The sequence below is a fragment of the Echeneis naucrates genome, chromosome 6, assembly GCF_900963305.1.
Source record: "Echeneis naucrates chromosome 6, fEcheNa1.1, whole genome shotgun sequence".
Classification (NCBI taxonomy): Eukaryota; Metazoa; Chordata; class Actinopteri; order Carangiformes; family Echeneidae; genus Echeneis; species Echeneis naucrates.
In genome coordinates this window covers 23372980-23435395 of record NC_042516.1, presented here as the reverse complement: position 1 = coordinate 23435395, position 62416 = coordinate 23372980, and the positions used below count along the sequence as shown (strand labels likewise).

At 43.7% G+C, this 62416-nt stretch overlaps 5 protein-coding genes across 5 annotated transcripts; 2 read left to right on the top strand and 3 right to left on the bottom strand.

The window, feature by feature from the left end:
• The first annotated feature begins 3186 nt into the window (after window positions 1-3186).
• Window positions 3187-16380, top strand: tmod4 (tropomodulin 4 (muscle)). The gene is made up of 10 exons (XM_029503436.1): window positions 3187-3267; window positions 9342-9503; window positions 10166-10322; window positions 10814-10933; window positions 14200-14292; window positions 14490-14620; window positions 14768-14875; window positions 15140-15283; window positions 15402-15546; window positions 15768-16380. Exons 2-10 carry the CDS (start codon window positions 9402-9404, stop codon window positions 15788-15790), a joined length of 1023 nt encoding a protein of 340 aa, XP_029359296.1. The 5' UTR covers window positions 3187-3267; window positions 9342-9401; the 3' UTR covers window positions 15791-16380.
• Window positions 16381-17335: 955 nt separating this feature from the next.
• Window positions 17336-20938, bottom strand: scnm1 (sodium channel modifier 1). Its single transcript, XM_029503437.1, has 9 exons — window positions 20802-20938; window positions 20583-20653; window positions 20427-20515; window positions 19873-19967; window positions 19473-19573; window positions 19197-19336; window positions 19009-19120; window positions 18469-18929; window positions 17336-18268 (listed from the first exon to the last, which is right to left on the bottom strand). Exons 1-8 carry the CDS (start codon window positions 20910-20912, stop codon window positions 18803-18805), a joined length of 846 nt encoding a protein of 281 aa, XP_029359297.1. The 5' UTR covers window positions 20913-20938; the 3' UTR covers window positions 17336-18268; window positions 18469-18802.
• A 430-nt stretch (window positions 20939-21368) lies between these two features.
• Window positions 21369-24005, top strand: lysmd1 (LysM, putative peptidoglycan-binding, domain containing 1). Its single transcript, XM_029503439.1, has 3 exons — window positions 21369-21869; window positions 22352-22668; window positions 23135-24005. The coding sequence occupies exons 1-3, from the start codon at window positions 21690-21692 to the stop codon at window positions 23319-23321; spliced, it is 684 nt and encodes a 227-aa protein (XP_029359299.1). The 5' UTR covers window positions 21369-21689; the 3' UTR covers window positions 23322-24005.
• A 1-nt stretch (window position 24006) lies between these two features.
• Window positions 24007-30954, bottom strand: tnfaip8l2b (tumor necrosis factor, alpha-induced protein 8-like 2b). Its single transcript, XM_029503440.1, has 3 exons — window positions 30542-30954; window positions 25652-25975; window positions 24007-25173 (listed from the first exon to the last, which is right to left on the bottom strand). The coding sequence occupies exons 2-3, from the start codon at window positions 25967-25969 to the stop codon at window positions 24931-24933; spliced, it is 561 nt and encodes a 186-aa protein (XP_029359300.1). The 5' UTR covers window positions 25970-25975; window positions 30542-30954; the 3' UTR covers window positions 24007-24930.
• Window positions 30955-33193: 2239 nt separating this feature from the next.
• On the bottom strand, window positions 33194-43343 carry LOC115045115 (soluble guanylate cyclase 88E-like). Its single transcript, XM_029504630.1, has 16 exons — window positions 43216-43343; window positions 42646-42778; window positions 42063-42237; window positions 41200-41291; window positions 40036-40293; window positions 39807-39951; window positions 39383-39508; window positions 39093-39213; window positions 38209-38338; window positions 37714-37860; window positions 37427-37573; window positions 37048-37204; window positions 35968-36077; window positions 35449-35538; window positions 35124-35242; window positions 33194-34423 (listed from the first exon to the last, which is right to left on the bottom strand). The coding sequence occupies exons 1-16, from the start codon at window positions 43341-43343 to the stop codon at window positions 34054-34056; spliced, it is 2448 nt and encodes an 815-aa protein (XP_029360490.1). The 3' UTR covers window positions 33194-34053.
• Window positions 43344-62416: the final 19073 nt, after the last annotated feature.

Genomic DNA, 62416 nt, shown 5'->3' with positions numbered 1-62416 from the left:
CCACTGAGCAGAAAGAGAAATCCCCCCAAACAGAATATTACAAATGGCAAGAGATAATCAAGACCTGGTGGACTGAATCATGTAAGGCCTGATCTTCCTGAAGTCAGAGCAGAGCGATGTAGTGTTTCAGAAAAGGAAAAACTGTTTGGCAGAAAGGATGAAGTGATGTCGTTAAATTCATTTTTACAAAGAGAAGGGATCCCAGAATGTAACTCCACTCCAGTGCGGAGTTGCTGGAAAAGAAAGGGATTTACCCAGGATCAACATTAGTGGTTTGAAAATACAGGATGGTCAAAAAATTTAAATAATTTCTACATAAGGGAAAAAAAAACAGGGGAATTACAGTTGAAGGAGGAGGAGTACCTCACTTTACCCAGTGGGAATTTTTTAACACCACAAGCTGCTTGTTTGGTAATGATATTACTCAAACAAAACAATCCTGAAGCGAAAAATAAAAGATGTTGTTGGTCTGCTAGGGAAAAAAAACTTGTGAATTGAAAACTTGAATGACAAAAGAAAATGCAGAACAACAAGAGAAACTTTGTGAGAACTGCGGTGGAGGAAACAGTTAACGAGAAGCTGGTTTGAAAACATTTAATAAAACGAAATAAAACGAAACGAAACAACCCACAGAAAAAAAAACGGATTTGAAAATAGATTACAGAGAAACTCGTGAATGAGGATCTGAAGAGAAAATGATCAAAATTCTCAGTAAGAAGTTAAAAAAGGAAGTGACATAAATGAAAGAAGCAGATCTGTGGACCAGTCTGTGGTAAATCCGATGAGAATTTACTGAATCAACTTTAAAAATGTAGAAAAATCAGGATGGGCTCACTGAAAAAAGTGAAACGAAAAAGTAAAACTATATGTGTTATTCGTGTAATAAATAAACTGTGTTCAAAGAGTAAGTTTTACTGTGTGTTTTCACATAGTATTCAGAAGTTTCATCGTCATCGCACATGAACCGACAAATACCGAAGAAATTTCAGGAGCTGCGCGTTTTGAATCCGCGCATGCGCCTTGTGACGCGCATACAGGACGCATGCGCCTCGTTGTCCGCCAAAACCCGAGAAGATGACGTCAGCGGTCAGGTGTAATGGAGGCAGGAGCGGATAAATCCATAGACACATAAACAGGACTGGGGCGTTACTTTTCACAAGTAAGATTGAAGATTATTGTTGTGAGTAGAATAGCACTGTACTGTATTTATGTCCAGCAGCTAGCTAGGTTCCAGTAGGTAGTAGGTAATTCCAGATTACAACGGACAGGAATGCTATAAAACTGCTAATAGCGCTCTTCTGCAGCGGGTGACCGGCCCAAGATGGCGGCCCCGCGGCTAACCCAAATACTGGACTAACTCTGCTCTTTAAATGTCGATGGATCAATCATCCTGAAGGTACGTCAGTCAGCCTATTTTCCGCCATGGAGCGGAGAAGGGAGTCCGTTTCTTTCACTTCCTTCGTGATGCTGCCGCTGCAGAAACTACAGCGTCTGGTTCAGCTATAAGACAGAAAGCTAACAAGGGCCGAATGCTAGCAAGGCTCAGAGTCAGTGATGTCTCCTCACAATATATAGGTTAACTGGTTCATTGGTGACTAGTGATGGACTGGGCAAAGAAAAATAGGCCTCCAGACCAGACTTGACAAGAGATCGGACCCCCCCCCCCCCCCCCCCCCCTCAGAAACTAGAGACCAGACCAGACTAGACCAGAGACCGGACCCCCCCCCCTCAGAAACTAGAGACCAGACCAGACTAGACCAGAGACCTGACCCCTCCAGAGACCGGACCAGACCAGACTAGAACAGAGACTGGACCCCTCTAGAGACTAGACTGGACTGGACCAGACTAGACCAGAAACAGGACCTGGTCCTTTTTTTTTTTCGTATCTGCCGGGAAAATGCTCCGAGGTGGTCGGAGTGCAAACGAGAGTCGCTCACTGAGCTTAAGACAAAAGCTTAACACAAAGAGTTGTTGTGTAAATCTATTAAAGTTTTCAGTTATAACTGAAGAAATTGTCTATATTTTTACTTAAAACACTGTCTCTGGTTTAAATTTGTATAAAATGCTAAAAACAGAATTCTGAGTATTTTGGCCACTGGGTGTCAGTATTTGACCACAACAAGCTGATGGCACCAATCAGACGGATCATGATGAAGACCTGATACTGGAGGTCTGGACTCCTTGAGACATCTGGAGCAAGATGTTCACAGCAGATCCTCTAAATCCTGAAAACCGTGAGGTGGAGCTTTCGTGGATATGGATTGGTTGGTCCAACTTATCCAACAGATGGCGGGCTGGACTGAGATCTGGGACTTTGGAGCTGAGTCAACACCTTGAACTGGTTGTTGTTCTTCAGATCATCCTGAACCTGCTGCAGTGAAGCAGCTGAAATAAGCCGCTGACATCAGATAATACTGCTTCCATGAAGATGGAAGATAGAAGTTGGTTTAAGTCACAGGAGGAAGAACCCAACTCTGAGTTTCCTATCTTCTATCAACTCAGACCTCAGGGTTAGACTCAGTTTATTGAGCCTGCTTTGTGAAACGGACTCCTGGTTTATTGAAAACATCTAGCTCCAGCTGTTGGAGACTGAAATGAACCCTAAAAATAAAACTATGAGCTAAAAGATGAAAAGAGCTGCTGGATCAGTGAGTTGAGATATTCCACTAAACACAATGATAAGCCACATCAGTTAAATAAAAAATTATGTAAAATCCAGCTGCTGATCCCAAACATGAACACATTTACCTGCAAATGTCTCTGTTGTTCATTTCTGGATTAGTTCTACTAATCCAATTAATTATTGGATTAATGATAATATTAAACTTGTTTTCTGTAGCAGAGTCCACCAGCGTTTCAGATAAAAGATGATAATCCTCACATTTCAAATAAAGATAAATCTGAAATATGAATGAAATGTAAAAATTGTACAGTTGAAGGATCATCAAGTGAAGCCACTAGATGTCAGCATTTCTCTTTGTGGCTGATTTGTCTCCGCTCTAATTAAATGATTGATGTACATGAGTCGTCCCCCCCGCAGCCAAAATAATAAAATGCTGACTTCTCAAAGTGTCATCGGTTTGACTGTCTCAGCACAGCAGCCCTGAAAGCCTGACGTAAGATTCACAGCGGAGTGAGAGAGGGGAGGAGGAGGAGGAGGAGGTTGGGGGGGGTGGGGGGGTAAAGGAAAAAGAGACACAACTTTCTCTGGTTTCTGACTGCAGGCTGAGCCTTGCTGAGGGTCTTCGGCACAGCGCTTCTGTGAAGGTAGGTGTGACACTGCGTCCTCCATGTCTCTGTTGTCTTTCTTTTTTTTTTTTGTTTGTTTTTGTTTTTTCCCAGTGTGTGTGTGTGTGTGGGGGGGTAGTAATTGTGTGGCTTGTTGGGCTGTTCCCAACTTTAGATGGGGGGGGGGGGGATTCCATGTAGTTGAGCCAGAGCTGCTGGAGTTGTGGACTGGATTCAAATGGTTTCCTAGAAATTGGATGTTTCAGAGTAACTGGGTTGAGTTTTTTTTTTTTTTTTTTTTTAGTTAAAACTTTTTAAACTTTATTTGTAATAAAGTGGGGGGCGGCAAGGGGGCTCTGCAGGAGATCTGCTGAAAACTGCAAATACTGTCACTCACTTGAAGCTTTCATTGTGGCGTGTGGATGGGTTAAGCCGTCGATTAGCTGCCCATCGCTGTGCGGGGAATGCATCACAGGGGATTTGGAGATGATGTTTCTGAAGGGAGGGGGCTGTGGGAGGGCTTTAGGTTTGTGTGAGGGGGGGTTGTACAGTTTGGAAACCAGGGAGGTGAGTTTGATAACATCCATGAGAGTCTGACATTTGTATCAAGATCAAATCTCATGGTTTACTTGCCTTAATGCAATTTAGATCAAACTTTGCTGCCTGTTGCTTATTCATGAAACTCTGCAAAATTTGAGACGTGTTCCAGAAAAAGAAACAAGGAAAGACATAATTTTCTGTTTTGCGGGCAGCCAGGTTGATCTGAGGGCTTCAAAATGTTGCTTGTTCAGTCTCCGGGAGCAACCCAAGCCGGGTTGGACTCTCACAGGTGGAAGTCGCTGACTTGTGAAGCTAAAATTAAGCTCAGGGCTGATTTGGAATTTTACACTTGGGTGGTAAGAAGTGGAGAAGATGACCAGGGGATGGTGACAGATCTTCTGAGCTGCTACCAAGCCAGGAAAAAAATATTTGGAGATGTTGAAAGGGAAAAAAACAAACTGACCAAACGTACAGAAATGGCTTCAGGGTTTATTTTGTGCTCCTTTGAAAACAAACATGCTGGCACAGAAGCAGCTTGCAAATCATTTCGGAGCATTTATGAGTGTGTAACCTTTGTGACTGAAATATAAAACCTCGTAATGGTCCTTGACTTATAAAACTTGCAGAAACTGCTCTGGTGCACTTTTTAAATGGAGTTCCCAGAGAGCTCCTTCCCATTAAAAACGATAACAAAGCCAACAAGCTCCCAGGTTTTACTGCACCAATACACTTTTTTTTTTTTTACAAAGCCGTACCCATCTCTGCAGCGTAATGAAGAAGCTGCAGTTTCAAATGATAAATACCGTAAGCAGATGGTTGGAGATGGGGGCAGTTGGGGCAGCTGCTTCTGAAGTAGCCCTGGCTGTGATACTTGTCATGTTTTGCTGTGACAGCTGGCAGTGATATTTGATAATACAAATGAATTTTACTCATCAATAGTTCACGTTTGAGCGGTTCAAACCCCTCAGCTCAGGGGTCTGTTTATGGAAGGACGGGGTGAAAGTGGTTTGAAGTGCAGCTCACATGGTCAACTATCACAAACAATGCATTGTGGGATTGTTACTAAAGAGCAAATGGATGATCCTTTATAATCCAGTATGAGTAAATCCTGACTTTGTGAAGTCTCTTGGGCCAAACATGAGTTTTACCTCTGGCTGTTTTACGTTCAGACATAAAGGAAAGTGCTTTACTAAAAAAAAAAAAAAAATCCTATTTACCAAAATATAATAAAAAAATCACAAATCAATTCTTATTCAAAAAACATTTCATTTTAAGACATTCAACGGTCTATAAAAGCAGATATTCAAATGAGGCCAAAGCTGCAGCTCAGATCCAGCCAAGAGGGCAACTTTCAAATTTCAGACTCGCCGCCACTAGTTAAAACAATATAATATAATTTATATCAGATATTACCAAAGGCAAAGACGTAGAAATACTTCTCATGAAGGGATTTAAAAGATGTTTGAGTTGCAGCGTCAAACTCGTCATTTGCCATATTACCTGCTGAACTGAGTCGTTAGTTAAATACCAACCACATACATTCAAAATATCTAATGTTTTTGGAATCAACATTTTCTAAAATATGAATTTTTGTAAATACTGAACTCCCACTCATTACTGATTAAATTAAAAGTTTCTCCTGTATTCATTTCACCAACTTTGTTAAGAATGAGGCCTCGGGTTTTAATTTCAGGCTTTAATTAGATCTGAATTAGTTTGAGCCATTCTCGTGCCTCATCATCCCACATTAGATGGAGTTGTAATTATCACATTTGTCTCTGGAGGATGTTAAAAACGTTTACTTACTGTTCACGGAGAGTTGCAAAATTCTGCTGTGACATGCAAATATGTTAATTAAATGGCTCCGGGTGTGATTTTGTTGCTTTATGGGGACTCGTTTCAGGTCAGAACTGAACAAAAATGAGTTCCTCTGTGTCCGGAGAGGTTATCAGACCTGAGAGTGGAAAAATCAGCTGAGGTCTGAATGTAGTCACAGTGCTTCAGGGACAACCAAGGCAGCTGTCACCAGTTTAGCTGCAGCAGTGAAAAGGAGGCCGTATGTTTATGAGCGGGTTCGGCTGGTGTCACGTCGGTGAAGACGGGAGCTGCAGGTGCAGGAGATGTTGGAGATTCAGGCTGGAAAAGGAGACGTCCGAGGCCAGCTGTTGATAGCAGGTGACAGTCGCTGCTCTGCTCCACTCCCAGCTTGTTTGGTTAATGTAGACTCCCCCCCCCCCCACTGCTGGGACTGCACATTCACAAATGTCCAGGCTGGTGTAGCTTCCTGGAAGGTGCCAAATTAAATGTCAGAATGAACAAAAACACAACATCTGCTGATGACATGATGTGAAACGACGTGCTGTATTAGGGAGAATTATTAGGAAGTGCTTCCCCGTCTGATGCTGGTATGCAGCTGTCTGAGCTGCAGCTCTTAGCTCAAGTGTCGGGAAACGGCCACGTATTTAACTCAACAATAAGCGAAGCTCAAAGGCTTCACTGCAGGCAAATCGCATGAGCCCCGTTTGGAAGGATGTCCGGGTCACTTTTACCTCTTAGGTTGCAGACAACTCTGAATGCATCTGTTAAAAAAACAAAACGCTTTCATTGCAATATTGAGGTTCAGGACCAAGAAGCGCCTTAAGATGAGAGGCCAAATACATGTTTTATTAATTTATATACACATATATGGTCTGTTTCTGAAAATGTAAAAGACTTGGACCATTACTATGAGAAACATCACTGAGATAAATATATTCAGAAACTTTTTTTTTTTTTAATAAGAACTGGACTAACAGAACCTCCTTATTATGTTTGAGGAAATGATCTCTTATTGACTCGTTTTCAGTAATATAAAGACAAAATGAAAGAAGGTCTACAAGTTCACATCATGTTCCTGTCTGGTTTTACTTTTTCATGCTGCTGTAGTTGAGTCTCATTATGGCATTGACTTTGTTTTTGGTTCTTCAAACCAAAAGAGAACAAACATCTCTTGATGGACGGTTGGACATGAGCGCCTCAAACAAAAAACAAACAAAACAGTAAATTGTAAAACATGAGACATTTTAAATTGATTAACCTGGCTGCCATGATTACTGGTTAGTAGGTGGAGTCCATCAGGGAGCAGGTGAACGTTTAGTCCAGAAGCAGATGTTGAAGATGGTGTGATGGTGAGAGACCTTCACTGCAGCTCTGAGGGATGATCCTGGTCTGTGGGGCAAGAAGGGGAAACCACTGGGCCACAGGGTCAGGGCCTCATTAATGCACATGGGGGGAACAAATCTTAGTGAAGATATGTCTTAGCTTTAAAGCATCTCATTTCATACTTTAGGAAAAATGAGAGTGGTGATGAGGTTAAACTGTCGGGATTCAAAGGCTGGATGGTGTTAAAGCCTACTAAAACCTGTTATCACTAAATACAAAAAACCCAATACGTTTCCGTTCTGAGCTGCAGCCTTCTTCCCCTCGTCCTCTTAAATCTCCTCCATCTTCCTCGACACTCAGCTGTGTGATCCGATGTTTGTGTCACTGGCTTTTCGCATTAGAGCCACATGGCCTCGGTGAGCAGCAGCAGCCCGCGGCACACGAGGCACACGAGGACCGGCTTTAACAGCCGGTCTTACAGTTTGAAGTTCTGTGAGAAAAAGAGTGCTGCATGTGTGCTTTATAGTATCTGGTGCAGCATTAGTGTGTCTTTACCAGGATTTCTACTCAAACTCTTGTCTAAATGTGTCAAAGTGGTGGTGTGTGTTGATGTGATGTTACTTTACCTGGAGTCGTCATGCACAGAACCATCCATGTCCGATCTCATGGTGACTGAGCTTCTGTCTTGTTGTCAAGGAAACCAGGTTACTGGGTGTTGTTTTTACAGGACCTTAAAATTAGTGTTTGATCCAGCGTTACCATAAACGTGCGTTAAAAATTACACTTTTGAATCCAGATGGAACGACTTTTGGAGCAAAAAGTGGATCTGACTTGCTCTGTGCTCTGTCCTGATTGGGTGATATAGTCTTTTAATCAGACAGTAGTCCCGCCCCCAACCCCTCCCCTCCTTCCTGGTCTGTTTCCCTCCAGATTCAGCATCATTTCAAAAATGAACATCATGTTGTATTGAAAACTTGAAACTAGAGACTGAGACCATAAACTCATCAGGGAGGAGGAGGGACATTTTCCCATCGACTTCAATACAATACAACTAATTGAATCGCCCCCTGATGGTCATTACGTAGAATGCAGATTAAAGGCTCTTCAACATTAGCTTCGCCTGACAGTCCCAGAGTCCAGGTCCAGTTTTCTACATTTCAGATCCCTGTTTAATTTACCTAAACAACAAAAGTTTCTCAGGAAAAAATGTAAAAATCAGACAAATGAACGGGTTTGAGTTCATCTTTGAATGTGGTCCAGAGCCAAATAACCTGGATCCTCCTGATGATACACACTCGTGTGAGGCACTTTTTTAAATAAGCTCACTTCACCTTTTCCGTTTCTCTGTTCCTGTCAGCTGATTTGTTACATCTGAGGAGGAAAGTTTGTATTTTTGGTTCCTTTAATGAATCTCTGAGCATCGGCATGATCGTATAGTGAAGCGGAAAGCCGCCGGCTGTGTGATACTTGAACTCCTGTTGCCATCACATGTCGCAGATGTTAATGCTCACTGACATACAGGCGGGCCGGCTGACTGACCTGGACTGTGACGGGTTTTCTTTTCAGGCCAAGTTGGGATGAAATTTGGACTGAAAATGAAAACACTGGCCTGCACAAACCCGATAGCTGCATTACTCATGCTGTGACCTGGGGGGCCATTTGTATGTTCTCGTGATGGTATTTCCTCGTTTGAGGGCCTCGGCTTTGCATTTTAAACTTCTTCAGCCCTTTGCTGTAGCAGAAGGACGCCTGTGTTTGTGTGCTGATCTGTTTTGGACGGATCCACTACTGTAAGAGTGAAAGTCGGTCAGTGATGAATAAGGCATTGTAACGTCCGCCCCTCTCCTCTGTCCATCCTGCTATTCTTAGCATGGCGAGCTAACGGTTTAGAGTTACAAAGACCTTGAGCTCTCTCTCTTTTTCACTTTCTTTACTCCTCTGCCTCGCTCTGCCTCTCAGACCGCGAGCCCTCAGTGCTGCTGGTGTTTTTAAGGTGAAAATGAAGCTTATGTAAGAATGCCCCCACCCCCCCACCCCGACTTCAGAGGGGCTGCCGCGGCATATTTCCACAGACTCTGCCCTCCTGGGTACTTCACCTATATTAGTGGAAATGCAACTATTATTATCATTGCCACATTATTGAAGTGCTCTGTGGCGGGTGGCAGATAAGCTTGATGAAGATCCTGGAATTGTTTGACAAGGACAGACACCCCCATTCTCCCCCACCCGGAGGTGCAAGACATACAATATGATCTCAAAAAATTCTGCAAGTTTCAGTAAAATACAGAACAAAACTGTACGACACTCACATGTTTTCCGTTAAGTACTTTTTTTTTTTTTTTTTCAAAAGAGTAACCTGCTGAATTATTTTGGAAACAAAACCAAAGAGAGATGACAACATTAAAAACTCTGACTTTAACTCTTCTCTCCAGGGGTGCGCAGTTGTGTGTATGAGTGAGTGTGTGTGTGTGTGAGCCGGAGCCTCAGGAGCCATGTCGGACCCCAGGGACATCGACGAGGATGCCATCCTCAAGGGCCTTAGTGCCGAAGAGCTGGATCAGCTGGAGTATGAGCTGCAGGAGATGGACCCCGAGGTAGGTTGGTCAAACCCGGAGGCTGAAGTCCTGCAGGTTCTCAGGAGGTCCATCAGTGTTTTCTTCATCTCCATAACATCCAGCAGCAACAGCATTAAAGGAAATATTGCCATTAACTCAATTCTTCCCATGAAAAGATAAATTACCTTTGTAGTTTTTGTTGCACACCATTACAGTAGGTCTTAGTGTGATGCTTCAGTGTGCAGCCAGCCTTCTTTCCCACGGTGCAGCCCACGCAGTGTCAGGTTGCTCAGCTCTGGGGAACACAAGGCGTGATGCAACCGAGCTCTTCATGCCTCCACTGGAGGGAAGAAAACTCATAAAAATCAGACAGGATTGTACCAACACCCCTGCTGGTTTCTGCTCGGACAGATAGATGTGTAGACTCGCAGGCCTGAGCACACGATCATCCATCATCATCTTCCTCAAAAGCTTCTTGCACATGCCGTAGGTTACTGATGAATTGTGAGTTTATGGCACATAAAAAAAAAAAAAAGAAGAAGCTGGGATGTGTCACCCTGCTGCAGAACTATGTGAAAATAATTTATTATTATTTATTATTTATATAAAAAAATTATTTTCATTGAAACGATAATCTCGGTCTCGTTGATCTCTCGTCTTAATGTTGCATCAACTCAACCTTTGACCTCCCGTCCTCCCAGAATGCCATGCTGCCTGCAGGCTTCCGGCAGCGTGACCAGACAAAGAAGAGCCCGACGGGGCCCTACGACCGTGACGCCCTGATGCAGCACCTGGAGAAGCAGGCCATGGAGCACCAGGATAGGGAGGACCTGGTGCCCTTCACTGGGGAGAAGAAAGGTGGGGGTTACGCTTCATTTTGAGCTCAGCGTGTATGCATGGGGACAGAGTGGGAGCATCAGCAGAGGTTTAATGATGGATGATGAAATGGATCAGTTCATAAACATCTTCCATTTCCGTAGCACTTTTTCCTCAGATGGCTGTACGGGACTCACATTCTTTAAATCAGCTCAGTGAGTTTGGGAGTTCATTTTCATTCATCATTTTCAGATCTGGACCTACAACAGGGAAATGACCTGGCTCAGAATATTTGTGCTAACAAATGGAAATCACTTTTCATTTTCTCAGATTCACAACCAAAACTGTTTAACTGGGTTGACTCTGGGATAAATTTACAGTTTAGCTCATTAACATTGGAAAAGTTGGTTGGCAGACTAATGCATGAGTACAATCAGCTGCAGATATGACCTTTTCCTCAGTTATTTTCATCCACTACTCACGCTCATTTCTGTCTTTGTTTTAATCTTTTACCTGTATTTGTGCATCTGCAGGAAAGGCCTTTGTGCCCAAGAAAGCAGCAGAGCTCTCCAAAGAAGAGGATGTGATTCTAGAGCCAGAACTGGAGGAGGCTCTGAAGAACGCCACTGATGCTGAGATGTGCGATATTGCAGGTTAGATGAACTGGCAGGATCTCTCCATTCAGGGATTCACTGTTCAATGTTTGTCTCGTTCAGGTTCAGCACTCACACGCTGCTAAAACATGCCCAGCACAGTTCACGCAGCATCCCTGTTGTCTTGACTGCCTCTGACTTGGCTCCCCTTTTTTGAAGGCTCCTTCATGTGTGGCCTACAAATACGTCCTATCCCAAGATTTCATTTAAATTCAATCCAGAGCAAGCAAGTAATGGAAATAATTCAGCAGCAAAAAAACACAAAACGAAAACACAGACGGAGGAGCCAGCCACCTTTGTAGCCCCTGAATGGGAACATTTATTTATTTTATGTATTAATCAGGGTATTTAATAGTGAGAAGAAGAAGCTATGTTGGTGTTCACTCTAACAACAATAGTCAAAATGAATATTCTGGCATTGGAAGGGCAGTTTAATCTACAGCTGTATGGAGGTCACGTTGGCATCACCATGTTGATAAATTAGGACCAAAGTCACTGAAGTGAGTGTGTTTGGTTGTTTTCTTTTGTTTTGTTTTTTTGTGTGTAATCTGTCTTTCTAATGACATACATTCATAGTAAAATCCTCCTAAAGGTTGTTTCTAAAGTTTTGTCTTTTTAGTTCGTAAGACTGAGTCAGTTTTAAATGATGTCAGCTTCACCTGCGCTTTCGCCCAAAAGGTCTGTTCTTGCTTCGACATAATGTTTTTTGCCTCATGCCTTTTCCCAGCAGCGAGCGCTTATTAACCCGTCATGACACGATGTGACCTCGGTGTTTTCACCACACTGAGTCTGACCCACATGGTTCTTTTAAACACACCCAGTTTCCTCTCTGCTGCTGCTTCATTTCCCTGAACACGCACACAGCCCAGTCCCAGGCTAACACTCATGGACAAACATGCGATGGGGTCCAATTCCCCACACTCAGCAGCACAAAAATAAATCCGCCTGGCCCCCCCAGGCCGCTGATGGAAGGGTGGAGTGAACATGGAGATAGTCTATCTCTTTAAAACAGACACAAGGGAAGGTACTTTTCTCTGAAGCTTAAAATCAACTGGATCTCAACACCCCGTATTTATGTACATACATACAAGGTGTAGATTTGACATTTTATTAATGGACATTAGATAGATGGATAGATTCTTTGTTGTTTTTGCGAGTTCCTGCACAACAAAGTTTCTGTTCATCAGCATTCAATTTTCACTGCAGCAAGTTAAAACTGTAAATAAGTAGTAAATATATAAACATTGCAACATGATTAAAGTGACAGATGATTGTTTTAAAGCAGCAGCTTTAAAAATATAAAAGGTAATTAATCAATGATAATTGGCTATTATGGCCTAATCTAACATAATGACGTCATATGTTGTATTTCATTTAGTCCTGTCACTAATAAAGTTTTCATTGTGATGACATAAATGTAATTTATTCATCAGTAATGATAATATTAATATTAATGGAAGATTCACACAAGTTTAATGAAAAATTATACTAACGTTAATGACTGTTTGTTGTTGTCTTACGTAAAACTCAGATGTGTATTTGATACGGACACACAATATCAGATTAAAGACTGCAGCTAAAACTGGGCATCTCTAGCAGCTAATTTATTTCAACACGCTAGCAACAACAGACCAAAGTCTGGCCAAACTCGTCTTTGGCCCAAATCTGGTCCAGTAACCGTCAGACTCCATGTGGCCCCATTATGGGCCAGATTTATTTTGCTATCTGGGATATAAATTTGGACAGAAAAATGCTTGTTTTTGGTTCTGGAATAGTAAAAAAAAAAAAGAAAGGAAAGAAAAGGGTTCCACCAAAAAAATTAGCAAAATGCAGAGAATTGAAAATTTTGACCCATCTGTGAATCATCTCCAGTTTACTGGTGAAGTGCAAGATGTCTTTACTCATTTCAGGTCGAAGTGAATAATACAACAGGTCATAGCAGATCATTGATGCTTTCTGTACTGAGCCTTTGGACACCCGGCCACACTCCTGTGACAGAGCCAACAGGCAGGCATCCGGAAAGGCCGAGCGGGGGAGCCTGGTTGTCCGGCTCCATCGGCCTGGACCGGGTCCAGCTCAGGATTAAACCTCAGTTAGCCCCTGTCAGTCTTTTTGTTTGGGCTTTTTGGCAAACAGACTGAAGGGGGTTGAATAGCTTGGCTGAGTTCGGTGGCGTGTGTGGTGGTGTGGGGGGGGGCAACAGGTCACCATGGAGACTTAATTTTCACATTTTATTTCTGATATTAACACATTGCTATATTGAGCTGTTTAGTTATCTGCAGTGTGTTTTGAGTTGTGAAGCTACTGTGGGATGAAGCAGATGATGTGGGGGTGTTTGTGGCCTGATAACAACCCCCCAACCCTCCCACAGTAGGCAGCTGTCTTCCACAGCCTCCCCATGGTTCCCCGCCCCGGGGCAGGAGGCTGGTGGGAGGTGGGAGGTAACTGGGGTCGCTGTCACAGCAGTTGGCATGTGACACAGTTTGGAGCTGGCAGGTTAGAAAAAGAAAGAGGAAATGAGCCAGCAGGTCTGCCCCCTCCTGGAGGTGGATTTTATTTTCTTTAAATGCTCATGACAGCTCAGATACATCAGTAACTGGATGATGAGTGAGTGAATCATAGAGTTTCTGTTACAACAACAATTTATTATACTTCCTTACTTAAATATTTTCAATCCCGTCTACATCTTCTAAACCTTTTCTCATATTATTGTAGTCATTTAACAATCACATAATCCATCACCCATTTTAGCATCCAAACATTTCAGTATTTAAGTGAAATAATAAATTCTGTACAATGAGAATTATAATCTCACCTTTCAACAACTTCATACATTTGACAATTATAGACAGTTAAAAAAAATAATGATTAGCCCATTTTTGTAAATAACGGCGACTCTTAATGTTGTAATTTTCTAACCCCACGATCATTTTATATGTTTTATTAGAGCTCTCGATCTCCTCAGCCTGACACTTGTGTATTATTTGTGTTATCATGACCACTGGGGCCTCTGAAAGCTGACAGATTACACTCAGTTTCCTGCTTAACTGGAACAAAATCTTTATCTTGGCAAACAGGCTTGTATGAGCGATGAGGAAACACCTAACTTATTTTCTTCAGCCTCGACCTGTGCATGAATTAATCTGTAAAAGCAAACACGGCCAGAGCATAAACCCCGGACACCTGATCTTATTCAAATATCGCAGAGATATTTCTGTCTGAATTGCCTCCCTGAGACGTGTCGCTGGTGATTGTTGTATTTGCAGCTATCCTTGGAATGTACACGCTGATGAGCAACAAGCAGTACTACGACGCTCTGGGCACCACAGGCACCATCGCCAACACAGAGGGCATCAACAGTACGTGTGACATCATTCTTACAGCCATAAGATATATTTTCCTCATTTGTATCGCACATCCCAAATTTGCTCAAGGAAAACTTTATATGGATCCACCGATGTACCTACCTTTCTACCTTCGTCTGTCTATCTTGGCAGGAAGAACCTTTAACATGCTGGTCTGTGGTCTGAACTGTGATGTTTCGTCCTCTTTTCAGGCGTTGTGAAAGCAGATCCATTCAAGATCTTCCCAGAGGAGCCACCGAACCCCACCAACGTGGAGGAGACCCTGGAGAGAATCCACAACAACGACAGCAGCCTGACAGAAGTCAACCTCAACAACATCAAGGTCAGCCCAGACAGCGGTCTTAAACTGCTGGATTTTAGAATGAAATCCCAGAAAACGACGAGAGATAATTTCAGTCAAATCATCGGCCGTGTTGATCTGTGAGAATACAAAAAGCTCATAAAGAAGATGTCTTCATCGTCCCTGCAGGACATTCCCATCCCAACGCTGAAAGAGATCTTCGAGGCTATGAAGGGGAACTCTCACGTGGAGTCCCTGAGCATCGCCGCGACCCGCAGCAACGACCCCGTGGCCTACGTGAGTGCACGTTCTCTGAAATGAAAACGTATAAATGCTTCAGATTTTCTTTTTTTTTTATTCTGGGCTAGCAGACCCTAACCCTAACACCAGAATGTGATATTTCCTATAAAAGGACCAATCACACAAAAACTGTAAGGAATTAAAGGCATCTTGAAAACTATACATTTTTGTGTGAAATGAAACAGTGTGATTACTTTAAAGATACCTACATGTATGAAATCTGGATGTAGTTATCAGAATTTAAGTGTGCGTGTGTTTCAGGCGTGTGCTGAGATGCTGCAGGAGAACACCAGCTTGCAGAGTCTTAATATCGAATCCAACTTCATTACTGCAGATGGCATGAAGGCGGTCATCAAAGCAATGGCCAACAATGCCACACTGGTGGAGCTGAAGATCGACAACCAGGTCTGACGCACAAAATTAGGCCTGTGCATCTCACCGTCGATGAAATATGCAGCTAATTTAAAACTTGTTAGCCTGAACTGCAGTGCACAGGAAGTTGAATTTGAATGCTTTTGTACAGAGGCAGAAGCTGGGAGACTCAGTTGAGATGGAAATTGCCTCCATGTTGGAGAACAACTCCAGCATCCTGAAGTTTGGCTACCACTTCACCCAGCAGGGTCCCCGTGCCAGAGCCGCCATGGCCATCACACGGAACAACGACATGAGTGAGAAACGCTTCGGCTGCATGCTCAGAAAATCATTTTAAATGTGCATGTGCAGGTCTGGAGGAATAGAAATAAATACTTACAGTGCTTAAATGAGCAGCTGCAATCACAATGTGGGGAAGAGTGGCGGACATACAGAGCCGCCGATCTGCATAGATTCCAAATTATGGACTAATTACTCCATGTTCTGTTTCATTTCTTACCTTTTCTCCTCGATACAGTCCGCCAGCAGAGATTAAGATGAAAAGAGACAAGGAGCAAACAGAAGAACAACCGATTTGGCCCGTCAGAACTCGCAAAGACGAGCCAGCAGCAGCAAAAGCAGCAGCCCCGTGCCAGCTTTCTCAGCGTGGTGCTCCAGAGCTGAATCAGTCATCCCAAAATCAGGCGCGGTCAGAGCGCATCCGTGTCCAACCATTTCATTTCATTTACCGCAGCCGGCTTTTTGTAGACTGCTGAATTCATCATAAAGGCATGTATAGGTCACAAGCAAAAACCGTGGTGTCTTCTTTTTTTGTGCTTTTAGTTTGTGCATTGGCGACATCATCCCAAAAAAAAAAAGGTTCTTTTCATCCATGAAAAACACTTTCAATGTGGTGCTATCTATGAGAAAACAATCTGTAAATACTTTAAATAAAAATATATACTCAAGAATTTTTTGCAAATGTTTGGCAAGTTTAATTTTGTTGTTTCTACCCCTTAGAGGTGAGTATTATATCGGAGACCTGAGTAATATTCATAAGTAATATTGATTGAAGTACTTTAGTCTCTACAAATGAAACTTCCAGAGAAAAAGGCCCAACTCACCATTTAACTTTTGACGTTCCTCTTTAGGTGAGTTTGACAAAACAAAAAGTAGTATTTTGTTGAAGATGGTTCTCTGACTGAACACCAGGGCTGAAGCTCGTCTAGCGTCACATCCTTATGACTAAATTCTTATCTTGCTGCTTGCTCCACATTGACTGAAAGCATCACGACTGTTGGAGAGACCTCTGAAAGCCAAATATCTGGTCAACAGGTATCCGGCAGTATCTTCACTCGGTGGCTGGCTTCTCAGTTGGCCGTCCAGATATTTGACACGATTGAGTCCCTGAATCTGTGATGTATGAAAACCAGGCTGTCTTGGGTTTTATTTTTTTAATCTGCTGGCTCGTTGTAGTCACAAAGTGAATACTTGCTCACTGTAACTGCAGTAGCAAACTGACATCAGCTGCTGTTTTGAAGCCTCCGGTTTATTTGAATGTCAGCCATCTTGCTTTTTTAAAACCAGGAGTGGAAGGTGCAGCTGAGTAGCCAAGACCAGACACGTGGTCTGTTTTTTTTACTGACGTCCTCTAAAAACATCATTCTGTATTGAAGACTTGAAATTAGAACCTTCAATGAGCTAATAAATAGGGACATTTTCCCATAGACTCCAATACAACTGCTTCCTACTGCTTTTGACAGCCAGTCGTCCCCATGATGGTTCACTTATCGGTGCTGTTATCTCCCTGCACTCCAGTGTTTGAGATAAAAATCTTCAGTTAAATCTTCACAGTAGTTTAATCTCTTAGTCCTCTCTGATCCTCTGACTTCCCCCAAGCACCTGAGCTATTTTTAACACCCCCACACCCCCCGACGTAACCTATTCCACTGGGCTTGAGTTACCTTGTTCCAAATATAAGAGTGGAGCTGCAGAGGGCTGAGCCCCGAGCAGCGGCAGAGATTTATGAACAGAAACAGCTGCTCACCTCGGAGGATTTTCACAGCATTGCTCAGCTTCTCGGCTTCCTGCCTCCGTTTCCTGGCTTCTTGAAGGCGCTTTGATTTAATGTCAAGTTTGGCATTGCCGCCAACTAATTTCCAGACTTTTTCAAAAGGTCAGATTTTCTCAAGTCGTGTGTGCTTTGCTGACATTTGACATCTTTAAACCACTTAAAGTCGGCGCTGCCCTGTTTCTTTTCCCTTTGACGGCCGTTTTGTAATAAAACTCAGGCGTATTTTTGGATTGTAGCGCTGGATGCCAATGCACGGTGTGACACACGTATTCACCGTGTTGTGTTGCATTTGTTTCTACTTCTTTCTGGTCATATTTGCCTCAGGGGACTCTGTAAGCTGCACTGTTAAAAGGTCAGGCGTGATATCAAAGGCCATCAGAATTTAAACGTCGTTGACCATTTTACCAACGTCTATATTTGATACTCGTCACTTCGCTGTGATGAGTATCAAACATGAATCAGTATATTGAGTGCGTCCCCATGTGGTGGGGAGCTCCAAGATATTAAAAGGTGCTTTCAACAGACATCAGAAACGAACCTGTTCATTTTCTGTGTTATTCAATCGATGCTGATTGTGTTGCGGAGAACATTAAGTAGCAGCTTTTCTAATCAGATCAGCACCAAAACTCCAGATCGAGTCTGTCGGGACTCAATCAAAACGGGTAAAATTGGTGAATGAAGCTTCACCAACGTGTTGGTGATGGTGGACTTACCAGGACAGTCAGAGAGCATTTAATCATCTTTGTAATCGAGAATGACATCAATTATTACATCCATTAATCAAAGAAATGATTTTTCCTTATTAAATACCTGGCAAATTGCTTTGTGCCGGCTCCGCTCTGTGGACTTCATTGCTTTTGTTTTGAGGATGTGTTGTTACGGCTTGCAACTTCCATTTTCCAGAGGACGCTCTGCATAGTGTTCTCTTTTTTTCTTCGCAGCTTGAAATGGTCCGTAACAACCTTCTGTGTGAGACACAGACAGGGAACGTTGTGTATCACAAGTGAAATCAATTCAAAATTAAACTTCAAATTTAGAGGAAAAAAAATATTTAAATCGATTTTGCAATCAAAGTAATTGAATTACTTGAGTAATAGTTTTAGTTCTCATCAAATGGTAAAAATTCAATGATAAAATTCTAATCAGTGACAATAACTGAACTCACCAAATGAACTGAGGTTGTTACCGACAGGTACGTCTCTGTTCCATATCTCAGAAATTACTGTGAAATCACACTGAAATGTGTTAAATTCTTAATAATCTCCTTTATTGCAATTTTTGAAAGTTAAATTTGAGTTGTTTTGTAACATTTGCAGTAATAAGTTTCTGTAAATTGCATGTTGTGACAAAATGTTTAGAGCAATAAAAGGTTTCTGTTATGGCTGAAGAGTTCCTCCACAGATTACACAGCAAAGCCACGTGATTCAACAGAAAGTCCTTCCACATGTGACAGTTTCATAACAGCGTGTTGGTTTCTCAAAGTACCACTGTGGTACAAGTTAATCTGTGTTCCCACAGCTCTTAGTGGGCAGGCCGGCGAGCGAAGGAGGCCCCTCCTCGTCTGAATCAAACTCCACATTCTCGTCTTTAATCCACTGGCCACTGCGGTCCTGTAGCCACCCATCACTGTGAAAGAGGAAGGCTTCTAATAGTGAAAATGCCCAACTTGAGCCACTAATGTTTAACCTCCATAACAGTTGTGTACCTTTTCAGTTTGAGGTAGTGCTCCAGCTCCTTCCTCCTCTGAGGTGTTATGTGCTCTGGCTCCTGCGCAACTGCAGGCTGAGATCCCTTTGAGTCTTTCGATGGATGTGATTCTTTATTGGCAACAAAACAGCGAAATCATTTTCAGATCTGGAAGTGAAAATAAAAGACTGCTTTCACAGACTTTACCTGCTGTGAGGCCACTCGAGCTGCTTGGTGATACATGGTTTGAAACTTCAGTTTTCCAATGCACGTCTTCAGGTGGTTTACTGCAAGTGCTGCCAGATGGATCTGAGCCAATGCTCCGCAGTCCTGTTCCACATTTTGTGCTTAGAAAAAAGCAAACAAACAAACAAAAAAAAAATAATCACAGGTTTATGTTTGAGGTTTTAATTTACTTTCATTTCTTTTCTGAAAACTAAAGCATATGAGGATATCTGTATGTCAAACAAGCGTCTCACTCACCTGGTTTTCCGATGGCAGCTGTTATAAGGTGCAGTCTTCAATAAAGCATGATGTGTAAGCTTCCGTGTTTGTGCCAACAAAGGGGCCGAACTGGAGGGTTCCTACAATCACAACAACATGCTTTATGTTCTTCTGTGAGAGTTGTAGAAATTTCTTAAATGCTTCTAGGAGCTCTCTCAGTCATTAGCTAGACTGAAGTGTTTGCTTTTCACAACAAGTTTTGAATTAACTGTCACAGTTGTATGATGGTTACAAGGCGATTCCATTGACACAACAATGTGGTCCAGCAGTCACCACCAGTCAAAGGAAGATATTTGATCAGCTCATGCTGTTGCTCTCCTGAAAATTATTCGTTGACTTCACCCCTGATCCTCCTAACAGTCTCAGTTACTGTACCTACCTGTTCTTTGTTTTCAGCCTGGATGAAGTTTTCATGTTGCCTTTTTGTGATTTCATTCTTCAGCTGTGTTTTCTTGCCATAGAACGATTTCAAACCTGAAGATAACAATAAAAAAGAAAAACCTTCATTTTTCAAACCTTTTATACGTCTTGAGTTTAGGACGATAATGAAAAAGGTGTGAGGCAACATAAATGTGTCAACCATTAGAAACCATTCGATTTGCTTGATTTACTCTCCCTATCTCTTCAATTCCATCCTGGGCAATGCTGCAAATTAATAAACTGGACAACTTTGTTGGGTTTAATTTAATATGATTTTTGCATCATTTTGCATCAAGTGTGTAAACACAGACACACCAGTCTGATTATTTCCTGCAAAGGCTAGTTTTATGTTAGTCACCATGGTTGGGATAGTCTAACTGATAATTAGCTGATCTAACATAACCAGCAGAGTAAACACTGATAATGAGAATTAACTGTTGCAATAATAGATGGCAGTCATGTAAGGTAAAACTGTATTACAGGAAGTTGCACTAAACAACCATGAATTCTCACCTTCTAGATGCCTTTTCCCATTTCTGTGGACTGTCAGCATATCAACTGTATCAAACACAGGACGGGAGGAACACACAAGGCACGTGTATCTACAGAAAAACCGAAGATGAGCTGGACGCACGGTTAAATAAATTCAATTAACGAAATTAACTTCACCTTCCGTTCTTCATGAGAGCTGCTTCATCTTCTGGTATAAAGTTAGACAAAAGATCCGCCACACGCCGTTTCTGAAACACAAGAAAACACCAGCAAGAGAAGTAGAGCATCAGTACAGCTGTCTGTTAGCTAGCTGTTAGCTAGCAGCATGCTAACAACAACAACAAGTGAAATACACGCTGAAGTCTGCTGCAGAAAAGCCTGAAAATGACACATTACCTTGAGGATGTTCAGCTGACTCTTGTCATCGCCTTCCCGTTTAAAAGACATGATTATAACATCTGAATTAGAAAAAAATCTGGCTGTGAGCCGGTTAGCCGACTTCACCATCTACTTCGTAAAAGCGTCAAGCTAATTCCTGCCGACTACGCGGCGTTTCCGGCCACACGGAAAAATGAGAATCACGTTTAATTTCATTTGTAAATCCTATTCATTTTAATTTTAGGTGCAAATTTTTGTCAGCAGTCACTTCTTATATATTCATTTTAATTTAAACAATATATAAACATGATATCATAAAATTATACAACCGCTACATTGTTATTACCGAGCTCATATTCCGAATTTGCTTCGGTTTGGATGTGTTTGGTATGGTGTAAAACATTATCTCCAATATTAAACCTCCACTAAAGATGTGTATTACTTCATAAGTATCCAAAATAAGTAGAAATTGATTAATTGTTTTCTGATTGACACGGCGGTCGTCCAAAAATAAGGGTTGAATTTCAGCATTCCGATTCCCGTGAATGTAGCAGCAGTGACGTGCAGCCATGGCAACGTGTGGCAGCTAGCAGCTGATCGCATGAGTCAACTTTGTCTGCGACTTTTCGGCCGTTTGTTTGAGAGATGGGTTAGCTAAAAACCTGCAGCTAGGAGGCTGTGGTGAGTGTGTGTGGTTGTGAGTCGACACGGTACAACTTTAAGTGTGACAGCCGGAAGGAAAAATAAAGAAACACAAAAAGGGACGTTAATTAAGTTAATACCTAAGCTAGGCGGCTAACTAAGCTGCTAGCCTGTTAGCTAAACACATGTAGGGCCGGAATGTGGAACAACACACCGTAATGTCGTTTTCTGGCTGCTGAGCAAGCGTACGAAGCCAGGGCCAACATGTCCGGGGACAGAGAGCCGTCCCCGGCCGATGGGAACGGCCTGCTCCGCTGCAGCCGCACACGGTCGTACGGCAGCCTGGTCCGGTCTCCGCTGTCCCCGGTCCGCCAGAGACGGGTTGAGCACCAAGTTCAGCCGGGGGAGACCATCCAGGGCCTGTCTCTGAAATACGGAGTGTCTGTGAGTATTATTTCTCCAGTCATCCCTGAAACTACTGCAGTCCTGTATGCTGTCTGTTAAACCTGCTGTAGAAATGTACAACATTGGTGCGCTGTCTGAAAACACAACACAACACAACTTTAAGGTGTTTGGCTGTGTATTTGTACGTTTGCTGGAGCTGAATCAAATAGCTGATTAAACTAACAGAATACCAAATACTGCTCTCTAAATGTGAAGTCAAACGTTGATTGTGGCCATCTTAAGAAGTCAGATTGTGAAAATAATCAGCTCCAGGTTTAACTGTTCATACTCACAACACAATTTCCATATCCTGGTTTATAATTTCCATCTCTGATGTGGTGATAATTCACCAGCGCGTTCATTTCACCTGTTGCAAGTGAAGAGATATGAGTGTGCAAAATGTATCAACAAATGTGTTGCAATGAAATAAATTGAGCTCAAAAACAAATGTACAAAAAGCTGACGTGGCTGTTCTGTTACAGATGGAGCAAATCAAAAGAGCAAACCGTCTGTACACCAATGAATCGATATTTCTGAAGAAATCTCTTTCAATCCCCGTGCTGTCAGACCTGGATGACTGCAGTAATGGGGTGGATTTGTCTGAAGAGGATGGTGGGAAAGACAGTGCTGGCTGTGCCCCTTCTCAAAATGGGCACTTGGGGAGCTCCCCTGCGAATAAGGATGATTGCAAAGAAAGGGCATCAGACCTTACCCCGGTGGATTTTTTGAAAAGGTTGGATGACTTGATAAACCAGTCCAAGCAGGCTGCTGTCAGAGGTTGTAAGGAAGCAGAGGAAAGGTATGACGGCGTGGCTCTCCCCTTTTCATTGGCTTTGTTTTTGCCTCGGAGCATTTAAGTGTCATTACATATCACATTTGGTTCTGGTTATTTCTTTTGCTAGGCTGACATATAAAATCATGTATCTGCTGTATAAAAGTCCAGATATCAAAGTGCAGTTTCCCCTGTTCATGCAGTTTTTTCCCCCTTTTTTACAGTTAAACTTAAAAAAAAAAAAAAAAACTTATTTCATATCACACGTTCTTTGTTGTGAGCAACCAGCCAGATTTCAAAATCCATTTTTTTTCCCCCTAGTGTAGAGCAGTTTGCATTGCAGGTTGAAGGAAAAGATTCTACGTCCTAATTTTTATCAACAACTTTGACGGGGCTGTTTCAAAAGATAATCCAAGATTAACACAGGCTGATTTTGTGAATCGTGCCGTTCTTCAGACTGTCTTATCTCTTCTCGTACGTTTCTTCTTCACAGGGTTGCTGCCCTAGAAGCAGCTTGCACCAGCAGGACATCAGTCTGGCGGCCTCTCATGCGGTCACAGAGCGTGCTTTCAGCTTCCATGACACAACAGCAGCATGAAGTGCAAAGGGCAGTACCCCTGACTATCACCAAACTCACCAAGAACGTGAGAGACCAGGAAGATGACATCTTTGAGCTGTGACATGCTGTTTTTTTTTCTGCTATCTCACTTTGATTCCAACAGAGCATTACTGCTACAAGGATAGATCCCCTGTCTTCCTGTCTTCCCCTGCTGCTGTACTGTCTTTACATGTCGGTCCAATGTAATATGTATGTGATAGGAAGTTACACTGTCTTTTAGCCAGTTTTTTTTTTTTTTTTATCGAAATTTGCACTCTCGTGTCCTTATTTATTTAGAGACATACCGTAGGTTCAAAATCCTCCTAGGCCCCATAGATATAGGTTTGTTTTTTTTTTTCTTTTTTGAGCTTGTTTTCACACACAAGAAACAGCGTGAAATCTTAAAAATGATCATTTGCAGTCACATGGTTGCGTCATATGACTGTACAGTCAGTCATATGGGGAACATGTGGCTGAACGTGAGGCTCCCTCACAGCCTGGTAATGCAAAGGTGGCCACATGTGCTGATTTAAAACCTTCAGTATATTAAGTCTATAATTAATGTTCACTGAAATATTGAGGTCAAAACATTGATCAACAACGGGCCTGTCTCTGCGAAAGAACTTCAATTCTAATGTAACCAAAGTTTTTAAAAAAGAGCCATGTTTATTTCAATAAATTTTAACTAATATTTTTCATTGTTAATGGAAATGTTTTTGATCCATTTAGCTTTTGTACAGTTATTTTTAAAATAAAAAAGGTTTTGATACCACATTCAGACTCGGGTATAATTATATTCATCTACTATGTAAATTGAACATTCATTTGAGTTTTTCTTTTTTTCTTTTTTTTTTAACTACTGTAGCTAACTTTTCTCCATCGTGAAAGCTTGCACAAAGAAAATGTGTGTACTATATATGTCCAGTAGGTAGATGACTTTTTCCCCGTCTGTTGAAATTCTGTGTCTTTACCGTGGAAAACCAAAGAATAACACAAGTCTTAATCTCAGCCGATGACTGTGATCTATTTTTCAGAAAAACATGAATTATAGGATTAACAGTCGAGCTCGCGCAGTCAACACCATTTAACAGTGGTGATGCCTTGAAGCGTGTTTTGAAACTGTAAGGTGATGGTGAGTGCGTTTGTCCTCTGAGGTTATTTCCTTTATTGTTGGCTGTATCATCCTTCTGGATGTTTCAGTGAATGCACAACTTTGTGTTACTGATGCATAATTTTGCCCAGCAGGTGGCAGTGCTGTATTACAGTGGCATTGTTCCCTCACATTTATCGTGCCTTTCCAGACTACACAACATCAGTAGTTATGAATGAAACAAATATACATCATATGGCATTTCAATGTGTGATATAACAGCAGATATGATGGTAATCAGAATATTTTCAAGTTTGTTTTTTGTTTTTTTTTTTTGGAAATTTGTCTGAAAAGACTGTCATAGCCGTTTTACAGTATGTTTCACTTCTAAACAACAAACATGAGGAATGGCTCATCCAACTTTATTTTCAGCCCACATGTTCTCTGAGAACAATGGGGCTGCAGTTCAGTTCTGATATCAGTTGTCTTTCGTTGCCAGTCCTCAGCAGCAGTAAGACTGAATTTCTCCAACAGTTCAGAGTCTTAGATGAGCGTGCCCGTACATCTCCCAGTGTCTGACTGACATGTTGTTGGCTCTCCATCATATTGTTCCTTCCTCCACCAGTTTGTTGAGTCCTTTGCAGATCTTGGTGAGGTTGGGTCTGAAGGTGCCGTTGGGGTCGTACAGTTTGGTCAGGAGCTCTGTGTCAGAGTAATGGTTGAAGACGTGGTTGATGCGACTGTGGGATTTGGGGGTGAGGTGGGTGTTGACCAGCTTCAGCAGCAGATCCCTGCAGCTCGTCAGGAGCTCTGCCATCACCGCCTTGTCGAAGGTAAAGTCCACCTGCAGCGGGGAGGAGACGCATTTTCAGAACATTGACCTGAGTGTGTCTGTGTTCATGCAGGTGGTGCAGAAACAGAAAACTCATTGAGTACCGATAATCAGAAAAAAAACCAAAAACAAAAATACATTTTTTATCTTGGAATTAAACACCTTTTCAATCTTCAGATTAAGTATAAGTTTAGAATGTGGCACAAACCCACGTGATTTCCATCACATGGCATGAAACCAGAGATGGAAACAGGCCAGTAAATGAGAGTCACTGTGTGTCACTGAACTAAAATAAAACCACCAAATGCTTCAGAGTGAGCCACATAGCATATGTTGGGTTTTGAAATACACCTGTTGTGTGCTCTACTACGTTTTGTGTTCATCACAGCCGTTTTTGTTTTGTTTTTTTTTTTTTTTTTCATTCATCTGTGTTGAGCTGAAAATTAGATCCGTCAGATCAGACGTTCATTTGGTCACACAGAGGCCGTACCTCGTAGAAGCTGATAGCGGTCATAGCCCCTTGGTGCAGCTTTTTCTTAAATTCTTGGGCCACTCCGAGCTCTTCTGCGTTGAAACGGTTGTTTCGGAATAGCACGCCGATCTTCACTGCAATCTTGATCAGGTTTTTGATGACTTTCTGAGCTTCGCTTTTATTCCCTGAGTACTCTTTAGAGATGCGATACAGTTCATCCAGGATCTCACTGGTGGTGTCATCAATGAACATTTGGACTGAGCTTTTGGTGGCCATGGAGCTGAGGATCTTCTTCTGCGCCTTCATGGCCATGTCTTTGGAACTGAATGCATCCATGGTTGGCTGAAAAACAAAGAGCAATGTTGATGAAGCATTTGGCTGTTGTTTCTGGGAATATTCACATCAGGCATAAAGACAGAAAGTGATTAAAACCGCAGAGACGATTTTGCAAATTAGCTGTTTCCAACCGTGGATAGTTAAAGGTGCCATATTTGGCATTTTTCTGTTTGAAGTGTTGATTATTCGTACGATACATTTGTGCTTTCAAGAGGTCGATTTCCAGATATCTTCTACATTTCTATTTGGTGAGATGGAGCACTGACAAACGAAAAACCTGGGTGGTGGTTCTGAGGGTGTTGGCTTCGAGCTTCTCAGCAAAGTTTCACAAGTCCTGATGGTTTATTTTCAGTAAAGGGTGTGTGCATTTCTTTGTGGCCTTCGCACCTTAAAACTTTCACAGAATTGGAATAGAGCCTAGAAGACATAGATGGCTACCTTTTGTACAATATGATACGTTGAAAACATCAAGACTTGATTCAACTTGATGCCTGTAAACTTCACACAATACTCCTGCTCATTCTTCTGCTCACTGGTGCACATCATGGGGATTGCATTTCATAAAAGTTGAGATATTTTTTGAGATTCCCGGTCACTGTCTGTACCTGATATTACATTACAGCCAATCTGAAGCAGAGATAATCCCACAAAGGGAAGAATAGGAATGAGTCCACTGCCTCCTTTTTTCTTCATGATATTCATTAGAATAAAAACAATCTAAAGTGACTGCTCTGCTTACATTAGAAACATTTTTACTCCATTCGGCCCACCTTCAGGCCTTTATCCTACTAAACAGTGAGCAGCGGCGGTTAAGTGCCACGTTCAAGGGCAGACGGTTTGTTGTGGCGAGTGGAGAGGACAACACATGTTCACCTCTCTGATCCAAATTTCCGAGATCATCTGGGGTTTTAAAGTGCCGACCCTGCAGCCATTACTGCGACACTCTAACCTTCAGACCGCCTTCCATCCCGACTACGGGACCACCGCAGTACATTTTAGGTGTTGCCGTTATTTATAATTCAAGCTTAAATATTTATATATGTAAAGTAAACCCTGCAGCGTTAAATGAACAAACAGGAAAGAAACAGTATGCCATCTAATTTGAATCTCTGCTTTCATGTTCCGATGGTTTGTTTTCCTGTCTGACATGCACACATGATGCCAAAAGGGAGAAGAACCATGGAGGAGACTCCACAGAGGCTTTTAATTTCTCCAAAGGGATTTTAACCACACCTAGCATCCATCATGCAGAAGCCCCAGGGAGATCATCAACATAGAGCACGATATGACAGAGCTACAAAATCCTCTGTTTACCCTTGATTGTCAACACAGTTTGACTTAATTCCATTTTAATTCTCTTTAATTTCCCCTAATCTCCAACAAGTAAGCTAGCAGTTTCATAATGGATCACCAACAGAGGAAAACTACATTTACATTTTATTTAGCTGATGTAGTTATTAGAGGCGTGCATAAAAGCTAGAAAAGAAAAATAAGGTAAATTCCCAGATCACGAAAACAACAGCTGAACGGATCAGTGTAATATAACTCTCACAACAGATTAAGCAAATAAGTGCCCTTGTAGAAATACTTCTGCTCGATAAGTCTTGCCAGCACAGCAAAAAATATAAATCTTGTCTTAATCGAAAGCATATCTGTAGTATGCATCTGTGCCGCTGAGGTAGCTGTGTATCCGTTCTTACTTCCTCTGACATTCACACATGTGCAGCGCCGGAGTGTGCCAATGGCTAGTAAACTCCTTTTTTCTGATTCCATTTCTGTGGCTTGTGTGGACAGGTATTAGAGAGGAGCAGATAGGCTGCATAGCTGAGGCAGGTCCATGCCTGCTGGTTCCAGATTCTATCAGAGAAGGTTGGCGCTTTGAGCCCAGTGGCCCGGGGACTGCCTTTGGGTGAAGCAGGCAGTCCGCTCAGAAACAACGTGTTGTCCACAAGCTGACGGCGGCTTTAATGTGCTTCCTTCGTACCTGTTTGTGCTTATGAGGTAGTGTGATTGAAACAATGAGGCACTCATTGTCTGATTTCCATGATGCACAGTCAGCGCCGCGAGCTAATGACGCCACGGCTCTCTAATAAAGGAAAAAAAGGGGCCCTGTTGTAGTAATGATGATATCATGCAAATAGCCAGTGTGGCTTTCCACCATGCCTGGCATGCACCCCGATCCAGCTGCAACATCCATAATAAGCAAACACTCCCGTTTTATGGGGTGTTGCACCAGGCCCCATTTTACATGCACAACCATTCATTTTGAACAAGTGTCACATTTCTAATAGCTGGCTTTGTTACAAAAGCTGCAGCTTCCCTGTGGGGAATTAAAGAACATTCATTAGATTAATTTCCCTTAACGGTGATAATGGAAGTGGAGCAGCGTGATAGCTATTTCAGATTCATGCTTCAATCTCATTTATTTGCTAAAAAGACTACGGGGATTTGAGGGACGTGCGCAGTGTGCAGTCATCAGCCAGAGCTCCACACTGAAATGTAACTCCCACAGCTGGAGCTTGCTTGTCGCTTGGCTTTTTGTGCATCAACATTGTTTATTTTATGCAAATCTATCAAGAGGTTGAGTCAAAGCATTGAATTTTTGATTTTTTTTTTGTGTAACATCAGCACATTGCCATGAATCCACTTTTCTGTAATGGACATTGTTCAGACGGTCGCATCAAGGACGCTTTCCACGTTGAGCATCAATTTTCCAGTGCAGATGGACTGAAGAGGGCCTTTAGGCATCAGTTTGTTGTTGACACATTACATGTTCAAGTGTTTGTTTCCTTCCCAAATGCCTGCTGGAATTGACAAGCCCACATATACTGTGTGAGTTCTGGCTCTAACAGAACAAAATGAAAAATAAGTTGAGGCCAATTTGGGAACATGTTGAGTACTCATTTATTACCTGAGAATTTATCGGGTCAGACCACGCTCATCTTAGAGTCACAGGTGCCAACCACACACCTGTGAAGTTTCATGACAGCATCTTACACGACTGTTATCCAAAATTGTGCCAAAGTTGGACTTTATTATTGGAAATATTGTGGTGCAGTGGGTGTCTCGGGACAGACACACAAAGGTGAAAAGAATACCAACAACACCGTCGCAGCTGCTAACAAGAGGAGAGCTGCTGCGAAACATTACAGGCTGCACCAGGCGGTGAGGAACTTCTGCATTTGGGCTAATGGACAGCCAGAGAGAGAGAGATAGAGGTAAATATTTAGCATTCCTCAGATGACTCCAGCGTTGCGCCTCAGTGTTTGTGTGCTTGTATGAACCTGCGTGCATGGAGGACGTGCTTGTTAGAAAAAGTGGTGTCTGAGTTTTTGGGGTTTTTTGGGGGGAAAACACATTCAATCTTGTCATTGTCCTTTCCAGCATGTGTGAGTGTGTACATGTGAGTATTTGGGGACGGGGGGGCAGTTTTCAGGGGAACTTGTGAAGCCCCCTCTGACTCAGCCTATGAAAATGTGTCTTGTTCTGTTGTGAATTGCAGCAGGGCTTCGTCAGTACGGGTTTGACAGATGGACGATCTCGCTGACTTCCATCAGCAGGCAGGGATGGGTCTCTTTTCTCCACCTGTAGCCTTTGATCAGTCCGAACAATGAGGATATTCCAGAAAAGAAAAAAAAAAGCCATAACAGCCAGTCAGATGTTGTTGAAAGGTCAACACTGAGCTGGTAAAGGCGGTTCTAATGACCCGACAGAAACTTTTATTTTCTCCTGGTAATGAGCTGGGAGAAAAACTGCAGGTTTCCTTTTTGGGGCCAAACGTGGCGGCTTTCTTCGATGACAGATGACGCGTCCTGTGCCAAAATGAAACATCATCTCCATTGTGTGCATTGAGCTGAAGGCAACAGGGCTGTAGCTTAACATGTGCGGATCTTTTTTTTTTTTTTTTTTTTGTGTAACTTACATCATTTTTAATTCCTTGTGAGTTTGTAAAAAATGTAGTGGATTGGCTTCAACATTTGACAAAACTATTTCCATTTTATTCAAAGACTTGGGCCATTTTGAAATTCTGAAAAAGTACGTATTGCAGTTTTCCTTTTGACATTGCACAACTCTTGTGAATTACCGTTGCTCAAGCCTGCCACCCATCTGCGCTGCCTCAAAAGGGAAGCGAAACAGACAGCAGTTGGCCAAACGGCGGGGTGTCATCAGCGAGGGCCCGCAACTCGTATTTGTAAGCACTAGTGACAGCCCCGACCTTTTCCCTGTCTGGCTCTGGCTTAACGTGCTTCCAATCAAAGTAGGCCGGGGAGTGAGGGAAAGTCCACTCACCGTCTCCAGATCGGGGTTGAGCAACTCTCAGCCTGTGCAAACACAACTGCAAGTTCTACGTCTGTGCATGAAACTCTACTTGTTCCAGCACGACTGCGAGCTTACGCGCATGTTTCCCAACGCGCGCTCAAGATGGGGAAGTGGAGAGTCACACAATTTGTTCTAATCCCCCCCCCCCCCCCACCATCTGTGTCAGACCCCCAACAATGAATACTACTACCTGAAAATATTCCCAAGAACAAACATTAGAATAAAAAAACACTAATCTGGGAAGTGTCTTACCTGTGTTTGTGCTGAGTCCCCCTCCCTCCGTGGTTGTCAGATCTCTCTCTCTCCCTCTGCTCTGTATCTCAGCTTGACAGCACAGGCCGGTTAACAAGATCCTTTCATCTTCACCACGAGCAGGACCAAAACCTCCCTGAGTGGGGGGGAAACCCAAAACAAATAAAACTAAAGGAAGCCAGCCCTCCTGCGGCGCTTCTGTCAGAGCCACACTGTCTTAAGATAATGTTGAGTTGTACTTCCTTGTGGAACTAAATTGCTATGACACACCCCTCAGTCTCTCTCTCTCTCTCTCTCTCTCTCTCACTGTAGTCTATGTTGTGTTTCCCTCTGAGATTCAAATTCAAACGCAGCTTCAGACCAGCTGTGTTCCTCTCCTGCCCTCGCTCATCACACTCCAAAGTCATCTGCCACCCCCCTCGGCCCCGTCCTGTCGTGTCCTGCTCTGTGTTGCTGACGTTGTGCCTCTGCTTGTTCTGACAAGTGAAAACCCCAGAAAGAATTCAGCAATAATCCAGTGATACAGCCGGCTGAAAGGGGAGCGGCTTAACCCCCATTTCTGTTGTTCACCTCGGCTGGAATGTGGCTGCTGTCACTGCGCCGGGTCCCTCCATGTGTCTCCATGTCTGACTCTGACACATGTACACATGGTCTCAGCTCACCAACCCAGCTGACAGTTCAAACCTGTCAGGTCTCAGAGTTACTACTTTGTTGTGCTTCGAATGTTTGTCTGCAGTTGTAAAGTTTTAGAAAACTAATTTATCCACGTATTTGCATGTAATGCTTTTAAGCTTTGCCTAAAATCTTCTCCATTTTTATTTTTTTATTTTTATTGTTGACCGTGGCTGTAAAGAAATTAAACTTCATTTTTATTCAGCTTCTTGTGGTGTCATTGGCAAACATGAGCCATCTGGCTAATCTGGCGCCACAGTAATGAAATTTAGAGCACTTTGTCTCTGATAAATAATTTAACAGGATGAAAAATACACTTCACGGAGTAATTCCCCTTTAGAGAAGTGAGTTTGATAGTAGTCACAGCACAGACTAATAAAAACTGAAGGCCCATATCAATCTTCTGAATGAAGCTGTGTTTGGGCTGGTTGCCATAAAACTTAAAGATCCCTAAAATCTAATCTGACTGAGTGAAATATAAAGTAGGACGCAGAGTAACCAGGACTGAACCAGGTTAACGGCAAAAAGCAGTCAGACTGCAGAAACGGAAAACATGTCGTCTTGTCTGAAGTCATGGATCCAGCGATACATTTAGAAACAGGAAGTGTTCCCTGATTTAAAACGCTGTTTGTTTATCTGTGCGTTAATCTGAATGGCAACCAGCTGCGCATGAGGGGCTGCTGGCTGAAGCTCGGGCCATTCACAAAGACCCGCCCAATGAACACTCAGCAGATGCTAATTGCTGTCAGATGTTGGGTTAAAGGTCATGCAAAGCCCCAGCTGGACTGAGGGGAGCGCCCGGCCCGGAGAGGCCCAGGCACACCTGCCTCTTTGTTTTTTGCCCCACCACCCACAAAATGCTGGCACTCACTCAGCTTTCTGCAAGAAATTAACTTTAGTGAAGTCACGGTAAACTTCGTAAGAGCAGAATGAGGTCTGTCACCGTGGCAACAGACAGGAAGTAGTGCTTAAGCGGTTTCCTGATGGCTTCTTCTTTATCGTGTAATGACATCTCACGAGGAAACATCAGCAGAGAGCACTCGGCTGAGTATCCGTGTGCGCTGGCTTGTGTTTGTGCCACACGGGTCAGCGTTGGCCACGTGAGTCGATGGCACTGAAACGAGCTCTTACCTGCCTCGCCTTCGCACTGTACACAGCTTACGCATTTGCCACTTTTGGTTATGAGATAATAAGAGGAACTTCAATTATTTCACTTATCTTTCATTAAAAGATCACTCCGACCTCTCAGCCTCTACCCTGACACACACACACACACACACACACACACACGCAGTCACTCACATAATGGCAGTGTGTTATCACCAGATGACTAAGACAGGAATAACCAAGTTCATAACCACAGAGGTCAGGGAATTTGCAACTGAAGATGTGGAGCCTGAATTGGACGGCGGATTTGGTGAGCTTAGTTGCTTTCTTAGTTGCTCGCAGCGTTCTCGGATAGATGGTGAGCACACGTCGAGATGAACAGATGTTGGTTCAGGGGAGGCCAGAGATTTAATTTGATCAGACTGCAGCTAACAGGGATTCATTTTGTCCCTGCGGCATGATTAGATATAAGAGGCTTCCATCTCTCTTGTTTTGTAGAAATGGAGAACCTCGGGGTGGTGGAAATTAACACAGAGTCTTCAACGTGCCATTTAATAACTAATTATATAAACTAATGAATCTATTCTGTCTGTACTTGTGCTTGTCCTGTCACCTCCTGGTGGCTGATTAGAGGCACAGCAGTATCTGTGGATGAAAATGAACCACGCTGACATGTGGAGGTCGTTTTTTTGTTTGCTTGTTTTTCACACAGGCCACAAAACTCCCCCCCAAAAAAACCTGAATTCTGGTTACATTAAACCGGTTAAAGGTGCTAAATTATCTATGAAGCCACCAACCAAACTAACCAGTAGATCTGTGCCACGGTCTAATTACAAGAAAAAAGAAAACAGGACTCTTTTGATGGCTGTACATACAGTTTTATATAAATAAATACTCTAATACAGTGAAACAAACACAATAGTTATGACAGTGAAACGAAGGTGTAGCCAAACGCCTACTGAACTGCCCTACGCCTACTTTAAACAAATTTAAATCCAACCTTCTGAGTGAATTAAATGAAGAATCCATAGAAGTGTTTTTTTTTTCTCCTGTTGCAGCAGTAAACCCCGTGAAAAATGGCTTACTTTAATTTTCCAGAACCTCCCGTCGTCTGGTGTCATTACGTATTTGAACATGACTCCTGCATCAGTGGTTCTGCGACCACTACTCTGTGAATCGCTTACGGAGCTGTAAAATAATACAGCAAAGAAAATCAGAAATACACTCACTGTAATTACATGTACAATGTTGAAGTTCCCTGTTTTGTTTTGTTTGTTTTGTGCATCTGTCGCTTGTATGTAGAGGATGTTGAACTTCCTTGTTTTTCCTTCTCGATATGAGAAGGAAATGTGAAAACTCTAAATGTGCAGTATACATGCTGATGATATTTGTTGAAAAGGACTCTCACTTTCTATACCCGACTTTGGCGCAGGGACACAATGCAGGTTTTTACTCTATCTGGTATTTTCTCTGTAATTGAAGAGGAAAATGTTTTGAGCGTTGAAGTGTTGGTGTTTAATTGTAGGGTTTTTTGTTTTTTTTTCATTCAAAAGGTCACAAAAGCCAATATGTGTTTCCAGCCCCGTGACATGCAGTGGCATTCAAAACGCAGGTCGTCTGTGACTGTAAATGATGAAAACATTGATAGTCCCGCTCTGTCTTGCCCTCAGTTAAACATCACGGCCTGGTCACATGTCGGCGCCGCCATGTATTCCCGCCTTCTTACCTTCCGCTCACAGAATGGAGCAGGCGGCGCTGCGCATGGGAAGGTTGGCGGGCAGTTTGACGTACTGCTGCCTGAAGCTGTTTCTCTTGTTGTTGAGTAAGGGGCCAGGATTCTCCAGGCCGTCGGCGGGCAGCGAGTACTCCAGCGCCGTGTTCCCTTGGGGTACGTCTAACTTGGCCCCCTTGTTGTTCTTAGTCTTTTCGGATTTCTCCTTCTTCTGAGCCTCAGTTGAAATGGCGGCGGGCTCATTAGCGGCCTCTGGTGGGGGCAGGCTGTCCACGGGGAGGTCGCTGGGACTGGGCTTCCCTTCAGCTTGCTCCTCGCTGCTGGTGATGTGCAGGTTGGAGGCCATGCGCTTTGCACTGTTGCTTGTGGAACTAGTGAAATCAAATGCAAGTTCAGTTCACACGTGTCCATCTTTTATTTTTCATCATTTGACGCCTCAGATTATACGTATTTCTTTAAATTATTTCGTAATTCGCTCTTTCAGTCTTTTTTGGTCATTTCTAAACTTACACAATGTCAGATTTGCGTGACTTTATCATCATATCTGTTAAAGAAAAACCAAAAACATCATTCAAATTTTACACAGTGTTTGGTCCAGAATGTAGTAAAGTATGAGTGTGGAAAGATTCTGGAAGCCAAAAAGTGAAAATAAAAAAATGTCAGACTTAGTGAAAAGGAGCCGCATGAATTGATAAAGAAGCACTCAACATCTGCTAGCTGTGCCGGAAACGTGGCGTTATCTAACCTAATATTTTATTTCTGCTTTTACATAAAGAAAAACATGTCTCTTGATATTAGACTAAATTATTTAAAGGGATGTTTTTTTGCAGTGCTGCGTTGTCTGTTTTGTCTCCTGCATCTTTTGTGCTGACATCTTAGTGAATTTCTTTTCTTTTTTTGGTCGTCAGCAAGACGAGCATACAAAAGTTCCTTTAAGTTGGCTTCCTGTCTGCTGCTGCTGCAGGAAGCTCGGAGCAGAGCTCTGACTGAATCAACAGGGGGCATCCTGAGGCCGCACTGAAGAAAAGTCATTATTCTGCGACACAGACTGCTCTCCTTTTGTCTACTCACCCATTAGAGCTCTTGTCCTCAGAGTCCTTCTGCTCGCTGCTGTAGCGAAGCTCTGCCGGGGTCTTGAACGAGAGATCCTTCTTCCCTTTCAGCCAGTAGGTTTTCATGTATCCTTTACCCTGCATGGTATCCGGACGATAAGGTGATCTGATTATGCTCATACATGTTGGGGGAGCATTTTATCTAAGATCAGTGTCACGTATTTAAAACAAGAACACCTCATCTTGGAATGAAGCGCTCCAGTTGTTACAGCTGCAAGACTGACTGTGATTATCTCCTTTTCATTTAGTGGATTAGCAGGCTAAAGGATCCGTCAGTGTTTCACCTTCACAAAGATTTTGCCCCGCTCCTCGATGATGTAGGGTTCGTGTTCCAGGTGGTCTTTGGTGGTCTGACTGATGTGTATCTGCATGCCCTGCTCAGACAGACGCACACACACAAAAACGACTGCTAAAGCTGAGTATTTAAATACAGGCTGCATTTGTATTAAGGCCTTTTTAAATCACCACAAATGGAAGTTTATCTCGCTGGAAAATGAGCCTTCATTCAGAGCATTCTTTCTTAATGGGCATGTATATTAAGAGAATTAAGTCTCCGCAGGCTGCATCCATTTCAACCCCTCCCCCCAAAACAAAACATGATTTTACCTTCTGTTACTGTAAGTAATAAAAAGCGAATGAAGTGATTAGCTCGTAATTTAAAAGCAGCACACACACACACTGGCGTCATTAACCAGAAAAGGGTTCTGCAGTAATCGATGTGACTCTTTCAGTTATTTATCCTATCGCCGCGGGTTATTTAGCACTTTCGGCTGAGGTTATTAAATATATGTTAGTGTAGTCACCACTCCGTTGCTCTCCATCCGTGAGGCGGTGTTCACAGTGTCGCCAAACAGACAGTAGCGAGGCATCTTCAGACCTACAACTCCAGCCACCACCATACCTGAGTGAATACCTGAGAGAGGAGACGTACTTTAACCTAACATGAGTCGATTTATTCCCAGTCTGCCCAAATCTACATCAATTCCACTTTCACATTTCCCCCCTAAAATGAATCAGCATAACCGTAATGTGTTTGTAGGGGATTCAGTTTGTGGATTCATACTAGCTTCCCAGTCTTGATTGAACATCATCGTGCTGTTGGAAACATTCTTCAGAATTGGTTCCCAGTCTCTAGGCAGGGGCCGACCGGTGGGCCGCAAATGTATCTCTAGTGGACCAACAAATCATTTCTAAAACGGTATTATTTCGATGACAGTGCCACAATAAAAAGATTTTTTGTGTACGTGGTCCATCGCTGTGATACGCCAGCTGACGGATCACTTTGGGTCCTCGAGCTGTCTCGGTCTGATTGCACGCTGAACGATTACATCAATGGCAGCAACTTGGAAAGAAAAGTGGACAGCTGATTAGCAACAGGAAGTAGAAAAATCAGAGTCAAGAGGAAGACGGCGAATCGAGAAGTGAGCTCTCCACCTTCAAACTAGATGTGAGAAGCTCCGCTGCTTTTATTTCGGTCCTGATTGTTCGATTGTTGTTGTTAAAATGAAGGATGCGTCATTGGGTCATTTGCGGTTTGGAACAGGCCACGGATTGGCCCAAAACAAATCTGTGCTTGCTTCTAAGGGTTTAATTTGCCGGTGCCGACGTAAGAGCGGCTCCTCGTGATGGCAGGAAATCATCGTCTTGATCTGCGCAGGCCCTCAGGCCTCCGGTCGACTCAGCGAAAATCTCTCCAGTGTACCCTAAAATCTCTTGAGCCGCTACTTAAACGATGAAGCGTTGTTTGAGTGAAGTAAACCTGAAAGAAACTGAAGTTTAAGGATGTAATATAGCAACAGTCAGACACCTGGAAACATCAATAATAATCTGGCTGCCTTATCTGGGCTGAGCCTCTCAAGCAGCAGACAGTTTGACCGGCTCACCGACTCTGATCTGGATGTTATCCCCGGTGGACGGGTCTTTAAGGTGGTCAATGGAGCTCAGCATGTCCAGAGCCATGTCACAGATGTGGTGCGCGTGGAAGGTGGTCTTGTTGGGCACGCCTGCAACCACCATGTAGGCGTCACGGATCGTCTCCACCTGGGGAGAAAGGACGATTTAAAGACGGGGGTGATAAAATGCCACGGTGAGTTGTTTTGAATGTTTGTGCTTTTTTTTTTTTCTGGTGAAATTACAACGTTTTCCACCCTGATACGATCGAAGAAATGGGTGGCGTTTCACTCTCAGCAAGAAAAATAGCCAAATGGTGCAGATGGTTATGAAAAGATTGGGTGTGTTGTTGTTGTTTTTTGCGTGCCTTACCTTGTAGACGTTGTGTTTCTCGCTGAGTGTGTCGAAGACAATGTAGATCTCATTGAGCATGTCCACCACCTGCATGGGTGTGATGTGGATGCAGATCTCGTTGAACTTCACTACGTCGCTGAACAGGATGGTCACATCTGGGAACACCTGCGACACAAACGCACAAACGGAATATGACAAACACAGATTACACACAGTTAGTTAGTACTTCAGATGCGAGACACACAAATGATATTTCGTGGTTTGCGGAGCCGCTGTCCTTGTTAACAGAAACCACGAGCTGGTACCTGGCAGGTCTCCAGGGCGGTGATCCCCTTCCTGAGGCGGTCGGCCACAGCTTTAGGGATCATGGCGTACAGCAAAGAATCTCCTCTCTTCTTCTCTTCATCCAGCTTCTTGATGATTTCCTGCAGCTGGGCATATTTTTGTTGCTCCTGGAGGATTAGACATGAGTCTACAGTTACAGTTTCATCTCTCATAAAGCTAAAAAAATTAATTATCCTCTTTGTCTTCTCTAATCCTTTTAATCCACATCTCTCCTGCATGACTTGGGTGAAATCAATATTGGAGCAGGGCTGTCACCTGGTCTCACCTGGTCCGAGCGCTTCAAAGACACAAACTGTGTCTTAACGGTTCTTAACTGTGTCATACAATAAATCCCCTGATTTTAAATGAAAAAAATGTTATAAAGCTGCCGCCCTGGTCCGTGACTTCCCTCCCACCCAGCACAAGCTCGCTTTGTTAGCATGATGCTCCACGTCCGGAGACGGGTTTTGGTTCACCTGATCGAGGGCCAGCTGGAGCTCAGCCGATTGCTGCGTGCCGGCCAAAATCAGCTCTCTGCTGGAGTCATGCAGGTTCAGATCGTTCACATACACACCCATCTTTATCATGTCTTCCACCGTCTCTATGCTGCAAAGATGAGGAGGAAAAAACGACGTATTAAGGGAGGAGAATTAAGTGTCCAACCTGTCAGATTTATTAGATTTGGTGCAGAGTGTGGACGTTGTTTTAGGATCAAAACAAAAAAAAAAAAGCTGCAGACTGCTTTTGAATATCAGCCGCAGTAAAAGAGGAAACTGTCAGTACTGTAATTACAGCATATTGCACCATATTCCCCCGAGATTGATTCCATCAGCTCAACAACGTGCCGTAATCAGGCCATACTTAGCATGCTGCAGCTATTTTTAACAGAAATACATTTTTTCTGATTAATACACGTGGCCATGTTATTTTATTTATTTTTTCTGTTAAGCTGGTGTTAATGAAACTTACTCCTGCATTTGTTTCACAACAAAAGGCTTCAGAAACCTGAAGTGTTCACATACACATACTTATGGCGCTAATGAATTTAGGGGAATCATACCTCAATACTCTGAACAAAGCAGAAACAACCACAACTTGTGTGTTCTTTTTTTTCTAAATTGAAATGGAACAGAGACTCCTTTTTAAAAATCAGCACTATCTGACCTAAATCAAACAATCCATTCACAGCAGGTAGTTCAGTCTTTCAGCTCAAAAATCACGTTTTGCTCCAACTATTATGGCAGACAATCTGCTGGGACTGAATCATAATAAGGCAAATATAATTTGGACCGAGCAGGACTCGAGTGCCCGGCTTAGTCAACACCATTAGAACAGAGTCAAACAACAGACGAGGTCTCACATTGGCGTCCCCAGGAAGATGAGGGAGTCCCACTGAGGGACGTACTTCATCTGGCCCTTCAGGTGGAGAGGCTTCTTAGGAGGCTCCCGCATGTCTTCGAAGATTGTCTCGCTACACTTTCCTGGGATTAATAACGGAGGAAAGGTTACTGAGACTGTGGCAGATAAAAAAGCATCCGATCAGGAAGTGAAGTCAGTCGGGTGCCGGCTGCAGACGGTTAGAAGGGTGGACTGACCAGGAAAGACTGTTTTCACCGGTTAAAGTGTGATAAAGTGTTAACTTGTGCTGACCGGTGACGGTCTGGAACGCCAGCAGCTCGATGTCCTCCCCGCCGGAGTTGGCCAAGCTGTTGTACTGGGTGAGAGCGCTGCTGTACTCCTGGTCCGTGCCCTTCATCTCCTCCACTGCCTTTGGCTCTGCACAGGGAGCGGGAAGGAGACCAGATCAACCAGAAGCTCACAAAGACAGCGCAGCGAACTCCCGTCGCACACTCAGACCGACAACGGTGGAGTGTTCGAAGTGTTCAAATGGAGGATATCATTGAAATCCATCAGCCACTTCAGTTCTCACTCGTTCTGGATCGTCCCAAATTAAACATTCCACAAGTCACATCCTGACGTGAATTCCTGGCATGCATTTGTTTCTGCAGACAGTTTGTCTTCTGAATGAATACATTAACAACAGATATGATTATGGAAATGAGTGAAATAATACCTCTTTCTTCTTCCCTCTTTGCTTTCTCGCTCTCCTCCTTCTCCTCTGGCTCTTCTTTGCTCAGTTTGGGGATGTTGACCTTCTGCTTGCTCTCCACCACCGCTTTGGACAGCAGCTCGAACACATTGTTCAAATGTGTGTAGATCTGATCGGGGGAGAGCAGAGAGAGCTTCTGTGGGTTTAGTCAGCAGGAGGAAGAAATGTGGGACGAGACTGCTGCTGAACTCACGTTGTCCCAGCTGAACTCCAGCATGGGTCTGACCAGAGTGAACTCCTCGTTGACCTTCTTGCCCTGGAGGTCGGAGAAGACCTCCTTCAGGCCGTCGCCGATGCGGTACATGGTCATGTCGCGGCGGAAGATGACGCTGAAGGGGAACATGTCGAAAAAGATGCCGCGCTTCATCGGCAGCTTCTCGTAGCTCGGCGCCGTCTTCTGCTGCGGCATGCGGTGCTTGAAGGCCGCGTTGTCGAAATTCATCTTATAAACCTGGACGAGAAGCGAAGACTCGATGAGGCGTTGGAAATTTGAGTTGGCGCGGATATTTTTGTTGTTTTTGCGTAAACCAAATTCAGCCGTGTCAGGAGATTTCTCAGAGTTTTAAGTCGGCCACGGCCATCGGTCTCTGGCTGACCACGAGAATGTTTCTTTAATGCATTATTAACAAACGCTTTGAGTAATTAAAAAGGAACTCCTCTGAGTTACTGCATTATTAAAAGGACCTTCTGAGAGTTTAGTCACATAAATCTATTCATTAACAACTTGTTTACCATTAACAACTACAGACTCGCATCGCAGGGAGAGAACCCTTTGATAATGACTTACCAGCATTAATAACTGCAGGCGAGATGGCTCATTATCAACTGAAAAATATATGACCTGCTATTTTTAATTTCGCTTCTGTCAAACCATCAAACCTAACACATCTGCCGTTAATGAAACACTTATCCGAAATCTGACCCCTAAAAGCTGCTTGGACAGATAGTTGATTACGTATTTATGAAGTATCAGTGCAACAGTTTTGTTTCTTCACACTGAATATTTCTGCCGTGGTTCTTCCTTTTGATCTGGATAACAAACGACTGAGTGGCTGTCGAAGTGACCTCCTGCAAAGTGTAAAACTTTACTGTTGATTCCCGTCAGAATAGCAGCTGCGTAGGACTGAACGTTTCATATTTTTCTTCTGCTGTAAATTCAAGGTTTACCCCGAGTCCCAGCCCAATAAACACTTATCTCTATCCAATAAACACTTGCTGTTTGAGTGTAAACAAGGTTTGCGTCTGGCATCTCATTGAAGGCGCTGGAATCATTTCCATGCTGATAGAACGGATACGAGGTCAAGGTTGGGCGCTCAGCGGCTCAACTGATCCTCCACCCAGATCCCCGAGTGCGTACCACGTAGGTCATTTTGTCCGTCTCCTCTTTGGACAGGATTTCCACTTCGATGTCTGTGTTGTAGAATTGTCGCCCCACTTGAGAGAGCTGCCCTGCAGGAGGCAACGACACGAAACGGTCAAAACAGACACAAACCTGACCTCAGCGCAAAACTGCAGCTGTACGTAGAATAATAGTCTGCATCGTGGCGTGACAACGCTTGAGACGTGTGCTCATGTAGAAAAAGTAAAGTGAAGCAAAGTCAACAAATAGCAAACAAACCAAAAATGGTCCGTTTCATGTCTGAAATTCATTCGTCAACATTCCAAATGTAGACAATGAAAACTAATGTGATTCAGAGCAGTTCAGATTTTTGCTCCTTTCTCATTCATTTACTTTTGTTTGTTTACTTGGGTTCAGTTGATTTTGCTACGTTGATTTGCACGGATGAGGTAATTGTTAAATTGACCATCACAACGACCGTGATTTTGCCTTCATATTTTCAGCAATTTAGTGAAAAAAGTGACTGCACAATAGATTGAATCTTATTAATAGCAAAACATAAGACGTGTTGCTCACTCTGCGCTTTTAAGTTTCACTTCTCTGGAAACATTTCCCACATTAATGAAGAGAAACTGAAATCATCTAAAATAATGTGTCCATAATAAAGTTAATTACATCTAATTTGTAGTAAATGAAGTGAAAGAAGCAAAAACACACAATTATTCAGTCATTTGTTCGTTTTTTTTTTCCACATTTGATCACATTCAGGTTCACGTGAGGCCGAGGCTTCGCAGGTAGAGCACGCAGCTGCAGACGGAGAGCTTTAAACTCGGCAGGAAGGTTTGAAGTTGTGGATCAGATCCAGTTCCAGTTTGTGTTACCTTTGACGAACTGGGTGAAGCCCTTGCGGGTGCTGCGGTAGTGCAGCGTGAGGCTCGTTTCACACTCCTCCTCCACGCAGAAGCTCGGCGGCTGCACTTTGGGGAAGGAGAAGCGAAAATACTCGTGCAGGTTGTCCAGCTCGTTGATGAAGTCGCGCACATTTCGACCCAACACCTGGAGACACACAACACAGTCGACAAAAATAATTCACTGCTTTATATTAATATTTAAAGCACCTTTATGTTGGAGCTGTGTATTCGAGTGTGGCTCCACTGCAGCTGCCAAACATCACCTTTAATCCACGTGTTGTCGTGGACGTATTCAGAGCTACATTTATCCTGAAATTTTCTGTTCCTGTTTCACTCTGAGTGAATTTATGAAACCCCCTCTTGCATAAATGTCTTCTACACTTTCTGGTCAGCTATATTTAGGAGAATCATCTGTTATTGAATTGATGTGAAAATGTGAAACGTGCTTCTTCCCACGTGTTGCTGGGAATTCTCCAGTTCTGGGTGAGATGAGAAACTAACGTTACCAATCATGTGAAATCACTCTGAGGACGTTTAAGGATCAGTGGATCACCTTCAGGATCCGTTCATATCCGTAGTTTCCAATCCGCTTCACCATGTAGACCCCGAAGGCATACATCAGCTCATCGTGGGTCTTTCCCAGAACCTCACCTGCTGCCTTCGCCAGCCGAAGGATCAAGTTGTCACTATTATTAAAAAAAAAAAAAAAAAAAAAACACCAAAGAAAATTCTTAATCAGTTTTATTCTTCAGTAAAGACACAACCACAAAAAAACACAATCTTAATTAAAACAATATAATATAATCATTTAGGACATTTCACTCTGCAGTCATTACATTCTGTTTCACTACATTAGACTCACAAGTCAGCAGCTGCAGCCACACACACACACACACACACACACACACACACACACGTAGCCTTGTCTCATCAAAGTGTACATGGAAATACTTATTGGATGCAAATGAAAGTACATTTCATTCAGTGGTGTCTGGTTTCATTATGGCACATCTGACTTTTCCAAAGTTGTGCTGCTGCTGTGCTGTATCAGTAAGTGACATAATCTGCTGCCATTCAGGCGTTGTAGAAGTTTGTGCTGAAACTGTGCGAGCACACAACCTACTTGTACATCTGATGTCTGACGAACTTCAGGTGGGGTATCTCTGCTCGGTTCTCGATCAGCCTCCACACGTCCTCTCCGTAGGATTCATTAATGTAATCGTTCACTGCTTCCAAATACAGGCCGTACATCTTCAGAGGGTCGGGAATCCTCCAGACTGCTGCCCAAGTTAACTGCTTAGCTGAGGAGAGACAACGGGAGAGATCACATCTGGAATTCAGGCAGGTCAAAATGTCGCTGAGGAAATGTCTGTCTGCTCATTAGATTAAAAGAAGACGCTGCTTGTTTTGCAAAATGTTCTGAGCTACCAGCACATTTGAAGTATCACTCATTTTACTCAGAATATTCTTTTACCTGCGTCGCACACAACCTCATGAAACCTCAGGTAGCTTCTTCAGACACCAGCTACATCTGAGAAAAGAGCACAGTTCTCATTAAAGACAATCGCAGCTCTGACTGTGCAGTTTGGTGCTGCTGTTGCAAATTCAAAGCAGAGAGAAATCACAAGAAACATCTTCCCACTTTTCAACTTAACTGAAGTAAAATAAATAAGGAAAATGCAGAGGTCCCCTTACCTGCAGTCCCTCAGTGCTGTATTATCCTGGGCTGCGACCGTGGCAGGCGGCGCCACAGCATCGCTCCTCCCTGAGAGCCTCCACCTGCAGCTGACATGTCGGCCCCCCCCCACCTCACCGACACTTGCCTGTCAGGTCAACAGGTGACTGAGGGCCAAAATAGCAGCGCCGGGGCATGTTTGTGGCAGGTAGCAAAGAAAAAATGTCTTTTCACGCCCTCAGCTGCGTGGCCTGGCAGACACACGGGGTGCAGTTTGTGAGGTATTTGTATGGAAATGAAGTCTGTGGGTGGTTAGGGCTGTCACTGTATATAGGAATCCCTTATAAAGACATTTATTTTTTCTTATGGAAAACCGAGCGCACAGTGTGAGGCTCATTATCCCAAATTAGCCTGCACTCATTAAGGCCGCCAGGTTTCTTGGCTAATTATCTGAAAGCTTTGCTTTTTGCTTGCTGCTTTGTGGAGTGAAACTCAATAAACCTTTTCAAAACACGGATGCTTTCATCAGCTGCTGCCAATCATAGACGGGGGTGAACATTTGTTTTGACTCGCTTCATGATTTGAGTTTTGTTTCAATGCAAACTACTTCTAAATTTGGATAATAATGAAAAAAAAAAAAGCTCTTCCTCAACACCTCCACTAGGGGGCACTGTTACAACACCCCTGATTTATTACTGTTTCAACCGATGCCTTCACAAGAGGAAATTAGATTGAAAGTTAATAGAAATGTGTGACTCCAGCATTCTGGTGGCCAGACAGAGAAGATCAGGCATTCTGTCATTTTATGACATTTGCGGTCTTTAATATCTGTCCTTCTGCAAAATATACATATGTGATTCATTTCCTTCAAAAATAGACCCGACTTGATGTTCAGCGCTGAAAAATGACTCAACTTTTGATATTTATTTATTTATTCTTTAATATTCAAATTGTGACCTGGCAGGTTAGCAGCCGTACACATACAGAGCAGAGGTTTCGTTTTAAAAAACACTTTTCATCCACACCGCCGTTTTTCAAACCAAAGGTGCGCCGCCAACGAGCCGGTTGTGAGTGATAATGAGGTGCTCCCTGTTCCTTTTCCTCCCTCTGTTTCCTCTGTATCACCAGCCTTGCTCCTATTTCCCAGATGTTGCTGTCTACCTTTAATGGCCTCCAGTGCGAACATGCCACACATGGCCTGGGAGGGCCGCCGCCTCTCGGCGGGGGGACGGAGGGAGATAACAATGTGCTGATGGTGCCAACCGCAACTCCACACAGGTGCTGCAGGCATGAGTCATATTCTTTCGCACTGCCAATATGACACCCTGCCTTTCCGTCCCTCCTACAGGGAGAGAGATGTCGCTGTTTCAGAGGGTGTCCGTTCATGTCATTTTTCAGACGCTAACAGGGAGCCGTGGAACGCCTCCCTCCCATTGTTTGATGTGAGTACTGTTGGACAAAAGAGCACACAGGCCTGTTTTCCTGCTCCCCCACACAAACACGTACAGGTGGTATCTTTTTCACTCCACTCATATATGTTCCCTTTCTGTCCCTGCTTGTTACCTCTTGGAGGCGTTATCAGGCTCAGCCAGCCTCACCGAGGGACGATACGATCTCCGGGGAGTATCGGGGTCACCGGAGGAAACCGTTCGTCTGCGGCAAAAAGAAGGATGCGGCTGATATCGTTTTCATATTGTCAAAGCCGGGAAAGAGCTTAGCATTCAGACGGGGGGTGTTGATTTAGCATCAGCAAAAAAAAAAAAAAAAGAAAAGAAAAGAAAAAAGCAGAAACAGGTTATTGGAGCATTTCGACTGAGTCAGACTGCAAAGTTATTGGGTGACAAATTGCGCTATAAACTGCTTCTTATTGTTTACAGCCAGCAGCCCCTCCAGATAAAATTGTAAATCCCTTCAGCGCAGCAGGACTGTGACTGCACAAAAGCTGCAGGGATGAATCCCGGGATATGGCAGAATGGAAATCTGTGGAGGAGATGTAACTGCTCTGACCCCCGTGGTTGAATACTTAATGGGAGTTTATCTGCATCCATTCGGCGTATCTCTCACTCCCCCCCCCCCCCCCCCCACCCACCCACCTTCACCACTCCCCAGTCGCACAGGAGTGAGCCATATTTCTCCAGTGTGGTCCCACGATACCTCCCTCTTATTGGTTTTACTGTAGACACAGTAGGACCCGGGCTGTAATGCGACACTAGCTGAATGCTAACGATGCCGGGGCATCTTATTGTGGTTTTATGCAGCAGCCGAGGGTTTCTCTCTCCGTATTTATAGCTCCTCTGTGAACCCCCCCAGCCCAAACCTCTCCTCTCTCCTCACTCTTCTGCTGCCTCTCTCTGTCTTTTCAGTTTCACCTGTCAGTCCCCCCTCTTCTCAGAATCCTTTACTCCACCGACTACCTTTCTTTCTTTTCTTTTCTATTTTTTTGTTTTGCTCCACTTTCTTTACACAAACCTGCTCTCAGATTCCTGTCAGGCCTTGACGTCATTATTTTAATGCAGCATTTTGGTGATATCGTATAGTCGCTACGCTTCGTCACAACCTTGTCCTCCCTCTCTCTCTCTCTCTCTCTGCATTAGCTTAATTGAATCTTTCAACACTGTTTAGAAAAGTATGCACTTCAGGGTCATCTGCCGTCACTCCTTTTTCATTGATTTCTAAGGCACGGTGCGGTGAAGCTAATAGCACCTGACCAGAAGCTGCTCACATTCACTCCGTCTCTCTACGGGCCCTTTTCAGCTGGAGCTGATGGAAATACAGTGTTTTTGGAGGTGTAAAAATAGTGTCAAATCCTAACAAAGGCAATTCTAAAACGAGAGATGGGATAAGGGTAGAGCGGGGGTGGGTGGGGTTTGCACACTGTTCGGAAAAGAAAAGGAAATTCAGACTTCCACAGTCTGCATATAAATATTCCATTAACTTCATCCGGCTCCATAACGGCATGGCTGTGTGGTTATGCATTCAGCGCCTGGAATCTGAAATGAAATTATTGTGGAGGTGGAGAAGGAGGTAGCGGTGGTGAAATAGCCGTTTCCTTTCTTATAATTTTCTCCTCTTCCCTCTTTCGCTCCTTCACCTTATCACTGTTGACACTAATCTAATTTCAGCTCTGCTTGTGACTGCGCTAACGTGGTTTTGTGCGTCGATACCCCCCCATCCATAAGTACTCACACATACAAACACACAACTGGCTTATACGCACTCTGAAAGGTCAAATACAGTAGCTGAACATACACACCTCATGCTTATGTGCACGGTGCAATTCGTAAACACACAAATGTGAAGTCAAAATCACAGACATCCATCCCCGAGCGCACATAATACACAAACAATCTTCCTGTCTGCCATTCAGTAACTAAACACGTGAAGCCAGTCGGACTCAGCATTCAGCCTCACAGACTCTCCAGAATCTGCAGCAACGTCCGTCCATCCCTCCTGTGTTCCACGTCCATGCAACTCATCCAAAATCAGTCAGTTACTCCCGACAGTCCTCAGAGTTCGTGCCCCTTTGTAAATAAAGCTCGACTCAAATGCCGGTTTGTGTTAGATCTGCTCTGCTGTCTGGGCTATTTATCATGTATCCTGCTGATTTGGATCAAATAACCTTTTCAGCCCTCAAGTGTGATGATTCTGAACTCAAGGTTCACCAAGAAGTGGGTTTTTAAACTTTATGTTTCCATTACTGAAGTATAAAATAAGGAGATATTGGTCAAATTTTACTCTTCCTCTTCCTACAAAATCATTCTCTTCACTGACAACTCAGCAAGTAAAAAAAATATATTGATCAAATACTTTGGAGGTAAATTCACAGAAGGAGTTCAGCTGTTGAACACACAGTATTATTAGTGGCTGGCAAATCAGGCGCGAGTCCTTATTCTGTCCTTTTACTCCCAACACAACACCAAGTCGCCTCTGGGGCCGCTGTTAGAGAGCACCTTCTATGATGGATCTCTGCCTGTTTGATTATTGAATGTCGCTGCAGAATTGTGAGATTAGAAATAAGCCCTTGGCTCTTTGATTCTGATTGACTGACACCAAAGCCGGACTTTTGCCATTGATGTTTTAGAAATTGCATTGTATTTCCTGCAAAAAGACGGTGGTGGGGGCTTTACGATGTACGAGGTGACTTTTTTTAGACCAAATGTGTATCCGAGACTCTGAGCAGCTGAACTGACCTTCTGTGGAGACGCAGGTGGAGGTTCTGGACTGTGGAGCTGAAGGATCGGTCATTACAGCCGGCACATCGGGGACAGGAGATGACTGTCTCTTTAAACCATCAACATGAACAATCCTTGACATCAAGATCGGCCACAAGAACTTGGGTAGAATATTTTGCCAATTAGTTTGGTGCACTGTATAAATATATTTCTGCTTTCAGCTGAAGTGTGTTTGGACAAAAAAAGGGAACCCTGAAAGGATTTTTCAGCAGAAGGATTGCTCAGTAAAGCCTGCGAGTTGGACACAGGAGACCGCTGTTTGTCTTCCTTTAACCTCCACCATAAATCCTTGTTAAGACCAAGCTCTACGAGAACTCGGGCGTTTTTATAAATGACATGAATAAACATACAGTGGCAGCGTCTTTTGTCAATTAGTTTGGTGAAATGTATAATATGCTTGTGATTTATAGAAGCAATAACTGACAGGGGGCTGATTGCTACTTGATGAAGTGTGTCGACGAAGTCTAAGTTGTTAGGAAAGTTTTTTTTTTTTTTTTTTTAAGACCAGAGTAACTGCTGGCTGCGAACACATGCTGCAGCTCCGTGTTAATATCACACCTTGTTGGTGTTATTAGCTGCGCCGCCGCCACAGGTGAAGCGAGGACACCGAAGGCGGACGTGTGAGCGCCAAATGAATTGTGATGATCAAAATCAGCGCTCTATTCTTCTGCTGCTTTTTTTTTTTTTTAATCTCTTTTCTGTCTGTGGATTTCGGCATCAACTGGCTTTTATGTTTAATTTACTGATCTGCCATCTGCCCACACTGATTTTTATGGGCCAAACAGCCCACACTGCGCTGAATGAAACAAAAAAAGGAGATAATTGAGCCCTTTGTTACTGATTCCCAGCAAACAACTCGGTTTTTATTTTCAGCCCAAATCAGGACGTTACATGTACATCCCACTTATCACTCAATGAACCAATTGGAACGGAGATGCTTCATATAAATCACTTCAAAACCCTGATTTGTAAATTCCGATCTTGAAGTGGAAACTGCCCCACTTCTGGTTCTATTCATGGAAAAACTTCCTGAAGTGAAGGCTAAGTTTTATGTTATTTTAGCAACTTGAACGAGCGCCGAAGGAAGTAATCCCTCAGCAGCTTCCTCTCCTGACATGATTTTTTTTTTTTTTTTTTAATGGTCATGAAGGAAAGACTGCAGCAAAAAAAAAAAAAAAAGATGTTGAACAGTCAACAGCCACTTTGTCTGCTTTGGTAGCTTCTGACTGCCACACAGCCCTCCTTCGTCCGCCTCAGCACATCAGTGAACATCCCATTTCCCTTTCTTATTCCCCCGAGCTTCCACTGGAAATTGTTCTTAAATTGTGATTTCCCCCTCCACACCCTCTCTCCACCGCCTTTGGTTTATGCGTGGTTGGATTGCGATGCTTAAATAGGAGCCAAGGTCACAGAGTCTTTGCCAGGATGCTCCAGTGAGAATGCACGGTGAAAACAAATGATGGCGAAACAAAAAGCCAACATCACCTTTCGCAGCAAGGGAGGTAATTGCATCAGAGAGTGGTAATTTAAAACAGGGTTGCAGCAAGACTGTGGTGGGCCAGCTCATATGTGTCCTTGTGTGTGTGTGTGTGTGTGTGATTCCACAGGATACTGTTACAAAAACACAAGCCTCAGATGGAGAAGCGGTTCAGTCAGCGCCATGTGTCGTAAATCATTCACAGAACAATGTGGCAGAGACTTGGCCATCATGGCTGAAGTGTTGTTTACATTGAAATAATGGATGAGCTTCACTCTCAGTTTTTACCACATTCGTCACAAACTGTCATCCGGCGCAGCCTGAAACCGAAGAATTCTTACCAGTGGGTCGATGATGGCGGTAATGAAATGCCTCGTGGGTAATAATGGGCTCCTCTTGGTCTTTAGCTACTCTGTTATTATATCAGCGATACCATCAGCAAAGAATGAGAATATCTAAATTTAGCTAAATTTACTTTATGTGGTTCAATATTGTTGAAACTTTTCAGAATCTCAGACTCAGAACAAGTAATTTTTCCAAACAACAAACCAAAGCTGAAGAAAGTCTCAACTCTTTCCACGTTGCTGGTTTGTTGCCGTAGAGAAACCAAATATGGAGGCTGCGACATATCAAGGGATTAACCGTGTCAGTCATGATGTTGGGTAATGATTTTAGTCCTTCACAATAAACGAGCAAAAACTTATTTCCTTCAAGTCAAGCACAGAAAAAGCAACAAGACCAATTTCTACAACCCCGGCGGCCTTTATAGACCAGAACACGATGAGGCAGTTCGTGTTTTTTCCCCAAATGGCGATCTCTATCTGTCCAGCCAGCAGTCATTATATCCTCCTTCTACCGACAGCTACCGCAAATAAGTCCGACTCCTCAGCGCGCGAACGGTCAAAAGCAATTCTGGGAAATGGAAGAGACAAATGCAGGTGAGCTGATGGGAAGAATATCACAACCTGAATACAGTGAATATCACGGAGCTGAGAGGGACTGAGGAGGGAATCGTCCTTTAATCCAGAGTCCCGCTTGCTCTCTTTAACACGATGAGCTGGTGAAGACAGCGCAGACCGAGCAGCTTGAACTGCGACCGGATCCACAAACCTCGGCCTCCCAGAAGACGCTTTCTGGAGAGCAGATGATACAAAAATGTTGAACTTTATTTGCACTGTCCCTCTCAGTGTGTGTGAGTGAGTGTGTGTATTAGCATCTGGTGGCAAACTGACAGTTGGCAGCTCATCATCGCAGCCTTCTTTAAGAGGTTTGATGTTTGAGGGCAAAGCATCCAAAGGAAGAGCGAGCACGAGAGGAGGCAGACCAGATCTTTGATTTCTCTCTAAACCACCGGGATTCTCGTTTTCATTAACATGTGCTCGGGGACTTCACTGAAAAGAACCGTTTCTTTGTAACCCAGATTAAATCTGCAACCACACAGAATTATGATTATAAACCTAAAGATGTTCCCCCTCCACATCCTCGCAGCCAAACTGGGCGCACTGAACTTGGATTAAAAACTTTCCTGACACTTAGCACCGGCTCCCCACAGGGTTGTGCGTTGAGCCTTCTCCTCTACACAGTTTACACGTGCGACTGCACTTCCACCCTTCCCTGCACACCACCAGCTTGGCGGGGATAATCAGCGACGAAGCCGGCGCAGCCTACAGAGACGACAGAGCGTGATAAGAGTGATAAGAACAATCACAGCGCCTTTAAGTTTTTAGGCGTCCACTTCCTGTGAGTCCTGCGATGGAACAAACTGCAGGGAACACCTCTCATCCCTTTTTACCGCTGCGTGCTGGTGTGTGGCACGCTGGCTGCAGTCTTTTTAATTCACTCAATTCTTTTTGAGCGTATCTTACAGCATTTGCTTCTGAAATTTCGGTGTTCAGGTGACTTTATGACGGCAATAGAGCGACTTGACTTTAATTCTTGACGCAGGCCCAAAGTTTCACAGCTCATTAACAACAGTTATCTGCAAACTGTGCAAAAAAAATAAAATAAAATAAAATAAAATAAAATTCTGTCTGTTCTGTCTGTCTATTAAAAGGCCCGTTCTTTTGGTATTACTTTACTTTCTCAGTATTTGCTAAGCAGCTGGTGCGTGACTTCAGCTGCTGAGTAATAATACAGCTATATAAAGACAAATGTTGTGGTTAGCCCGGTAATGTGTGGATTTGTTGACGTGCCAGTGCAGATAAGATGCTGTTGTGATTTTTTTTTGCCCGCCTGTTGGATGTTTCGCTGTGTGATGGCTTTTGGACGCTGTGAAGTCAGGTCTCTGCCAAATGATCGGGTCTTAGCAGGAATCTCCTCATAGGAGGTAAATGGAAAGCAGATTGTTGCTCTCGTTCTTTAAACTCATTAATGAGATGCCTGCCAAGGTGCCGACATACTTGTTTGTGTTTGTGTCTGGGTGTGTGTGTTGGTGTGTGATTTGCTGAATGGACATATTACAAATTCTTATGAGTCGTCGTTCCTGATGGATTTTTTATATGAAACCTGACGTCTGCTCGTCCCACAAAGGTTTGATAATATTTTGCACGTGTTTATTTTACTGTATAACAGCTCCATCATCTGAATCACACATTTTCTTTCGCTATCAGTCATCCAGATTAAAACGTCTTCCACCCACTTGCAGATGTTCTTATTTAAATCCATATTTTTAAATAGCAGGCCGCTCATACATCCAAGATTTACCCAGACTTTTAGATTTTTAGGGGAACTTCACTTCCATCCACCTTTTCTTCCGATGCTCAGGCTTTTTTTTAAGACACAAGCTGCCAGACGTCCTGTTAATATGATGGTTTAAGAAGCACAGAGCTAAGCTAGCAGTTTCTTCCTCCAGCTCTCAGGATTTGCTGCTAAACCAAAACTCCACCGCAGAACGACCTCAAACTGAACAATCGGAGACGAAATTGATATCGATCTTCTCGTATAGCTGCGGCTAAGCCAAAAAAGCATGTCCGAAAATGTGAGGAGTTTTACTTTAATAGCATGCTACGGCGGGTAGCAGCTCTCAGGTATGATGCGTTTGGGGCTGCTGGATATTTCTTTGGTTACAACAGGAAATAAATAGGGCAGAAAACAGGAGGGATGAGAGCCGTTTCCTTTCTGTTGCTGAGCCTAAAAACATAGCAGGGAGTGTGACACACGCTATCTATCTTCATTTGAAGTACGCCGCTGTAATTGGTATTATTGTGTCCACGCATCTGTTTTCTTTGTCTCGCGCTAATCCCTGTATTTTGCTTTGATTGTGGCGGAAGAAGCATTCAGATTTTTATTGTCAGCAAAAGCAGCAAGACCTCGATGAAAAATACTGCTCACACTGAAACATGCTGCGTTTTGTCGGGCAGTTGGGTTGTATCTCAATCTGTAAATTAACTCGTAACCATCTTTAAATGTTGCCCATTAAAAGCGAAAGTACTGAAGTGAATTACAGACCTCAACATGACTGGAGCACCCATGTGGATGAGTCATTCGCCCGGGGAGTTGTGTATCCGTTGTGTTTGGGTCTCGCACTGAAGCCAAGGACTTCTCATTTACTTCTTGCCTTTTGTGTCTTTGAAACTCTGTAATAACAACGTTACAGTGATCATTTCAAGGTCTGCAATTGTAGGCCGGGAAAACAGTTGTGGAATGATAGTCATTACGCCCCGTAAAGGCTACAAGAACCGAGGCGAGCCGTTAAAAGTGTGTGTGAGAGGCTACCGCGGGGAGGGAAGGAGGGGAAGGAGGGGCAGCAGGAGTGTCGGCATGCTGCAGGAGCTTTTCCATCTCCTCATTTACTGCAGTGACAGTTCTGTACTTCACTCCACTGCGACCCCCCCAAATTGTGTGCAACCCAGTCGTCCCTGAGATAAGGTTAAAATAAACCTTTAGCCGTCCACATTCATCGCACAGAGCGGCCCCCGCAGTGAAAGGGACATACGGCTGGATGCTCATTGTCTTCCCGGATGCTGGGTGGCGAGATAAGCCATATATAGAGTGGGGAGGTCGGGGTTGTCGTTCATAACAAGGGGAGCGCTCCCCGCCCCCCCGCTGTGCCATCAGTGCCAGATGCTTGTGGTTTGCCAGAGACAGCCACGTGCCACCGCCCCCTCCACCCCCGCCCTCCTTTGCCAGCTTGACACAACCATCTGCGTGTTCTCTTGGCTGCCTCCTCCCTCCAGTTAATTTACATTCTCGCACAAATATCGCTCCTTCCACCGTTCGAGCCCTCGGGGGAACGTGTCAAGGTGTTGGGAGTCCAAGAAATCCCCGTAGGATTCCTGCATATGAGCTCAGCAATTTGTAATTTCTAAACTCTACCCCGAGCACTCCGTATTCTATTAACATTTATTAAAGCATATCAAAGGCCCGGAGAGGCGGCGCTGAGAAAAGTCTTCGCCGCGCTGACAGGGCTTCAACTTTTAGGAGGCATGCGGCTCTATCTGCCTTCATCACGACTCCGACGTCACCTGGAGCCAAAGTTGGCCACTTTCCTTTTCTTTTTTTCCCCCCTCTTGAAGTGTGATTACATTTTCTGAGGGCTGCAGATTGACTCATTCCATTTTGGGCTGAGAGAAAATGTATCTGTGTAGAAAAGGGCCTTTTGTTCATTCCATTTTTTTTTTTTTTTTTTTGCCGCTGCCGTTCACAGCCACTGTAAGAGCAAAGTGCGACATAAGTGGACGACTCGGTGAGAAAAACAACAGATGGCGAAGGCGTGCAGAATGGGAGGGCGGACACGGCGGATTGTTTCTGTGTACGATGAAATCAGAGCTAATAACGGAAACGTAATGCAGAGCTGATCAGGGATCCCATGGTCTCATTGTTGCTCCCCTTTCCGCCCCGCCTCGTTGTCTCCCGCATCCCCGTTAACACCATTTCAAATTGTTCAAGCGCTTTTTTATTGCCGATCAGATAGCCGCCGTGCCCCGGAGGTCCCTGTTTAATATTTCATCCACCAGATGAGATTCCTCTTTCCCTTCGTTTCACTTTAAGCTTTCATTTAAAGCCCGCCGCTCGGAATAGAGATGTGATTAGATACCTTTATTGTCATTTCATACACATTCACATACATACGGAACAAAATTAAGTTCCTCACTAAAAACACAAACCTAATTAACAAGATGGAACGTGCAAACCAGTCCGATGAATAAATAAGTAAAAGAGAAAAGGCCGTTCTTCAGTCAATCGGCCGTTTTCCGTCGAGATATCAAAACCCGGTCGAAATAACGATGCTAACATTTACATAACTAATTGATGCTGCGGTGTCGTGCCGGCTTGTCCCTTTTGAAAAAACACACAAGGAATGGAGAGCGCTAATCCGTGCTGATGTGGGGATCTGAATCATCCAATTTTAGAACAGTGGAATTAGACTGGGGGGATGTACAGTAACCCGATACGTTTCAGGCAGTAATTTCATTAAGGCAGTGACGGTGTTCATCCTTCTGCTATTTGTTGTTTTTCACCAATTAGCTTTTTCATGTGACCTAATTTCTGCACAGTTTGTCCGGCCTTCCTGTTCCTGTGATCTCCACCAACACTGAAGACAAACTGATTTGATTTCGGTGGTTGACCTTTGGGGGGGTCAAAGGTCAAGGCTGCGGCAACCTCACAAATCATGATTTTATGGATAGTTGAGGGATTTTCTTTTAATCTGGCCCAATGTTCTAACCCTAACCCATGAATTGATCACAAAACAGGTTTTTTTACTGTGAATAACAAATATCAGACTAATACTCAGACCTACGGACAATTTAGAGTCACCAATGAAAGGAAACATGACGTCTTTGGACGGTGGGAGGAAAAATGAACGAACCCGACACGAAAATTACCGGTTGTATGAAAAAACAACCAAACGTTTTAGTCACCTCTCCATGAGTTGGGAGATGAGATAAAAGTCAAATGATTCATCGATGATGAATCAGATGTGAGTAAACTGTTTTTCACTTAGTGTAAACTGCAGTCAGAGGTTTGAGAACTAATTAGCTGAACCTTGAGTTTTGTCGAACAACATCTGTGGTTCTTCAGATAAACTGTCTGCTGTTTGACTCCCCAGCGAGCTCCACACAAGGTTCTACGTCGGCTGTCACGGATAGAGGACGGACACGAGAGTGGACCGTGTTTTGATGTTGGATGCATCTGATTGGCTTCATCTGCAGCATGTAAAAGAGGCGCAGCGGCTGCTTGTGGTGCCGGCGAAGGCCAGCCGGTAGACGGAGGATTCATCGTGTTTGTTTGGTCTCAATGCAACACAAAGCGAATTTTGATGAGGTGGGTTGAATGCAAACAAAACTTGCGAATGAAAACTCTGCAGGGAAACCTCCAAAGCTAGACGCTTCAGCCGCTCGTTGGCCAGAAGTCTGCAGCTACGCCGGCGCTTTGGTGAACATAACAGAGCGAGTGTGTGAAGAAAAGCAAATCTTTGACAGAATAGAAATGTGAGAACACCTCAGTTTTCCTGCCTGGATGACAGCCCCCTGAAAAAGCCACTGCTACCTGCTTATTGAACCGTTTTCTGAGACTCACAAAGGTTGTTGTCGATGCGTTTTGTTTTTGGGGGTTTTTTTGTGCTTAATTAGAGGAGTTGATGTTGCTTCTGAAATCTGATGATGACAAACAGAAGGCCTTTATGTGCTCGAAGCTTTTTCACAGGTCTGGATATTCTAATTCACGTCTCCTCTCTTGCTGTTGTGCTGTTGTGCCGTTGGGCTCTTTAAAGTTATCTTAGATCACATCACGCACTGTTCAGCTCAAAAAAAGAGCCCAATGTTCTGTTACTTTCCACCGTATCCATGAATATGTAACACCGTCTACTTCTCTCTCACACTTTCTCCATTTTCATCCAGGATTTCTCCTACCTGGTGTGACCTGGACATTTCTCACCATTTAGACTTATAATGGAATCGATTCTCACGTAAACAGGATGTAGCTCCCATTTTCCTGTGTTGCACTTCCCCCTAACTGGTGCGTCAATAAGTCAATGCACTTCTTCCAAACTCCAGCACGCACACTCATGTGATGCATGTGTGTCGTACTTGTAGCTGAGTCATGCTGCACTTTCCAGGCTTCGCTTTGGGACCAACCGACATGATGTGAAATCCTCGAAATACTCATCAGACAGCTGCTCGTGTTTTCAGGGGCCACCATCTTGTTCTGTTTTGTTTTGAACCTGAAGCTGGATCTGACCTGCTCCGTGCTCTGTCCTAATTGGCCGGTACAGTCTACAGAGTGAACGGAAGGTGAAGGGATCTGGAAGTAATCGCTGTTTTTCCCTCTCCGGGTGACTGTGATGTGATTATATGCTGCACACGGCCGCGTCGGCCAACAGCCTGGCGCAGTCGGAGGAGTTTGGGGGTCACCTGGCTGAGAAGCTGGAGGCTTGGAGCATGTTGCCTGCAGCGCTTCAGCTGGCTGCTGTTTCTCTGCGATGTTAGAAACTGATGTGCAGTCAAAAACAGCACAAAATGGTCGCACTATTTTCTGACATCTCGTGTTATTTTCATGTTTTCAATGCAGAGCTGCTGAAGAATAAAGCTTTTTTTTTTTTTTCAAACCAAGACTGTAACTGCCACATCAGTGTTTTGTCACAGCGGCCTTTCTCAAAGCATCATCAGGAGCGGCCCCTGGGGGCCCGATGGTAGTATCTGCGATTTAAAACACAAGAGTGATCGCACAAAAAGCACCACTATGAAACCTCTAAAGGTTCTGATTTAAGAACCTTTCTAGATAAAAATATGTTGGACTGGACTATTTTCTGGATCCAGATAATGATGTGGATCTGAGGGGGGGGAAAGCTGAGTCCATGCTACCTAAGTAATGTCAGCAGCTTCCGTCTTCCATTCAACAACAGCAGCTGTGACGGAGCGACTGCTCAGGAATTAAACGGTGCTCCGTGTGCCGGACTAGGCGGAGGTGTTGTGATGAGAGTCATGATTGTATCTGATGATGATGATGATGATGATGATATCATCTCTTGCTCACCTTGCACGGTGCACGTTTTCCCATTTAACACGACACGCTAACTACATCAAGTTGCTGCTTTCCGACCTGCACTCAGATTCTGCCACTTAAACTGTAAGTCGTTCACTGCATGTACAACTGCAGCCGCATGGCTTCATCCGAGCACTCAGAGGCCTCTCGTGCTGCGATGGTGGATTGCTCTGCAATTCTGATGCTTCTCATCAATTTCAGTTTGGAGCTTTTTAATGGCCCGGTCCCCTTTTTTATTCTTTCTTTGTGCTGAAAAGGTGGATTATATGCATTATTCACACTCTAATAATATGCTGCTATTCCAAAGCTTCCGCTCTCCACCACTCACATGCACACACTCCCTGCCTTTGCAGTGATGAAATATGTGCATATTGTTTACAGCCTCATAAATTGAGGATGCAGACTCAGACATAAAAGATTACATAAAACAATTCCTTCTGGTTGTATTTTCTCGGTTCATTCTCCTCACATGGAAATGAGCTGCAGACTTTCTCCTCTGCGTCCCCCCGGCGTGACTGCATGAACCTCGCCACACCACAGCAAAGAAGTGATTTCAAACAGCGAGGCAGCGCGAGGAGCCGGCGGGGCAGGGGAGCCTGTTTCCCCATCCGTGCGCCGTGTAAAGAGAACTGCAGTAGACAAGCTTTGTAACTGGAAGGCAAGCTGCTGCCCCCCCCCCACCCCCACCGACTTCCCACTGCAGATGGAAGACATGACTGGCTGACCACAATCCATTATTGAACACTGGATCAAATGCGAAAAGAAGTTGGGGGCATCTGCAGGAGTGTTGGGGGCGACAGGAGTTTGGGAGTGTGGATCATGGAAAAGCAGGAAGGAAGGATTTCATTCATTTTACATTGCATGTGATGCTGAGTCGTAGTTGTGTATTGTAGTCTGTAAGAAAGCAGCACCTTTTTTTTGACCTTTTGCCTCAAAAGAGCACGAGGCAAAAAAAAAAAAAACCAACCCAAAACATAAAACAGAATCACAGCTGACTCAAACTAACATAGAGCTGGAAATCCTTCTTTTTAGGGATTTGCTTGGTTGCACAAAAGAGACTCCATTGAATGAAATTTGTTTGTTTTTGTGCTCAACATCCAGCATAAATATGAAAAACTGTACATCATGCTGCAACAGCTCTGTAACCTGGACAATATTAAGATGCTTCATGAATTTAACAGCCAAACAAGATGCACAGCAGTTCGGCTTGCAACGCGAAAACCGGCTGAGAGTGCAGCGAAAATAAAAAAAACATAGCATTAGACACATAGAGAGAAAGCCTCTGGCAACAAACAAAGCTTCTCCTGATTTGCATTCAGCCTGACTGCCAGATTTTTTTAGTGCTATCAACATCGAGGGCAAAGAAATGACAAATATTATTCCAAAACGACCTTGCTGTGAAACAATAGAGAGATAGAAATGAAGATGTTGTGTGTTGAGATAATAGAAATAATCAAATATGGAGGTATTTTGTCAATCAGGTTGATTGTTGAAGCTCAGATTACCCCCCCCCAAAAAAAAAAAAAAAAAAACAATACCTAGACAATTCTGTTGACATTTTTTCATGCATTCAAAGAAAAACAACAACAGATGGCAGGCGCCAAAAAGAATGACATCAACGACAAACAGCACGTGCAGCGTCCAGCATCATGACCAACATCTGGCCGGCACCTGCGGCTGCCTCGCTGCATCCCTCCACCGTAACAATCCACGAGGAAAGGACTTCATCGCAGCTTCCAGCGAGTCGGGAGCAACTTTGAAAAGAGAGTAAACAGCAGTGTCGGTGCCTGCCCTCTCCGGGCTGAAATATCTGTCGGAGGGAAAATGTTTGCAGCATCGTGCTCACATTGGTCCTATCAGGAAACCCGCCAATACTCCATTACAGTACAGACAGCGAACACTTTGTTAAATATTAGTTTTGGCTCCATTTGCTGCTGTTAATAAGGCGGGAGCCGTAACCTTTCAGCTGCCCGTGCTGACACGACCGGATCGATAATCTAAAGCAAAATAGTGGAAAGACGAGGTCGAGGGGTCACGCTCCACCTGCCGGTGACCTTTTATAAAGAAATCCAGGAAAGCTGCTTGAGAAGCCCCCCCTCACCCACAGCAGGATGGCCGAGGCGTTCACAGAGTGCTGAAGACGGACAGGTCGGAGCGTTACATCACAGCAGCTCGTGGCCTCTGGAAACACTCCTTTTGCTAATGGACCTGTTTGTCTGCCGGTGGGGGGGCGTTTGGGGGGGGTCCTGTCAGGGGCTCTGATGTTGTTAATATTTGATGAAGCTCGATGGAGCTAACCTTTAAGGCATCCCGCAGCTGTGCGCTCCCAGGTGACCTTTTCTTTTTTAGCCGGACTGTCAGTAGCCAACTCGTTCATGTTCTTCTACACGAGGTTCGCACAACAAGACAAAGATTTTTATTTTTATTTTTTGCCTAACGTCGTCTGCAGAGACGATTTAGGACGAGCCGCCGAGGAGAAAAGGTTTTCACTTCTTTTACTTCTCATAACAAGTCGAAGGTCAGGAGGTTTTTGTAGCAGGGCTGTGCTGGTTTAATCAAACGCAGTAATACAATGAAGAAACAGAACGAGCGTCAGCAGACGGAGAATCACATTTCACATTACTGCCATCCTCGTTCCCGGTCACATCGCAGGAGATTGATTATGCGTCTTCCAGGCTTTCGGATTTACTTTATTACAATAAAAAAAAAAAAAAAAAAAACGCTCCTCCATTTCTTAACCTTTTTCTTTTTGTTGTTGTTGTTCTTGGTGCATCCACCTGATTGTTTTAAAAACCTTCCCCATCTGTGTTCCAACAATTTTCAATTTTCTGTTATTTTGCCAGACATTGTGCTTTCATCCAGAATGATCATTTCTGCATTTTCTTTACACAAAAAGAAAACGTTGTGAAACGTTTTGATCTTGCAGGAAAAAAAAAAAAAAAAAAAAATCAGCTTTCAGCGTTTGAATCTTCCGTTTTAATCCTCTGGATCTTACAGCTCAATTTTGATGTTGCATCACCAAAGAAAGACTTGAACCGTGTCCTTTTTGGCAGTAGCCATGCTGTAAAAAGAGGCCAGATTGTCATGAAATCTATGGGAAAATGACTTTAAGGCAATAAAATGTTTCTGCCTTCAGATCTGAGATTTGATGACGGAAACACATCAACGTTTGGACCTCACACAGAACAGAGACGCCTCATCCTGGTCGTTCTGCTCTTCACTCTGTTTTTGACATTTATCAGACTGGAGCCTCTATTTTATTCTATTTGTTGACTGCGACAGCAGAAAGTTTTATTACACGCATAGTTCAGACTGTGAAAGTTGCTCAGATCTTCAATATTTAATATTTATCTTTTTGAGTGCTGTTGTGTTTTCTTTTTTTCATCCAGAGGTCCCACTTCAAAAACACAACGCTCCGTGCATCAGCAGACTCCCCCGTTTGATTTCCCCCGAGACGTTCAGCGCCTCACCAACTGATGGGAACACAATTACTTCCAGATTAATGTCAAGAAAACAGAGATGTGATCTCGACACTCAGCTGAGATGGTACAAGTCACATCTCAGAAGAGCTTGTGTGCGTTCATAATGACGGACCGCTGAGGTTTCAAACACGGCGACGGCTCCATTTGACACATTTCAAGCTCAATCAATCAACGCTTTCAGACAAACCTTCTCTTGTCTGAGGTGATTTCCGGCGCGGAGCTGGCCCACGAGGATCTGGACTTTCTTGGCTCGGGATGAGAGCATTGATCGTGTGTCTCTCTGTAAGAGGAGAGAAATGCAGACGCTGAGGCTCATCTGTCCACGAAGGAAGCGCACAAACTGAACCAGAAATCTTTGTTACACACAACTCCTGAAACTTATGATAATGACAGAACGCAGGGGTTGAATATATTTCCATGTCAAGTAGCTGTTCATACGTGATAATATTCACTTCTTTGCTTTTTCCTCGAGAGCGTTTTTGTTGTATTATTTTTCTATTACACAGCCTGAGGGGATAATTGCCTCAATTTTGCCTTCACAATTCGAACATCAGGATGAGTCTGGTAGTTCGCTGGTGTTCCTCCGGCTGAATGATCAGCTTTACAGAGCAGCTGAGAGAATTTTTCTGAGGAAACGTGACGAAAGATTTGTTTGTCTGTCAGAAATCTTTTTTTTTTTTTTTTTTTTGGAGGAGAAGGTGGAGCTGAAGAGGACTGTCTGTCAATCACACATTAGCCCCGCCAGCTCAGGCTGCTTCCTCCCATTTCAACTTCACTTTATTAAAAGCACTTCTGACGTTACGTTTTGTTGTGTTGTGTTGCTTCCCGTTGTCACGTAATCATTGGTGGAGTATTGCAGCTGCGTGTTTCCCTCCTGACTCTGGTCCGGTGAGTAAGGTTGTTTGAGCTGCTTTGTTTCACTTGTAGGCCGCAGAAAACAGCACTCGACCTCCCTGGATAAGTAGGACGAGTGTTGCAGCGGGTCACTTTTTCTTACGTTATTCATTGTGTGTGCCGCTGGCCTTCGTGCAGAGCTTTGGTTTAGTTTATCTCGGCAGCCGTCCGAGGTTGGCTCTGTTTTGTGGTCAACACTTGACTGCTTGGTTTTTTTTTCCTGGCTGGGTGAGAACGGAGAGCATTTGTGTAACGTTAGGTGAGTGTTGTTGGCTCCTTTAGTGTGGGCTGGTGCCGACGAATATTACCTTGAGTGTTCTTAGGCCTTTGTGTATCTGTAGGATTACTAGCAGGCTTTGTTGGGCAGGTAATCTTTTGTGCTGCTTTGTCGGCTTAAAGGGTAATATTTATTTCTACTTCGGTGTGTCGTTGTGTAGCCATTTTTTGTGTAATTCAGCCACACTATCAGCTGTGGGCTGTATGCGTATGGAAATGAGCAGCAGCGGTTGCTTTTTGTGACGCCCCATTTGCAGTTGTTTTTGTGCTCTTGCTTGCGCTCCTTACCTCAGTAAACTTTACCG

Excerpts from the sequence above, each read along its gene's own strand:
- tmod4 (XM_029503436.1), top strand. The coding sequence starts at position 9,402 with ATGTCGGACCCCAGGGACATCGACGAGGATGCCATCCTCAAGGGCCTT. Across the intron at positions 14,293-14,489 it reads CAACACAGAGGGCATCAACA|GCGTTGTGAAAGCAGATCCA; the intron begins GTACGTGTGACA and ends TCCTCTTTTCAG. Across the intron at positions 15,547-15,767 it reads CACACGGAACAACGACATGA|TCCGCCAGCAGAGATTAAGA; the intron begins GTGAGAAACGCT and ends TCCTCGATACAG.
- scnm1 (XM_029503437.1), bottom strand. The coding sequence starts at position 20,912 with ATGGTGAAGTCGGCTAACCGGCTCACAGCCAGATTTTTTTCTAATTCA. Across the intron at positions 20,654-20,801 it reads GTCAGCTGAACATCCTCAAG|AAACGGCGTGTGGCGGATCT; the intron begins GTAATGTGTCAT and ends CTTGTGTTTCAG. Across the intron at positions 19,121-19,196 it reads CTCGAGTGGCCTCACAGCAG|AATCACATCCATCGAAAGAC; the intron begins GTAAAGTCTGTG and ends TTGCCAATAAAG.
- lysmd1 (XM_029503439.1), top strand. The coding sequence starts at position 21,690 with ATGTCCGGGGACAGAGAGCCGTCCCCGGCCGATGGGAACGGCCTGCTC. Across the intron at positions 21,870-22,351 it reads CTCTGAAATACGGAGTGTCT|ATGGAGCAAATCAAAAGAGC; the intron begins GTGAGTATTATT and ends GTTCTGTTACAG. Across the intron at positions 22,669-23,134 it reads TGTAAGGAAGCAGAGGAAAG|GGTTGCTGCCCTAGAAGCAG; the intron begins GTATGACGGCGT and ends TCTTCTTCACAG.
- tnfaip8l2b (XM_029503440.1), bottom strand. The coding sequence starts at position 25,969 with ATGGATGCATTCAGTTCCAAAGACATGGCCATGAAGGCGCAGAAGAAG. Across the intron at positions 25,174-25,651 it reads CCGCTATCAGCTTCTACGAG|GTGGACTTTACCTTCGACAA; the intron begins GTACGGCCTCTG and ends TCCCCGCTGCAG.
- LOC115045115 (XM_029504630.1), bottom strand. The coding sequence starts at position 43,343 with ATGTACGGCCTGTATTTGGAAGCAGTGAACGATTACATTAATGAATCC. Across the intron at positions 41,292-42,062 it reads CTTCACCCAGTTCGTCAAAG|GGCAGCTCTCTCAAGTGGGG; the intron begins GTAACACAAACT and ends TGCCTCCTGCAG. Across the intron at positions 37,861-38,208 it reads TCCAGCTGGCCCTCGATCAG|GAGCAACAAAAATATGCCCA; the intron begins GTGAACCAAAAC and ends CTAATCCTCCAG.